This window comes from Quercus suber, unplaced genomic scaffold (genome assembly GCF_002906115.3).
Source record: "Quercus suber isolate HL8 unplaced genomic scaffold, Cork oak 2.0 scaffold_765, whole genome shotgun sequence".
Classification (NCBI taxonomy): domain Eukaryota; kingdom Viridiplantae; phylum Streptophyta; class Magnoliopsida; order Fagales; family Fagaceae; genus Quercus; species Quercus suber.
The window spans coordinates 182,601-245,528 of NW_027070201.1; the positions used below are offsets into that span (position 1 = coordinate 182,601).

Sequence of the window (62,928 nt, forward strand, 5' to 3'; positions counted from 1 at the left end):
CTCTTTCTCTGGGCCATACTTGTTGTGCATACACCTTGAGGCATTAGAGCTAATTTTGGAGGAATTATGCAAAAGGATTTGTGGAAGCCACACGGGAGGCAGATCCTTGTCTCACAGAGCCCTTACCTAAGGATATTGGTGGTTGAACATGTAGAAGGAAGCACAAGATTATGTGAAGAAGTGTGACCAGTGCTAAAGATTTGTCCCAAACATCCATCAACCAAGAGGGGTCCTTAACCCTCTTTCCAGCCCTTGGCCCTTTACTCAATGGGGCTTGGATATTGTTGGACCCTTCCCTAAGGTAGCAGGGAATAAGAAATATTTACTAGTCAGCATGGATTACTTCACCAAGTGGTTTAAAGTTAAACCATTGGCAAATATCAGAGATTTAGATGCCAAGAGATTTGTTTGGAAAAACATTGTCACTTGGTTTGGGATCCCTCATACACTCATCTCGAAAAATGGACTTCAGTTTGATAGTAAGGCCTTTAAGAGGTATTGTTGTGACTTGGGAATTGCGAATAGGTATTCCACCTCAGCTTACCTACAGGGGAATGGACAGGCCGAGGCTGTAAATAAGGTCATAGTGGGTAGACTCAAGAAAATGTTAGATGACGCGAAGGGAAAATGGGTGAAAGAGCTGCCACACGTCTTTTAGACATATCGGACCACACCTCATATATCAACAAAAGAGACACCCTTTTTAATGACTTATAGAGTTGAGGCTGTTATTTCTCTAAAGATTGGATTCCTAACACTGAGAAGAAGTTCTTTCACTCCGAGCATCAATGATGGACTATTGGAGAAGAGCTTAGACTTAATTGAAGAACGAAGAGAAAATAACATGGTCCAATTAGTCTATTATCAACACAAGCTCAAGCAAGGGTATGATGCCAACATGAAGCTATGACCACTAGCGCCTGGAGACTTAGTGTTAAGAAAGGTTTTAGTTACTGCAAATGACCCAGCATGGGGAAAGTTGGGACCCAACTGGAAAGGGCCATATCGTATCACATCCGTGGCTGGAATAGGTGCATATTATCTTGAAGATCTAGAGGAATAGGTAGTACCACGCCCTTGGAATATAAACAACCTGAGAATATATTATTATTAATGAAAGCTTTGTTTTCCACGTTCGGATTTATGATATTGCGTGTTATGCGTTCTACTATTTGTTTGAGTATCAAACAAAATCTTGATCATGCCTAGCTCCTCGGACCACATACCTTGGGTAAATTGATATTCTAAGTCATTTTTCTAAGTATTAAATAGAACCTTGGTCATGCCTGGTTTTACGAACCACATACCTTGGGTAAATTGATACTTAAGCTACTTTTCTAAGTGTTAAACAGAACCTCAGTCATGCCTGGTCTCTCAAGCCACATACTTTAGGTAAATTAATACTTCAGTTCAGTTCACTGAGTGTTAAATAGAACCTTAGTCATGCTTGGTCTCCCGGACCACATACTTTGGGTAAATTAATATTTCAGTTCGTTAAGTGATAAACAGAACCTCAGTCATGCCTGGTCTCTCGGACCGCATACTTTGATTAAATTAATACTTCAGTTCAGTGCATTGAGTGCTAAACAGAACCTCAGTCATGCCTAGTCTCTCGGACTACATACTTTGGGTAAATTAATAGTTTAGTTCGTTTCAGTAAGTATTAAACAAAACCATAGTTATTCTTGGTCTCTCAGACCATATACTTTAGTAAATTAATACTTCAGTTCGTTTCACTAAGTATTAAACAGAACCATAGTCACGCTTGGCTTCCCGGACCACATGCTTTTGGTAAATTAATACTTAACGACATTTTTCTAAGTGTTAAACAAAACTTCAGTCGTGCTTGGTCTCTCGAACCACATACTTTAGGTAAATTAATATTTCAGTTTGTTTCACTAAGTGTTAAGCAGAGCCTTAGTCATGTGGGACTCCTCGAATCATTGCCTTAGATAAGTTAATATCCTTGATTATTTGCCTAAGTGTTGAACAAAACCAGGGCTACGTTAGGTCCCTCAGATCTTTTTGTACTAAGTGTTTTACTCATCTCCATAAGGATTAGCCTTCCCCGTGAACGGCTCGTTGCTCAATGCAAACATGTGATCATTTTCTTTACTATTTGTACATGTTTAATTTATCTGAATTAAAAATAATGCATTACTGTTAGCTTTTGTTGAAGTTCGGGTGGCAACCATCCACTACTATTAACAACCTTATCAGTCCTAAGTCTCGTTAGAAGGCAACACAACAACTCACCAATCAGAGAATAAATTTTACGGGAAAAAGAAAGATTCATGGAGTAAAAATTGAAGTCTTTTCATTGAATAAAAAGAAAGTACATTATATACAATAGCAAATTGCCATTACAAAAAAGACAATACAAAACAAAAACTACAAAAAGAAAAGAAAAATAATAGAAAGGAAATAAAATCCTTAAGATCTAGGCCTTGGCAGGAAGAGGAGGGTCTTCTTTCTTGCTCGGCTGAGAGGAAGGAGCATCTGTGGCCTTAGGATCAGCCTTTTTGTATCTGGCCTCGGCTTCTTTCGCTTTGACCGCAGCATCCTTGGCCTTGGCAGCATCTTTAGCCTCTGAGGAGGGCTTGACCTCTTTGCCCTTGCCTTTGTCCTTAGCCACCTCGACTCCTTGGCCTTGATCACCAACTTGGCTGGATCCTTTGGAAGCCTCAGAGGGGAGAAGAATGGCCTGAACAGTTAGAGGCTGCTCAGGGGACTCTGGGGCAAGGGTAGAGGGAGAAGGGAGGGTAGCTGGGGCTTCACGGATGTCAGGATGATAGTACACATTCCCAGCCTGCCTCCACTCTGAGGCAATAGGGACCCCTGCAAGGTTAAGGGTCTCTTTCCAAGTCTCCTTTCAGTAATCCCTACATACCTCGGCTAGCTCCTCAGCCAGCCGAATCTTGGTTTCTTCTACCCCGAGGTTGTAAAATGCTTGCCTCGAGGCCTCCGCAACTTCCTCGGCTGCCCGAGCGGCGGCTTTGGCCTCCTCCAGCTCAGCTTTGAGGTCTAGGACCAGTTGCTTCTGTGTAGCCAACTCTATCTCAATGAGGTAGAGATTTTTGCATTGGTCTTCAGCCTTGTCGTAGGCACTTTTCAACCTAGCCTTAGCGCTCCTTCTTGCCCTCTCCTCGACAGTTATTTGAGAGGTCAGCTCCTGGTTTTCTTGCTTCAGGGCTCCTAGGGACTTGTTGGCCTTGGCGCGGAGGTTGGCCTCAACCCTGGCCTCACTCCGAGTGTCCTTAACTCATTCCTCAGCTACAAAGACCTATTGGGTAACCTGCACAAAAATAGCAAAGGAGTCCCACGTAAAAAAAAAAAAAAAGGGAGAAGAAGAAAAAGAAGAGAGAATGAAAAGGGCAACTTGGAATTTATCTAAACGATTTGATAGTGAACGTACCATGGCAAGATCCCTTTTCAAGGACATGAAGAGGTCTGGCTGCCTCATGGGCCTTAGAGCCTCCATGTCTTTGGGGAGGAAGAAGGGCTACTCTAGGGCTTCAACAATGTAGGCGGAGTGCCCTCTCTGGAACTCCCTAACAAAAGAGTTCCATGGGATAGCAGTGCCATCCAACTTCAGCCGAGGAGCCCAAACGCATTGCTGTTGGCGCACCTCGGCCCCACTTAGGTCCTCCTTACTATCCACGAAGGAGGCCCGTTTGTCTTTGGTAGTTTTTTGCTTCTTGGCCCCCTTTTGAGGGACCATCAAACCCTCATCCATTTACTACTCCTTCCTCTTCTTCTTCAGGTTTGGAATGGGGAGTAGGCCAAGTGCGGTTGTGAGAGGAGGAGGGGGAGGGGGGAGATTGTTAGCAACCTGGGATTTAGGGACCTCTTTGGATGACGACCCTTTGTTCCTCCCAGCCATGAGGTCTCTCAAGCCTTTCCTTTGGGATAGGGACCCAAATCTGGACCTTACACCATACATATATGCTTATGTTGTTAACATCTCACTGCAAGTGCATAATTACCAAAACCTATAAAGTAATTTTCAATTCTTAAATGAATAAGGCAAAACTCCCAAAAGTTATATATATATACACACACTCAAAACTAATATAAACTACAAAGGTACAAACAAAGACCATGATATGAGGAAGACACACTAAGCTTCAAATTTGAGCAGCTATATGACTTTCTCAATCTTATTGAGTCGTAGTCATAATAATATAGACAATTCAAAACATAGAACAATATCAAAATTATAACACCTAATTCCATTATCTTTTATGTTGAATCCAAACAAATAGTTAATTGAAATTAATCCAAAATAATAATTAATCAACCAAAAATCAGAACTTTAATTAAGAAAACAAAAAATCACATGAACCCAAATAAAAATTCTCAATAAAGCAAAAGCATATAAGGTGAAGAATTAAGATCAACCTACTAAGATGCAAATACCAAAAACCTCAGGACTTAAAACTTCCAAATTTTATAGTCTCAAATTCTACTTCAAAACCAAACAAAACCCTTCAAATTCAAAAAATTTATATATAATATAGGAAGGCATAGGTTGCAACTTTGATTTTTCTCCAAAAAATAGAGATGCTTCATCTGCCATATACAATATAAAATAATTATTAGAAATTTTAACCCAAAAACCAAACCCACAAAAACAATGTCAATATAAATATGGAGATTAACTCAAATACTCAAAAGAAAATCAATTCTAAACATAACAAAAGAATAGGATAGAAAGAAAATCTCAGGCACATATAAAAGCAAATAAAAAAGAAAGAACGTTGCCTTGCTAAGTTAAGTTTAGGGGTTCGAGATGGCAATTGCTAGGGTTTTTAGGAGGGAATCTTTTTTTTTTTCTTTTTTTTTTTTTAACGTGAGTCTCTCTCTTTTTTTGAATCCTAAAGTGAAATTAAGTTTTGGCTTTTGAGATGGTAATTGCTATGGTTTTGAGGAGGGAAGAAAGAGTCCTAATAGGACTCTCTCTCTCTCTCTCTCTCTCTCTCTCTCTCTCTCTCTCTCTCTTAATCCTAAAGTTTTTATTTTTAGAAACCTAAAGTGAGTCATTTAAAAAAAAAAAAAAATCTAACGTGAGGTATAATTAAAAAAATTATAATTATTTTTTTTTAATCCTAATTCTAACATAAGTCTCTCAAAAAGTCAAATATTCGGTTAATATATATATTATATATAGATTATTAGGCAAATTACAACATACCCACCTGTGATTTGATCAAAATTTAAGTTGTCTACTTGTGATTTAAAATTAATTTTGTACTTTATCCACCTGAGATTAGTTCAGTTAAATTTCCTTAACCCATCTCTGTTAAAACATGGCTACATATGCAATTTTACTTCACTTTTATGTTTCTCTCATCCAAAAACACAATAAAAATACAAGATCAATTAAGAAAAAAAGCATTCTCACAAAAAAAAAAAAAAAAAAAAAAGATAAAAAGAATCTAGTTTTTTGAAGAATCTAGTTGAACATTTACATCATGGAATTTCAAACCATAAGTAGACAACTTAAATTTAGGTCAAACCTTATGTGAGTAAAGTGTCAAATTTCAAATCACATGTAGACAACTTAAATTTCGACCAAACTACAAGTGAGTAAGTTGTAATTTGCTCTATTATTTAACTGTTTCTCATAAACTAACCACTAATATATAAGTTTTAGTCAACAAAAGTTGTGGACTACACAATTCATTGGTTCTCATGGACATGGATTTTCATATGTAGAGTAGCTTAACCCATGACCTCTATAGCTAAAACCTGACCAACTAGAAATGTTGAGTGTGAGAATGAATAAACTAGTGATTTGGAAAACTTTTATGTATTAAAAAGACCCAATCAAACATGTGAATACAAAATATGGTTAATCATATATGGTGCCAGCTTCCGTTATCTTATACTTTTATGTTTGGTTTATATGTGTCAATGTGTGGATCATTAATTGGTCGGTGTTTTTAACACAATAAAATGAAGAGTACTAATATAAAAGGAAGACTTGGATTAAATCAAAAGGAAGACTTGCATATAGTATATACTTGACTTAGAAACTTAGTAATTTTCTCTTGTCATATATAGGCTATTGATTAATCCAATATCAAATTAATCATGGCTTTTGCTTATCCCCAGCCTTTTTTGTTGTCTACTAATTCTGCTACCAAATTGCTCAAAATAATGGCAATGTTACCGTCGGCAACGCAACTTTACAACTGAGACAACAGCACTTCTTGGCCATCACTTTCTGGTGATTTTGCCTTCGGATTTCGCTCTCTCAACCAGAAAGATCTCTTCCTTTGGTTTGCTAGACTAGATAATGCTGCAACCAGGGGATCAAGATTCAAAAGTTATGGACCTAACTGCTGACGGTGGGCTAGTGCTTAAAATACCATTGTTGGTAACTATGGTGCTATGAGCAACTTCACATTCAAATTATATCATATTAAAACACTATAATTATGTAATTTATTTAAACATTAAAATACAAATATTAGCTAACGGTAGAAGAACATAAAAGAAAGATAATATCACAAAACATTGAATTAAACAATTAAAAATAATATTATTAAATGTTGTCATTTATATAATTTTTAATAAATTTGAATTTAGAATAGGCATTCTTGACCAAAACCTGTCTTTTCCCATTTTTAAATAAATGTCTGAAATGGACTGAATGAAATGAAATGCTATGCTAATGAGACTCAACAAGAGCGTAGCAACAATAAATACTACGCTCCTTTTAAGCTATNAACATTAAAAAAATATAAAAAAAATTAAAAATAATATTATTAAATGTTGTCATTTATATAATTTTTAATAAATTTGAATTTAGAATAGGCATTCTTGACCAAAACCTGTCTTTTCCCATTTTTAAATAAATGTACTGAAATGGACTGAATGAAATGAAATGCTATGCTAATGAGACTCAACAAGAGCGTAGCAACAATAAATACTACGCTCCTTTTAAGCTATATCACAGCCACATCATCATTTTCTTTATTGATTTGTTCCTCTAAATTTTTTTTATAATATTAAATATATTAACCAATTGACTTTACACATCATCTTTGACAATTTTTTTTCATAATAATATCTTAGACAGATTTGAATTTTCATATGCTTTGCCTTTACACATTCATCTACTTTAATTTAGAAAGAACTCCTTCCACACTTTTTTTTTTCTTTATTACTCTTACTTCCTTCCACACTTTTTTTTTTTTTATTACTCTTACTTCAATTTATTGCCTCCCCCTAATATCTTAGATAGTTTTATCCTTAATTGGTCTTCAAATTCAAATTATATCTTATCAAAATTGAACACTAAAATTGTGCAATTCACTAAAAAACTAAACTACTAATATCAGCTAAATGGGAGGGGGGCGGGGGGGGGGGGGGACATAAAGAAAGATAATACCACAAATCATTAAATTAAATAATTAAAAATAATATCACTTTTTTTAATATGTATTTTTTTAATAAATTTGAATTTAGAATAGGTATTCTCAACCCAAACTTGTATTTTCTCATTCTTAGGTAAATGCACCGAAATTAACCGAATTGGACCTAAGTTGACTGAAATATTATGTTGATATGGCTCAACAGAATGAAACGTATAATCAATTAAAGAGTGAAACTCATTGAATTGGTGAGTACGAAATTATGCTTCCAGTTTTCCATGCCAAAAACCTCTTCTTATAAATGAAAGCATAAATGATGTTTCCTTTTGTGTGATCCTATATAGTTCAAACCTTAACTAACCGATGAACTACGCGCATTATTCACCATGGAATGATGTGATCTTGATGGCTAGGAGTCTTGAAATGGAGCTAGGATTTCTAGTTGGGGAGGGGGGGGGGGGAGTTTAAACAAAAAAAATCATAAATGTTAGGACATATGAGATTCACTTGTTAGGAACATATCTCATTATTTTTTGTAATTGGCTAATCCTTTGACAAAACGCACTTTACTTGTATTTGAGTAGATCTAGGATGTGTTTAATACTTCAAGAAACTTTGTTTCAAGATCAAGTGTTGAAGTCATGCAAGTCTGTCCAAGATTCAAGTTGAAAAGTGTTTGTCATTAAAGCTCGACAGCTAGCCATCTATTGAGCTTGAAGAGTTGTTCCAGCCTTGTGGCTCGACAGCAACTCGACAGATAGCCATCTGTCGAGGTTTATGAAAAACAGAATTTTAGTTCAGTTTTGACTCCCATCTATGATTATGTGTTGGGGCTTTCTTTTCTCACAACCTTAGACATATAAAACGATTATTTTAAGGGCCGTTAAAGTGGACACAAGTTGCACAAATGTTGAGTAAAGTTTGTTAAAGCAAATTGTGATCAGAGATAGAATTTACCCTAATTCATCTTTCTTGTGAAGAAGTTGCTGTGTTTGTGCACTATAGGGCTTTGTGACCAAGCATCTTTTGGATCTTCATCGTTTGATGAACTGAAGAACTTTGTAGCCAACAACCTTCTCTAGTTTGTGATTGAAGTTGTGTACTGGGATTCGCATAATTGGTTAGCCACGTACTAGGAGTCGTGCATTACAAGGAGAGATTGTCACTACATTACAAATCCAATTGTGTATTAGGGCAAGGGTTCAACTATAGGTTGGTAGAAGGTACTAGGATTCCTTTACTTGTAACCGCTTGTTTTGATAATAGTGGATTCTCAGGAGTGATGACCTTAAAATCACCTAGTGGGGTTTTTGCCGTGTAGGTTTTCCCAATTCGTAATTGGTGTTTTTGCCGTGTAGGTTTTTGCATACATAGTTTAATTGGTGATTTGTTTGTGCTACCATGCGCTTTGCATGTTAATTTGATTAATTAATAAATTTGGCTAATTAATCAATTAATATATCACAAGGGGTCAATACGTTTTAGCCTATCAAGTGGTATCAGAGCAGGCACACTCTAATTAGGGTTAATCTTTGTTGTGTTGATCCATTGACCCCTGTTTGTCATGGATAGGGGACAATCTTTAATTATACCTCATTTATTTGATGGCACTAATTATGCATACTGAAAAGTACGCATGAGAGTTTTCTTGCAGTCTTTAGATGAGAAAGTGTGGCAAGCTATTGAGATAGGCTAGACCAAGTCAAAGGAAGCACCGGCCGATTGGGATGATGCCAAGATCAAGGCGGCAAACTTCAACAGTAAGGCATTGAATGCTTTATTTAGTGCAGTCATTAATGAGGAGTTCAAGAAGATATCCTCTACAGAAGCTGCTAAGGAGGCATGAACCATTCTCTAGACAACCTATGAGGAAACCAAGGCTGTCAAAGATTCAAAACTTCAGAGGCTCACTACAAGTTTTGAAGAAATCAAGATGGAGGAGGATGAGTCGTTTGATGAGTTCTATGCCAAGTTTGAGGACATAGTAAACTCAGCTTTCAATCTTGGGGAAACCATTCCTGAACCTAAGATTGTGAGAAAGGTGCTCAGATCTCTACCCGAGAGATTCCATGCCAAGATTACAGCGATCGAGAATCAAAGGATATTGACAAGATTCCTTTGACAAAGCTGGTTGGTAATTTGCAAACCTACAAGCTAGGGTTAACAAGAATTGGCAAGTCGGGTAAGGGCAAGAGCATGGCATTGAAGGCTAAGAATAGTGATAATGATAAGCCTTCAGACGATGAGGATTCTAAGATGAAGTCCTACATCACTCGACAATTCAAGAAGTTTATGAAGAATGCCAATGGGAAGGGCTTTGACAAGGACCGTAGGTAATCTAACTCCTCACAGTTCAAGAGCCAAGATAAAGGAAAAAAGGATGCTAGGGATGGCGATCAGTATATTGTTCCTTTAGGACCTAAGTGCTTTGGGTGTCAAGACTTCGGTCACATGAAACAGGAGTGTCCTACATATCTCAAGAGCATTGGGAAGAGCAAGGCACTTGCCTCTACTTTAAGCAACACTGACCCTGAGGATGACGGAATCTTGAATGCCTTCACTGCCATTATCAATCTTACTGAGGGGATTGTTGAAGGTGTGGATGAAGAAGAGGAATTGGTGGAATCCAAGTTTGAGAAGATAGATGAACAAGATGACATCCACACAGCCTATGCAAAGTTGTACAAGGTCGTAGAAAATTATGAGAAGTTGTATAGGTCGACCACCAAGAAGCTTAGTGATGTGGAGCTTGAGCGTGAAGAGCTTTCTACAAAGTTTGATGAATCCAATCAGACTATTGGAGTACTAAGGTTTAAGAATAACTTCTTGGCTGAGAAGATTAAGAAGCTTGAGGCAAAATTATTCTAAGTCAGAGTTCAGCTGGAAAGGACTTCAAGTGCTAAGCTCGATGAAATGCTCAATCTTCAGAAATCTGCTTCAGATCGAACCGGTTTAGGGTATGATTTCTCTTCTCCTAGTATTGCTTCTACTAGTTCTACTGTTTTTATTCCTCCTGCTAATAATGTTGAAATTAAGAACACTAATGATAAAACTGATTTAGCTAGTGAGAATATAGACAAGAGCAAATCTATCTTACGAGCACCCTTTAAGCAAGATAAGAACGAAGCTAAAAACCCTAGGGGTAAGAAGGCTAACTCTTAAAAGCCTAAACAGAAGAAGCAGCATCTCTGTCATCTCTGTGGAGCAGCTGGGCATACTCGACCTAATTGCTATAAATGGCTAGCCACTCAATAAAGCAACGGCATGATCGCATCAAGAAACCAGAATCAGTTCCCATCCTCTTTTACTCCTCTTAGAGATCTTCTCAAAGCTTTCATGTTCCTTTCGAACTTGAATGGTTTCAATTCTTCCCCCTCACCGCGGTTCAAGGGTTTAATCAAAGGAAAGGTTCTTCCAAGGTGTGGAAGGAAAAGAGCTCCAAGTGATTCCATCACTTTCTTCTCTCTCTTCATGTTTTTGTTTTTGCATAACTTATGTGTTTTGCTTTTATTTTGAGTTAGTCTAGTTTTATGCTTTGCTTTGTTTAACATGTTTTTGTGTGTTTTCAGTTTTGTTTATTTTATTTTTTATATAAAATTTAAAAAAATTGAAAAAAAAATTATATATATATATATAAACAGTGTGTGTTTTGTGTACATTGGTACTTGTGTACCTTGGATGGCCATTGAAATAAAATTTTCTAAACTTTGTATCTTTTGTAGCTTAGATGAGCATCTCTATGCACAACTAAGCAAGTGAGTTTTGTGGCTCATGTTTGTGATGATTAAGGTTAAGTGATCTCTTATACTTAACACTCGTATTACTCTTTTTGACGAGAAGGACTAGAAAATCCTAAGAGAAAGGCATAAATAACCATCTTACCACTGTTGCTCGCCAATCATGAATGACATCTGTGTGCTTCAGTATAGCAAAATTGAAATGTCAAATACTTAACATAATTGGGTATTTCTTTTCTATCTCTTATATACCCATGCATGGTTTGCTTAAAAAAAAATATGTAAAGAAAAATAAAAAGCAAAAAGATCAAAATGCTTTTAATTTGATTGCAAGCGTGTATTGTAGGAGATGTAAGAGTTATAAGATGTATCTCGAAGGTGATAGTCCCCATCAAATAGTTATGATTGTGTGTGAGTTAAAGTGCTTTTCTCATATCTCAAATCGTCATAACAAGTATACACTTATGCAATCTTTCGATTTTTTTTTACACACAACACGCAATATTCTTTGCTACTCTTGATACATGTGCAGGTACAATGTGATTTAGCCATCACAAAATTTACATGTGTTAATGTATGCTCACTAAACTGTCTTAACTTGTTTTTGAAATATAAAATTGGTTAGACTTGATTAGTGTGTATGTGTGTTTTTGGGATCTATGTACTTAACATTTTTTTTGTTGAGAGATGTTTTTGAGAGGTTAAACACCTTTCGATAGCTAGGTGGATCGAACGAGAAATCTTCTGTCCCCTTAATACCTCCTCAGTCCATTGAGCTTTGGTTGCTGTGGACACCTACCTGGACACCTCTCGATAGCTACATCTCGATAGCTACATCTGTCGAAGCCTTTTAAGCTCGACACCTCTCGAAACCTCTATCTGTCGAGAATTATTGAGGTTCTATATATATGCTCTGCGCAATTCAGATTTCATTTCCTCAATCTCTCTCGATCTGTCTGTACCTATTCATCTCCCAAACACTCTCTCACTCACTCCTAACCTCTTCCTCAAGCAATTTTCGAGCTTAATCAAGTTTTTCCTCACTTGGTAAGTCTCTTATCCATCACTTTTCATGCATTTCATGCTTTGAAACCTAAGTTTTTGGGATTTTTGCAAAATTTGAGGTTTTTCAAAATCAAAGAGGTTTTTGTGAAATTTTTGGGATGGGTTTCGAAGATTTGATCTTAAAAACTTCATGCATTGCATTCCATGTGCATTATAACTGTATTTTCATGCATTTAGATGTGTGTTATATATGTTAAAATGTCTATGTATTGGTAGGTTTGGATTAGGTTGAGCCCTTGATTTTTTTTACTTTGCATGTCACATACTCATGCATTTTCATGCATACATACCTTACATTCAATATATTTCTGTATATTTGAACTGTTTGGAACTTTTATGAGTGTTTCTCTCTTTCCCCCTTTCTCTAGTTTACATTAGTGCATCAATGGCACTGAAACATAAGTCTACTCCGTCTCGGAACCCTCTTCGTTTCGAGGCATCGTCTTCTTTTGATCCTACCCCCTCCTTTATTCGATTCCGTGATGAGGATGCCCGAAAGGACTTCTCGGAGAACTTTTCTCGACGAGGTGTTTATTCAGAACACTGAGTCATTTTGTCGGACTTCTTCAACACTGACCTACCCACTGTCATTCACAGTCGGGGTAAGGAGTCACTGTGTGACGTCCCAGTCACATGTCCTTCCATGTTGATCCAGGAGTTTTACTCCAACATGCATGGAATTGATTCTTTAGTACCTCTCTTTCATACTCACGTTCGAGGTACGCGCATTGCTATCACACCAGAGTTGGTATCCGATGTGCTTCATGTCCCAAGGGTAGAGCATCCTGACTACCCCGGATGTAAGCATCTGAGGACTGTGTCCATAAACGAGATGATTTCTGCTTTCTGCAAGCGTCCTGCGGATTGGGGCGATCGTCAGTTTACACCATGTTTAACCTTTGCTAAAGGTCCTAGATTCATGAACATGGTGATGACTTTTGTTTTGAACCCACTATCTCACTATAACTCTCTCACAGAACCTCGTGCTCGATTTTTGCTTTCTTTGTTAGGGCATCTCACTATAGACTTTCCTTCACATTTTATTCTTTCTATTATAGATGTGTATAGGGATACAGCTACTCGTGATAAGCTCATTTTCCCTCTGGCTATCACGCGGATTTATGCCATTTTTCTGTTCTTTTTCCCTTTTCCGACCACTTCTCTGTCATGTGTGCCATTGACTACGCTACCGTTAAATGGAGCGAGGCACAGTTTCGATCGAGGCAGTCTGGTACGGCAACTCCTCCCACTCCTTTTGCTCCATCCACATTCTCTCCCTCCTTTTCTACGAGCGATGTGACTCTCGAAGACATCATGGCGCAGCTTCAACGCATGGATGGTTGTATTGATACACTCTCTATTGAGTTGTATCAGGTGAACATCCGTGTTAGCTGTATAGCTCGATGGCAGGCAGTCATGGGTGGCTTCATTGATTCTCCTCCACGTACTCTAGAGGCTTCTGATGCTGAGGATGATGATGATGCTGCTACTGCTTCTAAGGATGATGGTGATGGAGATGCTAGCTCTTTCGGTGCAGATGAGATGTCTACTTGACACTCTTACCCTTTGTCACTTATGACAAAAAGGGGAAGTAGTTTTGTATATGAGAGTAATCATTCTTAGGGGGAGAGTTAGTGTATGACCATTTTGTTAGGGAGAGTGTTGATATCTGAGGGATGTAGTGAGGATTACTTGTATCTTTCTATTTTCTCTACTTTAGATACATTTATATCGTGTACATGGGCTTTGTGACCATTTTTGACATACATTGTACTTATTTTTTTTATATGTTGATATATGTTTCTTTCACCTACCCTTACATGTGTTGGTTCTTTTCTCTCTTTATACACATGCTTTTTATTATTTGTATGCAATCTATTATTTCTGTTCCACACAAAGATGCCTTGATGAGTTTCGTTTAAAGTGTTTCAGAAATACAAGTTGTCAAAGTCTACTTGCCATAAACTCTCTTCTTGCAAAGTTTTTCAAAAGTTTGTGTTATGATAGATTTTAGGTGTAAACTTCATTTTCGTCCCTGCATTTTCATGTGATTCCCACTTTGGTCCCTATCTTTTTTTTCCACCGCTTTTAGTCCCTGTCCTGAAAAATGCGTCTTGTTTTAGTCCTTTCCGTCAGTGCCCTAACGGTCCCGTCCTACGTGGCAAACGGAACTATTAAAATAATAATAAACAAATTATTTTGGCATTAAAAAATGCCACGTTAGCATTTAAATTTTAAAAAAAAATCTAATTTATGAATTTTAACTAAATAAAAAAATTAAAAACATAATTAAAAACAAAAAATCACATGAATTGAGATTTAAATATGTCCTAAACAAGAACAATGAAAACACAAATTCAAATCTAAGAATACAAACCCAAAAATTAAAATCCAAAAATTAAAAATCTCAAAATCACCATTTTCTCAAACCTAACAAAATCATCAAATCCTAAAACCCCAAAGTACCAAATCAATCCATAAATACAACACAACCAATCCAAACAAAAAAAAATCTCAAACTCAAAAAAACCATCTCAAGCAAGTTGAATCCAGCAAACCCACCTCAAAATATTTCAAAATTTCAAAACCCAGCAAACCCACACTCTCAAAATATTTCTCAACTAGTTTCTACATCAAAACCACATAGTGAAGACCCATAAATCCTTGTAACATTTTTGCCTTAGATTTCTCTCAAAGAAAACCCAGTAGTTAAGATGGCATCCACTTCTCTAGATTTTCCTTCTTTGCAACCAAAGTTCCAATCTTCAAGAAAATCATCAAAGCCTTCCACGCGTCGGTTTATTATCCGTCCGATCACTGCCTCTGTGTCCGAAAATCCATCTGTGTTGGTTCCACTGGCCACAGTGGTGGCACAACCTGAACCTACCAAACATTTGATCAAAAAAATCCTAGGAAACTATGGTCTCCCTTTTGTTGGTCCAATTAGAGATCGATTTAATTATTTCTATAACCAAGACCGTGATGAATATTTCAAGTCTCAAGCCCTAAAGTACCAGTCAACGGTGTTTGAAGCCAACATGCCACCGGGTCCTCTCATCGCTTCCAACCCAAACGTCGTCGTTTTGCTCGACAGGAAAAGCTTTCCTATGTTGTTCGAGATGACAAAGGTCGAAAAGAAAGACCTTTTCACTGGTACTTTCATGCCCTCCACAAAACTCACCAATGGTTACAGAGTCCTCTCTTATTAGAATAGCTGAAATCAATTTGGGAAATATTTTGAGAGCGTGGGTTTGCTGGGTTTTGAAATTTTGAAATATTTTGAGGTGGGTTTGCCAAGTTCATCTTGTCTGGGTTTTTCTGAGTTTGTGATTTTTTTGTTTGGATTGGATGTGTTGTATTTTTGGATTGATTTGGTACTTTGCGCTTTAGGATTTTATGATTTTGCCGGATTTAAGAAAATTGGAATTTTGAGATTTTAAATTTTTGGATTTTAATTTCTGGGTCTGTGTTCTTAGATCTGGATTTATGTTCTTGTTGTTCTTGTTAAGACGCATTTAGATCTCAATTCATGTGATTTTTTATTTTTAATTCTGTTTTTAATTTTTTTTATTTAGTTAAAATTAATAATTTTTTTTTAAAATTTAAATGCTGACGTGGTATTTTTTAATGCCAAAATAATTTGTTTATTATTATTTTAATAATTTCGTCTGCCATGTAGGACAGGACCGTTAGGGCACTGACGGAAAGGACTAAAACGAGACATGTTTTTCAGGACAGGGACTAAAAGCAGTGGAAAAAAAAGATATGGACTAAAATGGAAATCACGTGAAAATGTAGGGATGAAAATGGGTTTTACGCCTAAATTTTATTGTATTTAACAAGTGAATATGAGTTGAGTGATTTATGATTTCTCTCATATGTTCATTTGTTGTGGTTTTGTTACAGATTGCCAAATTGAGAGATTGTTAGGACATATGTGATTCACTTTTTAGGAACATATGTCATTATTTTTTGTAATTGGCTAATCCTTTTACAAAATGCACTTTACTTGTATTTGGGTAGATCTAGGATGTGTTTAATACTTCAAGAAACTTTGTTTCAAGATTAAGTGTTGAAGCCATGCAAGTCTTTCCAAGATTCAAGTTGAAAAGTGCCTGTCATTAAAACTCGACAGTTAGCCATCTATCAAGCTTGAAGAGCTGTTCCAGCCCCGTGGCTCGACAGCAGTTTCATAGATAGCCATTTGTCGAGGTTTATGAAAAACAGAATTTCAGTTCTGTTTTGACTTCCATCCGTGATTATGTGTTTGGGCTTTCTTTTCTCACAACCCTAGACATATAAAAGGATTATTTTAAGGGCTGTCAAAGTGGACAGAAGTTGCACAAGTGTTGAGCAAAGTTTGTTTAAGCAAATTGTGACCGGAGATAGAATTTCCCTAGTTCATCTTTCTTGTGAAGAAGTTGTTGTGTTTGTGCACCGTAGGGTTTTGTGACCAAGCATCTTCTAGATCTTCATCGTGTGATGAATTGAAGAACTTTGCAGCCAACAATCTTCTCTAGTTGGTGATTGAAGTCGCGTACTGGGATCTGCGCAATTGGTTAGTCACGTACTGGGAGCCGTGCATTACAAGGAGAGATTGCCACTACATTACAAGTTCAATTGTGTATTGGGGTAAGGGTTCAACTGTTAGTTGGTAGAAGGTACTAGGATTCCTTTACTTATAACCACTTGTTTTGATAATAGTGGATTCTCGGGAGTGGCCTTAAAATCACCCGGTGGGATTTTTGCCATGTAGGTTTTCCCCATTCGTAAACAAATTACCGTGTCAATTTATTTTCCGCTACATACATAGTTTAATTGGTGATTTGTTTGTGCTACTATGCGCTTTGCATGTATATTTGATTAATTAATAAACTTGACTAATTAATCAATTAATATACCACAAGGGGTCAATACATTTTGGCCTATCAATAAAAATCCAAATAAGCATCTATTTAGTAATTTTAACAAATAAAATTATCATTTCTTATACATTATATTTCAATCATAGATGAAAAGGGAACTAGACATCCTTTTAAATCTAAAATATTATCAATGATTGAATCTCATAAAAGGAGTAATTATTATTACAAAGTAAAGATGAATATAAGAATGTGAGCAATATGCATAATGCATTAAGTATAAATTTTTTACTTTTCTAAAGGTAAAAATTCATTACTTATCAATTTATAATTAATTAGTTTGCAATTTATGAATTTATATACTATCAATTTATTAGCTAGTTTGTTTTGGCAAACAGGATCATAATATTAACTAAGAAACACCAACATCAATAGTATTAATACAAATTCTAGGGCGATACAAGCCCATCATATCAGAAAACAGAAGCTGTGAAATAGCAGGGGGAGGTGTTACAAAAATATAGAAAATATCAGAAGAGGCCGATCCTAATCTGACTAAAGCATCGGCACAAAAATTAGCCTCCTTGAAGCAGTGAGATAGCTTAACTTGAGGCAGCTGCAACAATAATTCCTTGCAATCATCAATAAGACCAGATAGATCTCCATTAGTATTGACATTGCCAGCTACTAAGGAAATTGCTGTAGATGCATCAAGTTCTATTTCCACAGCATGAGCTTCACATTCTATACACAGGATCAGACCTTCCCTTAAGGCCCAAAGTTCCACTGCAATACTTGAATTCACATTTATAGATTTCGCAAATCCCACAACCCACTTACCAGCACTGTCCCTGATAAGCCCCCCACATCTCGAGAGCCCACTTGTGCTGATAACCAAGCCATTAGTGTTTAGTTTTAGCCAGCCCTCAACAGGTTTCGACCACCTCACCTGTTTCACATGTCTTGCCCTCTCTGTGCTTGTTTCCACCACACAATACAAGAACTCTTTGACTTGCATCTCCACTACCTTCACCAAATTTGGATTAGGAGCTTGTTGTTTAAAGGCCTTTCTATTTCGTTGAAGCCACAGGTTCCACACACTAAACAGGAAAAAGGAGTTCCAATCATAATCTTTTCCAGATGCTTGAGTTGAACTTCTAGCATTCGTTTGGATCCAAGTCACAAGGTCTCCAGAAAAGGATTGTTTGAGGGAGGAGGGACAGCTGGATCCTCCCCATAAATATTTTGCTATGGGGCAATCCCGAAGAACGTGGGTAATGCTCTCCTCATTGTCAAAGCAGTTTTCACAACCACCTAAGCTAGAGATACCTCTCAGAGCAAGAATGCTTTTGACTAGTAAGCTAAGGTGCAAACACTTCCATAGGAATATTTGAATCTTGGGTAATGTTTTTAATTTCCATATCCATATATTTGCCATGAAAATCAGGGCCCTCCAGGTCCTCATCAATAGCCAACAAGTACGCATTCTTGGAATCAAACTCCCCATTCAAGCTTGATATCTAGCTCCTTTTGAATAAGACTGATGAAGTCAAAGGAGAGGTTAGATAAATTCCAGCTATTATTCCTTATCACATCCTTAAGAAGAATCCCCTCCTCCCCTCTGTTCAGAGGACCTTCAATGAGGGACCTCACAGTGCCAAGGTTCAGCCATTTATCATGCCAGAAACTTAGAGAGCTATTGCTACCAATTGTTCACTTAAATCCCTTCTCACAGATTTCTCTACCTTTCTTCACAGCTTTCCAAATTCTAGTGTGTGCCTTGTTTTTACTAGAGGATCCAGCCATATACTTCTTCCTCAACACTTCAACGCATCCTACATTCCTATAATTTTCCGTCCTCCAACAAAGCTTGGCAGCCAGAGTCAAGTTCCTCCCTTTAGCTTCCTGGATTCCCAAACCCTTCGGCATTTTGGTCTAGCAAGTTTCTTCCATCTAACCATGTGCATCTTTTTGGTTTCATCTTTGTTCTCCACACAAAATTTCAATTTACCTTATCTATGTTGTTCAAAACTCAGGTAGGGAGGATACACCCTTGCATCACATAAGAGGGGATGGCTGAGATGACAACTTGTGACAAAACCACTCTTCCTGCCATAGATAACAAATTTGCTTTCCATCCTTGTAGCTTGTTCTACACCCTTTCCACTACAAAATTAAAATCTTGGGAAGTTGAGCCCGGGTGCTTGAGGGGAAAGCCCAAGTACTTACCAAGGTTTGAAGTTAAGCTAATGCCCAACACCTCACATAATTCTTCCCTGCTATCTTGGCTGATGTTCAGAGAGAAGTATACTTTGGACTTGTCCAACTTGATTTTTTTGGCCTAATAGCCCACAAAAAGAATCCAAGGTATCTCTCACACTTGTGCAATTCTTTATATCAGCTTTTGCAAATAGTACAAAGTCATTGGCAAAGAGAAGATGAGAGAAAGCAAGCCCACTTCTGGAAGCTCTCATCGGGTCCCATAACTTCTCCTCACATTTCCCCAAAATAAGGAAACCCAACATCTCCATGCTAGTTATAGCACTATGAGTCAGTAATGTGGGTAAGTGTCACAATTTTATTTAGTTAAGTTTGTGTGACATTTTATGCAATTGTTTTTTGTTTTTGTTTAATTATTCAACCACACTTGCCCACTACCCCACACCAACTGTTACCCCACTGAAAATAGTGTTAAACAATCAATTGCTTCTACTAATTTCCCACTATTTTTTTATTTCCAAATCATCACTAACTATCTGTATATAATGAGTAAGTCTGGTGTCACAACTAATTCTACAACCTTGCCACAACTTTGCCATATGGCGGCTTATGAGTGGTGGAATCATGGACCCACCATTTTATTTTCATCACTTATAACTCGCCACATAGGTAAATTATGGCAAAAAGTAGTGGAAATTATTATGGCAATACTAGTCGCTAGCCCGTGCGACGCATGGGATTGTTTTAAATCAAATGTTAACATGTTCAGGTTTAAACATTTCTCAAATTTCAATTATTGAAAGCTAAATTGGCTCTAATATAAGATGAAACATGTAATATTATGAAGTAATATTAAAAATGAGATAAATACAAATATTATGAAGTAATATATTACAATAATCATAATGTGCTCTTACATTTGGTTTAATAAGTATTTCAAAAGAACCAATAAATAGAATAAATATACAATCGTATCTTCAAGCTTTATCCAATGCTTTTCAAGAATGTATTTCCTCCATTTCTTAGGCTCTTCTCTTTTCTCAACTTCTTCAAGCTACTTAATTTTTCACCAAATTAGTATCGAGTATAACACCAAATTATACCAATTCATCAAAAATTTACAATGTAAAACCAAACACTCTTAATGTCAATAAATTTCATAATAACCCCACCCCAATTTATTCTACAATTTGACATCCAATTCTCTTTTAATAGCATCCAATGATTCATTGTATATTAATAATTGATGAAAATTTTTAAATAATAATAATAATTTATATCAATACTTGTAAGCTCCTTCAACAAAATCACCAAGCAAGTCCAATTGCTTCCACTAACAATACTGAATAGAGCCTATAAAACTGTATAGAAACACATAAAAGAACTGAATAGAATTTATAAGCCAACAAATAACAAAAACAAAAAAACAAAACAAAGCAAAACAAAAAATAACTCTATCTCTACCTTCCAATAGCAACCATCATAAAAGGATTGAAGAAAAAAGAATTAAAAGTAAACTACAATAGTAAGTAGTGAGTTGAATGAATTAAACCCTTAAAAAAGGTGTGTACGCAACATGTATTCCTTCTCCTCCTCATTCATAAATGGATTTCTTTTATGTCCACATCCAATTAATTACATGACCTAGCCAGCAGCAAGAATTATTTCTGTTAGTGCTAAATAGACAATCACTTTTAAGTGAATGCATTAACACCAATCACAATTTTACATGAAATTTATAGCAATACCTGTAAGCTCCTTCAGCAAAACTTGACATTTATCAAAATTCATCATCTACCACTATAAATTGATGCAAGAAGGTCACTCCTAAAAATAAATGATTTCTAAACATCATAACATAATGAAAATGATAAATGTAAGAGTTTATAGAATAACACATAGGAATGTAATGAAAACAATAGTGTGAACCATGAATCAAATTTTAAAGTAAATTTACATATGGTTTATCATATTTGTGGTTTTCTTACTAAGACTTAGTGATACCCACTGAGAAGCTTCAAATAGGGCAAAAAAAAAAAAAAAACCTTTTCTTTTAAAGATATATAGATAATATGTCATACAATAACAATTGATTTGTGGTAAATTATGATGAAACACTTAAGCAATCCCAACCAAAATGAAAATACCACCCATTGAAAAGCCATAAAAGAGTCAAACTTTACACATATAAATAGAGAAAAAAGACAAACTTTACACACATACACATATACATGGAGAAAGACAGAGACCTTGCAAGTAGTGTAGATATCAATGGCTTGAATTGAAAATTGAAAGGGGCTGTACAAAGGTCTGAAATAGGTGGACGACCTAGGTGTTTTGGTTGGGATATTGAACAGTATAACCGCTACAGTGGAAAGAATCAGCAAAAAAAAATCAAGGTAACTCATCATATTCTAATAATTATGAAAATCCTTGTAGTAAACAAAACAAATATCATGTTGTATTGGCATGAAAAAAAAAACAATAAATAATCCAAACGAAAATAGAGGATTTCCATAAAATAAACATAAAAAAATTTCCAAGCTATTTTTTTTATTTTGATTTCACTCAGACAATTGTCGAGCACATCGAGTGATGCTTTGAAGAAAGGACACCATGCAATTCAGCTTGATCCAAAATCTACCAACTAAAAATGCCAACTGATGATACAAACTATACAATAATTTTAAATAACAAATCACAACATAGATGGGAATATAAAAATTCAATGCGTCTAATAATTTGAATTATCTAAACCCTCTACATCTAAACCCATCAATCTATGAATTCAATTATAATTCACCCATGATCCAATTCTTCACATCACGTATGAAAATAATAATAATAGCAAAGTAATGTAAATCTAGAACCAATAACCAAAAATTAAAGAAAGAATCTTCCACCTCTAGAGGAAGAAGCCCAAGTTTGAAAACCCACTAAAGTGTTCGACTTCTACCACAATAAGATATAAAGCAGAAGAAACCATAGCCCCTAAAGTAAATACAATTAATTTTTTTTTTGGAAAACCATTTTTAAGGCTGGCGAACTAAAAGCCAATCATTTAGCCATAGCAACCCAAAACACCAAAAGTAAATAATAACAGGGCAGGACATTGGAAAAGAAGCTTAGGTTTGCAACCAAACAAAGAATAAAACAAAATCTCTCAAAAAATCTATTTGGGTTTCTCATAAACGACCCTAAAAGCCCAATCTTTATGACCAATCTTGAATCTACAACAATACTCCACGACTCATGGCTTCTTTGCTTAGTTTGTGGTTTTCTAGGATTGTGAGAAACCAATCAGCAAAAGGAAAAAGTAGACTTACAATTATGAAACGAAATTAAGAACCAAGGGAGTTATACACAGTAGCCATACCCTTTGCCACGGCTGGGACAGTGGTTTGTTCGGTGATGCCTTCTTTCTATCTCGGACTTGACAGTGTGGGGATGGCTTTTTGGCAGGATTGATTTTCAGTGTTCGGTTTTGGGGAAGGAGAATGTAGAGAATAGAGAAGAGAAAGGAACGGCACAGCATGGGTCTGCGTTTTGGAGGAAGGATAATGCAAAGGCGCAGAGCATGGGTTAGGGTTTTCAAATATATATTTGCATTTATAGGGTTTTTTTTTTTTTTTTTTTTTTTTTTTTTTTTTTTTTAATACTATGTTGATGTGGAAAATTATGGAGCTTCAAAGGTTTCGGTTTATATATATATATATATATATATATTGATAAGCTATAATAGGTCACACACGCGTGACACCATACAATATACAAAGAGATACAAAAGTCAAAACACATAAATCAAGTATGAAAAGAGAAAGTTGAGTATCTTTCTCTTTTTCCTCTGTTTCAAGACCAAAGAAACAGAGGGGCAAGTGTAGTTTCTCTGCTGTCTGAGAGTTCAGTGTGTACCTCTGAACTCTCTTGCACTATAGAATTGGTAGGTCCCTTCATCTGAAGGTGGTGTTAGGTCCCTAGGAATACCAAGTGTATTGCTAGGCTTGTGGGTTTTTCTTCAGGGGTTTGGGAACAGATTTCAAGGTAGTGTTTTGGACTCTCGGGCAATCTCAATGGAGTTTGGTCCCAATTTACGTGCGCCTCCATTTGTGCTTTTGAAGAAGAAATCAATTACGGTGCCGGGTTCTTTTCTTCGAGAAAGATGAACAACAAAGCTGGACAAGCTTCTCAGTCAAGGGAAGAGGAGCCATCGACTCAGCAAAACCAAACCAAGAAGCTTTCCGAATCGGTGCATGAGCCAACCGATGAGCCAATTGGAGCTGAACGTTACAGGCAGGGAGGGGACAAGCATTCAATGAGTAACGGTTGGAGTGATACGAATCTCACTAATCATGGTAGCCTGGAATTTTCGCTGCCATTATCTCCCACAATTAACGGGATTTTAAGCTATCTTAAAGGCATTGATACGGAGTTAAATGTGGGGAATGATGACAGCTTGCCAATTCTTGCTCCTATTAAGTCTAATTCCCAGCAATAAGTATTTAATATGGTCAATATTCTAGACAAGGAAAAAAGCGCAATAACAACAATGAAGGGTAATGAGCCAGATCAGTCCAATCAGCCTCCACATCGTGCCATTTGGAAACCACCTCCCGATCCTGAAGGTGAACTCTAATGATGCAATTTTCCGGGAACAAAATTCTGTGGATGTTGTTTTGGATATGGGAGGTGGATTAGTATTGTTTTGGAGATCGACTATTGATGTAATTGTGGAGGGTTCGGGCACAAATTATATCGATACAATGTTTCAAGAAGAAGATAGGGTAGGGATTGGAGTGATCATCCGAGAATGCCAAGGAATCATCCCTCTCCCCCTAACTGTCATAGAGCTTGAAACTTTGGCTATATTGAAGGCTTTACAGTTTGATGCTGATCTGAGTTTGAAAAATGTCACCCCAGAGGGGTTTTCAGAGATTGTAATGAACGCTTTGAATGCAGATTCGCAGTCTTTGGAATCCTTTGGTTTACTTAGTCGTAATGTTAAATGTTTTGCAAGTTTATTTCATTGTATTAGGTTTTCACATGTTCGTAAAAAAGGATTGTTGTATTCTTACATTAAGAGAAACGACAATGGGGTTGCTCATAGTCTAGCTAAAAATGCATTATGCATACCAAATTTTCAAGTATAGATGGAAGATGTCCCATCTCATATTGGTTCGATTTTACAATTGGATGTAGTTGAATTTTATTAATAAAATCCATCAGTTTCTTTCTCCAAAAAAAAAAAAAAAAAAGTATGAAAAGAGATTTCAATAGATAGACAAAACACATAAATGCATATGCAGATTCTCTTTGACTCTCTCTTCAACTAGTATTTGGGTTTTTTTTTCCTACCTGTGAATTACTTATTTTGTTAAAATTTTTAATATTGTTTAGGCTTAAATGGATATTATTTTTACTAATTTGTGGTGCTATTTGGGCCATTTTCGGGTTTAAGGTGTAAGAGTTTGGGTTGATCTATGTTGTTGTTTGAGCATTGTCTTGGTTGAAATGGCCAAGATTTAGGATGGGGCCAAGATTTAATTTTTCTTGAGCCTAACTTTTAAATCAAGCTTAATATATATATAGTTTTTTTTTTTCAAAGTCTCAGGCGGGCCATTTCTCCCTAAGGTCAAACTGTACCTCTGTCCTTGGCTAGGACAAACCCCACAAAATGTGACTTCAATGGGTACTACTGAGATTTCAAGTCTATGTTGACATCAACCAGGGACGGACCCAGGTGGAGGGCTAAGGGGGCCGGGCCCCCACTGGGCCCAAAAGAAAAAAATTTAGCAAGTAAAATTTTTCAAAAAAACAAAAAAAAAAAAAAGGGCTTGGGCCCCCTGAGATTTTAGCTCGGGCCCTCCCAAAAATCCTGAACCCCTAGCCCATCATCCGGCCAGCCCAGAAGCCCATGACCCAAAAAAAAAAAAAAAAAAAACTCAGCTCCAGTAGTCCAAAACCAAACGAAGAAGGCAAAAAACCAAAGGAAAAAAAAAAAAAAGAAAGGAAAGTGAAAGGCGAGACAGAGAGATAGAGAGGAGAGACAGAGAGAAAGAGAGTACTCAGAGACCCATCTTGATTGGAGACCCGTGTCGCCGTGACAGAGAGAGACAGAGAGATAGAGAGCTGTGCCGTGACGTCGTGACACTTGCGAGACCGGAGACCCATCTTGATCGGAGACCCGTGTCGCCGTGACGGAGAGAGACAGAGGGTCCGTTTGGATAGCACTTATTGTTGCTGAAAGTTGATAAAAACTGATTGTTGCTGAAAACACTGTAGCAAAATAATTTTTAAATGTGTGAATAGTATTGTGGGACCCACTTTTAATATTTTTTAATACATAAACAGTGCATGAGCAGTGCGTGAACAGTGCACGCACTGTTCATACACAGTAAATTTTGTCCCCCCAGTCAACAAATGCGGCAAAAAAAAAAAAAAAAAAAAAAAAAAAAAAAAGAGCAAAACGCAACTTTGAGCAACAAACCCTCCTATCCAAACACTCACAGAGAGATAGAGAGCCGTGTCGCCATGACGCTGTGACACTTGCGAGACCGGAGACCCACTTGCTGCCGCCGCCGCCGCCCACAGAGACCCATCATAGGTATTCACTCTTATTTTTCCTTCAAAACCTAATAATTTTTTTGTGATTTGAGAATCTGAGATTCACAGAAACTGTGCTTGTGCCTTGTGGACTTGTGGTGTTTCATGTTTATGTTTTTTCTGATTTTTGATGAACTGAACAGATGTTGGTGATTGTGAATTGAATCTGTGCTCAGTGTGTTGCCTGTGGTGTTTTTTTTTTTTTTTTTTTTTTGGGCTTTTTGGCTTTGTGACTCTGTCACTTTGTGTTTGTGACTCTCTCTCTTGTATTATATAGATAAGAGAGATAGAGACACAGAGTAGAGTTTGTAGAGATAGTTTTTTCTTTGTTGACTGGTAGTTGGGCATAATAGGGACAAGTGGAGTTGGGCAACGGACAAGTGACAGAAAAAAAAAAGGTAAAGTTAAGAAAAGTTTTTGTTAGTAGTGTCGGTAGTGGGATTCATTGGGTTAGTGGGTCAGAATTAGAAAGACGGAGTCAACACAAAGACATAAATAAAGGCAGACCAAACACAAAGACATAAATAAAGGCAGACTAAAGACAAAGAAAAAAACAAAAACAAATCATATAATATAGAAAATTGTCACACAAATTTAAGAAAATAATGGTGATTCTTATATGATTTTTATTTTATTTGTAGATCATGAAAAAATCAACTACAATGCTTGATTTTTTCAAAAGAAAAGGTTCAACTTCAAATTCTTTTGAAGTCAACATGGAATTGCCAACAACTAATGTTGCTATTCCAATTCTAGAAAATGTGGATGTTCCAATTCCGGAAAATGTGGATGTTCCAATTCCGGAAAATGTCGATGTTCCAATCTCTCAAACACAATTTCAAAGAATTGACCTTGATTCTTTGGATTTCAAAGAATTTGTCTTGGTTGATAGTTTATTAATACTATATGGATGCGTATTTGAATTTTTTTTTTTTTTTCACTTATCTCCGCCCTCTCCCAACTTAAAATCCTACGTCCGTCCCTGACATCAACCCTTGTCAGCCATGAGTTTTTCAAAATGGTTTTTTCGGGAATTGTTGAGACTTATTTGGGAATTTTTAGGAATTGTCAACACCTGTTTTCAAGTTGAATTTACTAGATTGAGTTGGGGTATGTATATATGTGTTCTTTATTCATAAATTTAAGCTAAATTAATCAGAATTGTTAGGTTTTGTTAGATCCTATAGATTTATAAATTTTGGATTTTTGGGCTCAAAGTAGTGGAATTAGAACCTTGGATATAAATTTAACATGTCTTTGACAGAATCTTTGGAGCCCACAGAATAGGATAAAAATTCACTTTAAACTTTTTCTTAGTAGGTATTATTATGTGTGGTTTGCTATAGGTTTTAATGATCTTGGTGATGAATTAACATAGGTTTGGTTTTCCTTTGAGTCTTCTTTTTTTTTTTTTTTTTTTTTTTACCAGAGAAAACATTCATTAAAACAAAGGAAACAATACAGCAAAGTTCATGAGGCTAATACATACTCAGGATTTAGCCTACAATGATGTACAGGAAATGCAGTAGTAATATAAGCCAATTTCAAAACTTGAGAAATGACAATTCCAGGAACTAGCAAGTGGTTTGCAAGTAAACCCTGGCACTTAAGTTGCTGTAGGTCAGAACATAATGTCTTCTCCATCCAAGCAGGTTTCCTACTGTGATTGCAAAACTGGTCAAATCCCTTGCTGGTGCTTAGAATCAGAACTCTGATGAATTCCAACTCTTTGGCTTTAAAAACACCTTCACTCACTGCTTCCTGTAAGGCTAGGCAGTGCTTCTTCTTTCCACAGCTGCTGCCACCTGAAAATATGATAGCTCCCTCTTGATTTAAAGCCTGATATGCAAAACCACTCCTCTTGGTTCTGTTGTTTTTGAAAGCTGCCACTTTAGGATGATCTGCCAGTTCTGATTTGTGAAGTTTTGCACTTGCTGGTGTATGAAATTGTTTTGATGAGCATCCGAAGAAAAGGCTTCTAGGTACCTGCAAATAAAGGATTGAGCAGTTAGGATTACTTCCTTAGGATTAGGCATTTATCCTTGGTGCAGAGTTAGATTCCCGTGAGTCCAAATGGACCATAGGATAGTAAACATAGACTGCAAAAGGAACATTTGGTGGCATTAGAAGAGGTGTTGTCCAGAATAGCAGATTCCACCAAAAGCTTGACTGAGTAAGACCCCAGATTAGAGGTTCTCATTCCTAAATTTGATCCCAGCCAGATGGCTCTAGCAAAGTGGCACTGCAGGAACAAGTGATTTATTGATTCCTCTTCTTCATTACACATGAGGCATTTGGAAGTGGTTATAATATTCCAGCTCTTCAAATTCTTAAACACAGGTAGACTGTAATGTAACAATTTCCAAATAAAATTAAGGACTTTCATAGGCAACTTGACTTTCCACAATAGTCTCCAAACAGAATTATTGATTCCAAGGGTTCTTTGATCCTGAGAATAAGAGGTTAAGTTCTGGTGAAGCATTGAATAAGCTTTGTTAACTCTGTAGTCTCCTGAATTTGAGAACTTCCACACCAGCTCATCCTTAGAGTCAGCAAACTTAGAAATAGGAATTTGAACCTCACTAATTGGCCACTGATAAAGCTTCCTGACCAAATCCAGCTTCCAAGAGCCAGAATTCTGGTCAATGAGATCTGCAACAGTCCCATTGAGCAGATTGTTATCCAATAAAATTTGATGTGAAGCTTGGAACCAATGAGGATGGGAGAGAGATATTTGGAAACCTCTTCCTATAATCCATCTACCTTGGTGAGTTTGTAATCATGTAAGAGTTCCTTGGAAAGTACTTAGCCTTATAAGTTCTAGCTAACAAGGAATTAGGACTACGTTGTACCCTCCAATGTTGCTTAGCTAACATTGATTGATGAGGCTAAACTTCTTCAGTCCAAGTCCTCCTCTCTCCCTAGGCAGATATATCCTTTCCCAATTAATCAGATGTAATTTCCTATCTCCCACATTGTGACCCTACCAGAAACTTCTCAGGAACTCTTAAACAAGAAAAAGTATATAAAGGCATAGCTTGAAGGACATAGGAGATTAAGGTGGTTCTGCCAGCTTGTGACTGAAGCTTGGTCTTCCAGCCTTGAAGCTTATGTTGCACCCTATCAATAATATCTTGGAAATCAGACACTCTCCTCCCTCTAAGCTTGAAGTTCAAGCCCAAGTATTTATTAGGATTCTGAACAAGGTTCACTTGAAGGAAGAGAGCAAGGGATTCCTGATTAGCTTGAGGATTATTTGGTGAACAATAAAGCTCAGATTTGTTGTTATTGATACTTTGACCTGAGATGGTGCAGTACCAAAGGATAGTACTCCTAAGGTTACGGAGGGAATTCTTGTTATTTTGGAAGAAAAACAAAGAATCATCCGCAAATAGAAGGTGTGAGAAGGTCACACCATTCTTACCAACTTTGATGCCTTTAATATGCCTCTTCTCTTCCTCCTTAGAAAGGGCAAGAGACAAAATGTTAGCACAGAACAAGAAAAGATAGGTGGATAAAGGATCCCTCTGTCTAAGGCCTCTAGAAGGGTTAAAAGGCTTGGTTGGGCTACCATTGACAAGAATGGAGTATTGAACAAATGTGACACATTCCATAATCAAATTCACCCGGGAAACACTAAAATTCATAAAAAGAAGAATAGCTTTTAGAAAATTCCAATTAACCTTGTCATAGGCCTTACACATATCCACTTTGAGGACACCATAACCTTTTTTCCTACCCTTCTTATTCCTAAGGAAGCCTAAGATCTCAAGGGCAATTAGAATGTTGTCAGTAATGTTCCTTCCTTGGATAAAAGCATTTTGAAAGGGAGTAATGAGCTTATCCATGAAAGGTTTGAGTCTAGACACCATAATTTTGGAGATAATTTTGTAAGAGACATTGCAAAGACTGATTGGTCTAAAATGATTAACTTCATCAGGGAAACTAATTTTGGGAATAAGAGTAAGGTAAGTCTGGTTAAGAGATTTGAGAATTGTACCAGTGTGAAAGAAAGCATGGACAAAATTGAGGACATCTTGCCTAACTAAACCCTAGAACTCTTGGTAAAAGAAAGCTGGTATTCCATCTGGACCAGGAGCCTTTTGAGGGTGAAGTTGATGGACAGCCCACTCAATTTCAGCATCAGACACAGGCTTATCAAGCTGGTGTTGTTGGCCTTGATCTAGTTTTGGAATTGGAAGAGATTCCAACTCCTTCAAGATGGACTTAACATCTCTAGGCTCTACATGGTACAAATCCTTAAAATAGTCAATCAATAGCTTCTCTATCTCCACCAGATCTTCCACACAATCCCCATTGGGTCCTTTTAGTTGAATAATTCTATTCCTAGCTCTTCTTTGCTTGACCGCTGTCTGAAAATATCTAGTGTTCCTATCTCCATCAATAATCCAATTGCTTCGAGCCTTCTGAGCCCACATGATTACCTCTTGTTGTTTGAGTCATTGATGAACCCAATTGTATGCTTGTTGTAGATAAATTTTCCATATTTTCAAAGTGTCCTTAATTCGTTAAAATCCTTTTTGCATATTGTATTGTGGATGCTTATGAACATTTTAATCTAGGCGAAAACACTATTTTAGTCTTTACATTTTGCACTCATGGTTAATTTGGTCTCTACATTTAGGGCGCAGTTGATTTGGTCCCTGTTATTTTCAACTTGCAATTAATTTGGTTCTTATTATTAACTCACTAATAGAAAATACTTATATGGCAAACGGTGTGCATCGTTAGCGCATTTGAAACTTACATGCAAATAAAATAATAATAATAAATTTAATAGAAATTAAAAAAATCCATATTGGCGCATCCACATCAGCAATTATATAAAAAGAATCCAAGTAAAATAAACAGAATAAAAAAAATGTTATTTTCTTTTATGTTTTCTCCCATTTACTTGGCAACCAAACACTACTTTCCTGCAATTTTGAAAGCAACTTTCCTTTGAAACAAACAAAAATTATTGAAGCAAAGAAAAACTCTCTTTCAATTCCTCCGTCTTAATTTTTAAACCCGAAGATTTTGACTCTCCTCTTTGTTAACCTTCTCCTCTCTCTTTATTTTCTATGGAAACCACTGATCTACTTCCATTCACACTACCGATCTCCAAGGAATTTGTCATCTCTTCTCCGATCTACCTCTAGCAAGTCTACGTCACTGACCAATAGTTTCAATCCGTCATCACAACTACCCTTTGACTCATAAATCTCCAAACTCAGTTACGCGTAAATCTATAGTAGCAACAGTGATGTCATATGCGAAGGCCTTCGCAAACATCGCGTTCTTAATCCCTAGTATTTCTACCACTAAATCCATCATTCGCTGCTTTGCCTAGCCTTCAACAGTGATCAAATGATTTTTCAAACATAGTTTGGTTGATAGTTGATACATTTGAATTTTGGAGTGAATCTAATGGCATAACTCTACTAATTACCAAATGTATCAACCAAACACAGACAATGACAATAGTACAGTTTTTGGGTTTGTGTTTTGACCCACGATATATCTCCAACACCACTACTGGGTTTATTTATTTTTTTTAATTTGGGTAATTTAAAAATGGAGGAATTGATGACATTTCTTTGTATTTGTTGCACTGTTTGGCTGCCAAGAAAGAGAGAGAAAACAAAAAAGAAATGAAAATAATTTTTTTTTTAAATTTGGATTTTTAATATAATTGATGATGTGGTTGTGCTCATGTGGAATTTTTTAATCTCTATTACATTTATTATTATTTTGTTTACCATGTAAGCTTTAAGTGTGCCAACAATACACATCGTTTGCCACATAAGCATTTTCTGTTAGTGAGTTAACAGTAGGGATCAAATTAATTGCAAATTGAAACTAATAAGGACTAAATTGACTGCTTTTAAAATGTAGGGACCAAATTGACCATGAGCTTAAAATGTAGGGACCAAAACAGTGTTTTCGCCTTTAATCTAATACTAGTTGCTAACTCGTGCGATGCACGGAAAAACTATTAATTAAAAAAAAAATCTAACAATGAGTCTAACATAGAACGTTATTGAGTTGTAAGTGCATAGTTAATTTACAATTCTTAAATTAATAAAGCAAAACTCTTAATAGTTATATATATACACACACTCAAAACTAATATAAACTGCAAAGATATAAACAAAGACCATGATATTAGAAAGACACACCAAACTTCAAAATTGAGTAGCAAAATACTTTCTCGTAGTAATAATAATATAGACTATTCAAAATATGGAACAATTTCAAAATTATAATACCTAATTCTATTATCTTTTATGTTGAATCCCAATAGTTATATATATACGTGAGTCTTTTTTTTTTTTTTTTTGGAGTCCTATTAGAATTTTTGTTTTCTTTTTATTTAAATAATGCTAATGTCTAAAAAAAGTGCTTCGGTTATATATAAGAAACAATTAAGCTCATCCTTTAAAAATTTTAAATAGATTATGTCTTACCTTAATGTTTTCCTTGTGGTGAAGACAAATAGAATGAAATAGGTGCTTCATGCTAAGAAACTTTCTTCTAGTTAAATACCGAACCTGTTAAAATTTTAGTGAAAAAGAAAAACTCATCAAGAGGAGTAAGAGAGAAAGAAATTACGCAATGAAAAACCACAATGAATGAAGAATTGATTTCAAATTTGAACTTCCAAAGAACAACATAAATTTCAGCCATAGGTTCAAAATGCCAAGTTAAACTTGTTGTTGAACACCTAGCAAATACAGCCAAGAAATATAACTTTATTAATCTACATGTGAAATTTTTAAATGGACAACAGAAATTTTTTTAATACTTATTGAGAAATAAGATAATCTGTGATTTTTCCCAGATTTTTTTTTTTTTTTTTAAGTAGTGTAAAAATTTTCCTAGATTAGTTGAATTAGATCACAAATGAAAACTCTAGAAATCAATTTCATACCCTTTTTTTTTTTTTTTTTTTTTTTTTTTTTTTTTTTTTTTTTTTTTGCGTTGATTCACAGTAAAACCAAAACAAATAAGCAAATAAAATTTTCAACTAAATAGAAAAACCCTAACATGGATTTGATTTCTCGATGGTAGTGACTGGAGAATGAGCCAATTTGGTCGAAAAATTGCTGATGGCGCAAGTGCCAATGATAAATAAATAAATATATATATATATATATTAATTATAAAATCAGATATACCTCATCATTGTTTGTTATTTGAAAAAGAAAAGTATAGGATCGGATTATTCCTCATATGAATCTTGTTTTAATTTTTTAACAATTATCTAAAAAAAAATGTTTTCACATTATTAAAAAATTAAAAACAAAAAACTTTGGCTAAGAGATGAATACCCTGGAACGGCTGTTGTTCAACTTCATCATTGTTCGAAGACGTAGGGGGGAAGTTAGTGGGAAGTATATGTGCCCATATCTACAACTGGAAGCTTCTCTCCAGGAAAAAACATCTCTTTGGAGACATCATTCGGAATAGTATCAGGTGAGTCTTCCCCTGTCATCATCAAATCCTTGGGAAGCATCTGGAATGGACGTATCAATATCTTCTTTTTCAACAGTTCGCTTTGTTTTGATCCTTCTCAGCAGGCAAAAAGATGCAAAGAGTTTTCTCATCCGTACCACTCTCAAATAGGATCTTCTCTTGGGAAGGCACTCCTTCATCAATGCAGATGTCTTTCACAACAGTTGAGAGAGGGATAGGTTTGCTAGGGTTTTGAGGTGGGAAGAAAGGAGTTATAACGTGAGTCTCTCTCTCTTTTTTTTTTTTTTTGTCTAAAAAAAATATAAATTAAAAAAGCTGATGTAAAAAATTGTGGGAGTTTCAAAGGTTTCGGTTTTATATATATACTAGTATTATACTCGTGCGATGCACGGCTTAATAAAAAACTTATATATAAATTAAAAAAAATATGGTTTTTTGATAATATAATCAAATATAATAACAAATAAAATAGTAAAAAAACTAAGTTACATGGAAAATGTATATTATGTAAGTTTTTTTTTTTTTTTGCAAAAGAAGATATTATAAAATAATTTAAAAAATTATGGAAACTTTTAAAATTCTAAAAGCTCTTAGTAGTAAACTTGTAATTTAATTATATATATATATATATATAGATATAAAAATATCTATACCTTCTAGGGTAGCACAATCAAAATAATGTCAAAAATAGATAAATAAAAGTACTTAAAGAGAAAACAAAAATTGTATTGCAATTTAAATGTAAAAGTTTACATATAAATTACTTGTGTCTAGCCATTTTGATATTGGCACTCGTGTCTAGCCATTTTAATATTGTCATAATTGAGGAAATAATCTGCACAATCAATTAAGAACACCAAATCTAAAAAAAAAAATAAATAAATAATTAAAATGAATTGCATTATGTAAAATATTTTTAAAAAATCATAAAATTTAATTAATTATTGAACTACGTTAATAGAAAAATAGAAACGCAAAAAAAAAAAAAATAAAAAAAAAATAAAAAAAAGATAGCTATTCTCACTGAAAAAGTCAAATCCTTCCTTCTACAATTCTTCACTTAATTTTTGTTTTCTATTGATTGATTTTAGCATTCTTAAATAGTAGATTTTTTTGTAAAGTTCTACATATAGATTACAAACCTTTCTTAAGATGTTTGAAATCTTTCTTGACAAACCTTTAAAAAAAAAATAATAAAGAAGAAAATTAAACCAAGTTAAAAAAAAAAAAAAAAAAATAGAACCATATAGATTGCAAAATTGTATGTAAATTTAGTAGTCTATGATTGGAATTTACTACGACAACTTACATATGACTCTATGACCACTTATTATTGGGCTTTAAAATAAATAAATAAATTTATCATTTCAACTTTGATTTTATTAATTTAGTCAAATAAGTTCCATAATTGTAAGGAAAAAAAATTGCCTATTTTATAGTGACGGCTCAAGAGTAAAAATTATCAATACATAAAAAAATTGATATTGGAAGAATGATGACATCGTAAAGATTCAAAAAATTTGGGAATTAAATTTCCAAAATTTGGCCATTTAAAAAAAAAAAAAGATTAATGAAATTACCAACCTTATTGACCTTCAAAACTTGCTAGTGCCATAAGTCATCTTTTGTTTCTTGCAACATTTCTGTCACTTCCTTGCTTAAGGCAGCTTGGAGAAATTTTGTTTTTTTGTTAACCATCTCTATTTGAATGTATTTGAATTAATGAAAGTGTATAAAACATGTTATAAGAATTAAACAAAAAATTGTAAGTAAAAACCTGATAAGAAGAATTCAATAAAGAAATTGATTAGAATAAATGATCTCATGGGCAAGTAAAAGTAAAACATGTTAATAAGAACAATTCAGTAAAAAATTTTGATGTGAAACTCTTACCCTTATGCTCCAAATTTGATTTGATGAAGATTGAACAAATTTAGGATATAATTAAATATTGGACAACAAAATAATTAAATTGGATCAAACCATTAACATATAAATTAGATCAAACATAAGGAAATTAGCTTAAACAAAAGGCAACAAATACATAAAACGTATTCAATTTGATTAGTAAACAAACATATACCCTACATGATTGTAGGTAGGAAAATGGAAGCCTAAACCAAAAAACTGTATAATAAGTTGGAGAATGAAAAAAAATACACCGTGTATATATATATATACATACTTGACCTAAAAAAGGAGTCCAAATAAAAATCAAATACCCTAAACTCCTTGAAGTCTATGTTAATATCATTCTCAAAAAAAAAAAAAAAAAGGTGTATGTTAATATAGATCTCTAAGAAGTTGATACGAAATATAATTCGTTTTATTTAAAAATTTCCTGATTATATATATATATATATATACATATCACCATATACATCTATCAAACTTTTTCTCTTCCGATCTACCTTTTTATCCTCACCAACAATGCCTTTTTCTTTGGGGGATATATATGGACTTTTGGATAGATTTACATTATATATGGTTTGTTAGGATTATTCATCAAAGCCTAGATCTAAATGCTGATATACATCACCATATGATATTTATTGAAGTTTTCCTCGGCCAATCAACTTTTTATCTTCAGCAAAAGTGTTTTTGTTTTTGTTTTTTTTTTGTTGAAAGGGTGATATATATATATATATATATAGTTTTTTGGGATAGATTTACAATGCCGTGATACTACTAATTTAAGATGCATTAGACCTTTATTTTTAAATGGAGTAATTAAAAAATAAGAAGAATTAGATTACACTACGTCTACATTGCTGCAATTTAAGATGCATTAGACTTTTTTTATGTAATTTTTTTTTAATTTAAAAATTTAAGAAAATTTTTGCAATTTGGTGCTGCTACTTGGCGCAACTACGACATCTAAGCCCAACTTTTATTATATATATATATATAATATGATATAACATGATATGATATATATAGATTACTTTCCTATAATTCTTGAGCTATTGCATTTGCAAAACTAAACCGATCATATTTGTATGTACGCCTGATTAAATTCTTTGTCATGAAATACTTTCAATGATCCTATTAATGGGGGCAATATGTGGGCCATGATCTGGATTATGTAATTAGTGATGTGGAGATTAAAGTATTGTGAAGGTGGATATTGTGATTTGATTCATAATTAATCATATTTCAGCCGCCCTAGTCATGGGAGCAACACGTAAACGTGACCTTTTCTACAACGACAATACACAAGACATGCATGGCATAATGTATTTGCAATATTCTTTACTACATGTATAAATTGAACAAACATTTCTGTATACCATACGCATCTATTATATTCTCTTAGTTGTGCCTAATTTTTTAGGTTAAAACCTAAATGAGATAATTTGGAAAATAATATTAATTTCATAATACTCCTAATTATTTTTCAAATCACCAAACATAACGGTTGCAAGAAGAGTGGAATCTGGAAAGCCTTGGACTTGGATAATAAGGCCTTGTTTGGATTAGCGTTGTTTTGAGTCATATGACTCAGTTCTCATCACTCAAACTGAGAATTGCGTGGGACCCATTGAAAACCTTGTGTTTGGCTTGATTTTCTCTCCTTGTTTTCATCACTCAAACTCAGTTTGAGTTGAGCTACAGTGCAGAAAACTGGAAACACCAAATTGGTGTTTTCAGTTTCTGAGTTACATAACTCAATGGCAAATATGTAATATTCTTGACCTCGTGGAGCCCACAGCCTTCTGTATTGTCATGTCAGCTCAAATCAATTTATTATATTACCGCTACAAATTCAGCGAAAAATTCTCTTTCTCAGTTCCCTAAAAATATTTCAGCCAAAATTTTCCCCCCTTTCTCATTTCCCTCTCACATTTCATTACTCTATCAAATCCAAGCACGTAGTGGGTTCTCCAAAAAAAAAAAAAGAAAAAAAAAAAGAAGAAGCACGAAGTGGGTTTGAAGTTCCTGCACCTGGGTCTGAATTGAAGTGGGTTTGAAGAACTTACATCTGTCCATTGCAACAGACCATTTGAACGCAATTTGTGATCTTCTCCCAGGTGTGTATATCTCTATCTCCCACTCCATTGTCAATGACCATTTGAACTGAAGTGGGTATTTTGGTATTTCTCTGTCCGTTGCATTTTTCTATGTCCATTGCAAAGACCATTTGAACTGAAGTGGGTATTGGTGAGTGTGTTGAAGTGGGTTTTTCTCCATGGACTCATCTTCAATCTTTCTTTCTTTTTATAATTTCTATTTTACTGATCTGCACCTGGGTCTTTCTGTTCATTATGTGTTTTATTGAAGTGGGTCTTTCTTTCTTTGTTGTGGTGTGAAATTTATGTGACCCATTTGTTTAATTGATGAACTGAAATTGCCATTTGTTTAATTTATTTTCCTACCTTTAGAGAAACGGGTCTGATAGGGAATACTTAAAAAATGTTGAGTTAAAAAAAAAAACCCACTGATTATCTTCACTCTCAAAAATTGAAGAGCATGATGAGGAGAAGCATTACGTGTGATCATAACAGGTAGCTCAAAACAATGAACTTGTCAAAGAGGGAGTTTGGGGGCCTTTTCTCCTTGTTATAACAATTCATATATGAATGCACAAGACTTGTAATTGTAATTAAAGGAAACCCCCTTGTTTAGTTAGATTTAGTTAGCTCAGGACAACAGCTAATGCAGGTCCAACCGGATGGTTAGAATAGAACTCAATTTATATTTTTTGGTGTTTTTAACATAGATATGCAGAGTTTTTAGTCTTCTTTTCAACCTATTTTAATATTCATGTTCCATCCAATCTGTACTACCTACCTGGTAGTTGCACTTTTTGTTCCAAATTCAAATTAATGTGTTCAAACTTTCATCTTAAGTTGAATTTGAGATATGCATGAATTCATCAGGGCCCGCCCAATTGCTCATTATACAATTTTAGTCCTAAATAATAAATATTGTTGTAGCAATAATCCTATTGTACTGCATGTACTATAGCTCTAGAGTAAGTCTAGGGTTAGCTTAAAAATAGGTTACTATATATAAATAGGTGCATTGTAATGCATATACGATAGAACTAAATAATAAAGATGTTGACATATGAGCTTTTGGGAGAACCATTTGCGTGTGTGTGTTTTCTTTCTATTTCTTCTTTATTACTTTTTAAGTGCATTATTAAGTTTTAACTAGCTAATTCACATAGTTTTGTTTTTCCGAAGAAATTCAAATTGCTTTTCTAAAGCATATTAAACTTTCTTAAATGGAAATAGTTAAGGAAATAATAATAGACCAGGAGTAGAATTGAAATGTAGATACAAGTATAATTTTAGTTTTTTAAATTCTTAATTTTTCTTTTGCAAAAAAATAAATAAATAAAACACCACAATTATGGCGCAAAGTAATCAACCAATTACCTCCTCTTCCAATAGAAATGAAGTGGCCAATTCATAGAACTATATATATATATATATTAACATCTCTGCAATTGTGTTGGTATATTTGTATTAGATGGCACAAGAATCTCAAAATGCTGAGGACAAATTGTGGCCTGCCCACATTGAAAAAATGTTCATTGATCTTATGGTGGATGAACAACAAAAGGGGAATATGGAACATGGTATTTTTAAGGGGGTCCAGTTTGGATATCAATGACGAATGCCCTAAATGAGCAAACGGGGAAGAGTTTTCGCCCTAAGCAACTGCAACAGAAGCATAATAGGCTTAGAAGTAAGCATAAAAGGTGGAGCTAGCTTTTAAGCCATACCGGGTTGGGGTGAGATGAGACAACCCAAACGGTTACTGCTTCTGAGGAGGTGTAGGCGAATGTGACTGCGGTATGTTAGATTTACTACCCTAATTCCTTGGTAAAATGTTCGTAATTTTCTATTTTGTATTAGTATGAGTTTGATGTACATCTTCTCATTTCAGGCTGATCCTAAAGCAAATGCATTGCGAAAGAGTGGATGTCCTACCTATGACAAACTACGGCAGCTATTTGCTGCTAATGCTGCAATTGGTGCCTTTCAGATTTCATCAAACACACTATCCCTAGATAGTGATGAAGAGCGTGCCCTAGAGGAGGAAATTGCCAATGAGAGGAGTCGTACCCAGTTGGGTGCTGATGATTGCTACAATCCTGACATGGAGGGCATAACCCAAGATGATCCCCTTCCTACAGAGCAAACCCAACGTGCGGACAAACGCCCCATTGAAGAGCCTACTGGCAAGGGGAAGAAGGTTGCCAAGAAATCATATAAGGCTAGTGAAATGACCATTGCTCTTCAAGAGTACACTATGTTGGCAAGGGAATGGTTTAACAAGAAAAAGGGCAAGTCTATGGGCAGCTTCGACCATGTTGCACAATCTGCCACCTGTGGCAATCCTTGCTCCCTTGGGAGGGCTTTAGAGGTGCTGAACCAATACAATGATCTTGATGATGACACCTACATTAACTTCTCAAAGGTTCTCCAAAAAAAAAAAGAGACGGGTGGTGTTCATGGGCATGCCAGAACATAGGAGGAAGAGGTGGATGGAGTGCTATGCTCACGGCCTAGAAAATTAATGGAGACTTCTTATTTCAGTTTATGTTGATTATTGTGATTCGGATGTGAATCACTTTAGTTGTAGCTTTTAAAGACTTGATGTGTGTGCGTAGATGATCTTGGACTTTTGGTTGTATTTGCCTTGTTCAGCTGAACATTTAAAGCTGTTTTTGTTGTGATGGTAATTGTTGTGAACTATGCATGTGTATTTGACATGATTAGCATATATTAGTATGTGTGCTTTCTCACTTGGTGATCTCTACTTGATGCAATCTACATTAGCATGTGGGTTTGGTAATTGCTGTTATGTACTTGGTGTTTTTTTTAGTATTGTATCATTTCTATGGTAATTGTTTTTTAGTACTTACATTATAAAGAGAGTTGTGCTAACGTTATTGCAACATCTTTAGTACCACTTATTACTCCTTCTGTCAATTTACATATTGCAATAAATTGGTAATGATACTTTGGTTTTTGTAGGGTATAGGGTAGAATGGTCTCCCCCAATGATCCTTTTTGGACCTTCGATTTTGATGATGCTTACTTTGACTCTGATGATGATGACATGGAGAGTTCTGAATGCGGTGATGATATGGATGTTAGTGACTGTGATCATGACATGGACACTGGTGCAGACACAAATTCAGACTATGACAGTGAGGAGGATGAGTTTTGGATTGTATTTCCACTTGTTAGCGAGATGGTGGCTTATTTCTAGCGGCATTACGACAAGCGCCCATTGCGTACTAGCATTTTGAGTGGGAAAGACTACATGGATGAAGTGAGGGATGGCAATCCTACCAATTGTCATGACATGTTCCGCATGACATTAGACTTGTTCTATCATTTGGTGGATGAGCTGAAACAACATGGGTACTTGAAGAAAAGGAAGGGGCGTGTGGATGTGCAGGAGGCTGTTGCCATATTCTTGTACATTGTCGGCCATAATACTCGGATGCGACCTGTGGGTGATAGGTTCCAACATTCCACTGAAACTGTTAGTTGCAAGTTCCGTAGGGTGTTGTAGGCTGTCCACACCTATGGCCAACATTTAATCAAGCCTGATCCGAATGTGGTAGGCCTTCCAGAGCATATGCGGTCGAATAACAAATACTACCCTTAGTTTGAGGTAAATCATTTCATAATACAAGTTCTTTCAATGAGTATGTTCGCACATATTACTATTTTGTATTCCTTCATTCACATATAGAGATGTCTAATACAAATAATTGGCTCTCTTCAATGTAGAGAAGCATAGGAGCTATTGATGGAACGCATATTAGTGCTCGGCCTCCAAGTGACCAAACCCAGCCTCACAGGAGTCGCAAGAGCTTGATTACAACCAACGTTATGTGCGCATGCGACCATGATATGAAGTTTACATATGTCCACTCTGGTTGGGAGGGAAGTGTCCATGACTCAAAGGTCTTCGAAGAAGCTATTAAAGACTCGAAGCATGGATTCCCATGGCCACCGAGAGGTATTGCTTTTCTGTCCTAATTTTTTCTGTGCTGAATTCTGTTCTATTATAATTCTGAATTCTATTTGCTATTTGTTCATTTTGTTTTCTGTTCTAATTCTACGTTTTGTTATGTTCTGTTCTAATTCTGCATTAAAATTCTGCATTCTGCACTAGAATTCTGCATTATGCACTAAAATTCTGCATTCTGCATTACAATTCTGCATTTTGCACTAAAATTCTGCATTCTGCATTATACAAATTCTGCATTCTACATTTTATATATATAAAACATGCATTCACTATACCTTGCAATTGCAGCAGCCTTTAAGAATATTTTAGCTGAACACTTTATGTGGTAGCTTTTCATTCCTTTTGTCTTATTTTCCTTTATGTAGGTTCCTATTAGTAATTGAGATATGCTATTCTTGTAGGGTCGTATTACTTGGTTGATTTGGGGTACCCTATTGGTGCATCGTTTCTTCCTCCACGCAAGTCCACCCGATATCATGCTCAAGAATTCAGGAGGAGCAATAGGCAACCGGCATCGGGGAAAGAGTTGTTTAACTATAGACACTCTTCGTTGCACATGGTAATTGAGACGAGTTTTAGAGTCCTTAAGGCTCGCTTTCCCATATTGAGTTGCATGGCAAACTATAAGGAATCTCGACAACGTTTGGTTGTTTCTGCGTGTTGTGCGTTACACAATTTCATATGCATCAATAATCGTAGAGATGAAATGTTTAACTCATGGGAGAACCTTGACGTTAATAGAGATGATGTACAAGCTAGGAACAATGGGAATTCTCCTGAGTCGAGTGCAAGTGCTGAACGAAGGCATGTGAGGGAGATGTCTGATGCAGCGAAGAGGGCAATGGGTGAGTTTAGGGATGATGTGACTGCCCACATGTGGGAGGAGTACGCGCGACAATGGGGTTGATGGTGGACACGTATACGGATTCACCGCCTTTTTGTTGGGACTTGTTGTATAGAGTTATTACCTTTGCCTATGACTTTTTGTGGCGACTTTTGTATAAAGTTAGGTACTATGACTAGAAGTCCCTTAGATACATGATGCATTCTTTTTTCATTATGATGCACCTTTTTGTAAATTTACATTAACTATAACAATGGTTACATGTTATGGCTTAATGTCAATAATCCATTGACATTTCCGATGTAATTCCTTTTGGCAATGTAAAAATAGGTGGACATGCTTATATGCAATTGGTTGTACTTCCTTTTTGCCTCATATGTATTGCATCCTTTACATTTTCACTGGTACAAGCAAGCAGCAGCTAGTCCTTTGTTTCTGTGACCAAGTTGTGATTGAAAATGAGAATTGTATATTGATTGAACTAATTTGTATATATCAGTTGTACGGATTAGTTCATATCTGCTGTAACTCTTCATATCTGTTATATATATTTGCTGTAACTCTTCATATCTGCTGCACTGTGTTGCAGCTTGGGTTGCACTGGTGTGGCAGCTAGTGCACTATCTGCTGCACTATGTTGCTTGGTGAGTCAAAGCAATATCTGATGACAGCTAGTGCAAATTGAACCACTACAATAAAAAAATGGTGTTCTTTCAATAGAAACACAGATAATAAGCACCTTATCCTTTAAAGGTATAACTATGTTATCTGAATTTGTTAGTGGTGGTTGCATGCTGCTGAAAAGAACAGAGTTATTTAGAATATGGTTCCTAATACTTATCATGTATACTATCTATAACTAGATGCATTGAAATGGTACTTGATAGGTCACAATCTGAATGACCCCTTGTGATTAATTCTAATTAATTAATTTAGCCAAGTAATTAATTAATCAATTAATCATGCAATTTTATGGAAGCACAAACAAATCACCAACAACTAAATATGCAGCGGAAAATAAGTAACACGGTGATTTGTTTACGAATGGAGAAAACCCTAATGGCAAAAACCCCACCGGGTGATTTTCAGGTCACCACTCCCGAAACTCTACTATTATCAAATCAAGCGGTTACAAGTAAAGGAATCCCAAGTACCTTACCAACCTACAGTTGAACCCTTACCCCAATACCTAATTGGACTTGATCTATAGTGACAGTCCCCACCTTTGATGCATGGCTCCTAAGTACGTGACTAACCAATGCGCGGATCCAAGTACGTGACTTCAGAACACCAACTGAGGAAGAATGGTTGGCTGCAAAGTTCTTCAGTTCATCCTTTATGATGAATAGCAGGAAGATGCTTGGTTACAAAACCCTATGGTGCAAATACAGAGCAACTTCTTGATGGAAGATGAATTAGGTCAAGAACTTCGTCTGTTGATCACAATTTGCTTGAACAGAGATTGCTCAATGCTAAAGCCACTTGTGTCACACCTGACGGCTCTTAAAATAATCCTTTTATATGTTTAGGGTTAGAAGAAAAGAAGGCCCAAAAACATATTCACGGATCCCAAGAAAATGAGATTGAAAATCTGACTTTTTAAATCTCAACAGATAGCAGGTGTCGAGGTAGCTATAGAGTAGGTGTCGAGCTTTAAAAACCTTGCACTTCAGCTTGCTTTCTCTTGGACAGACTTGATGACTTCAACACTTGACCTTGAAACATTGTTTCTTGAAGTATTAAAAACACCTAGAACTACCCAATTACAAGCAGAGTGCGTTTTGTCAAAGGATTAGCCAATTTACATAACTAAGTGACATATGTTCTTAAACAAGTTAAAACATATATGTCCTAACAATCTCCCCCTTTGGCAATCCGTGACAAAACCACAACAAACAAATGAGCATATGAGAGAAGTCATAAATCACTCAACTCATATTCACTTGTTGAATACAATAAAATCTATCCTAACACAAACTCTTGAAAAACTTTGCAAGAAGAGAGCTTATGATAAGTAGACTTTGACAACCTGTATTTCTGAAACACTTTAAACAAAACTCATCAAGGCATCTTGTGTGAAACAGAAATAAATAGATTGCATACAAGTATAAAGAACATGTGTATAAAGATAGAAAAGAAACAACACATGAAGAGAGAGGTGAAAGAAACATACATCAACATATATAAGAGATAAGATAAGTACAATGTATGTAAAAATGGTCAAAGGACCTCATATACAAGACCAATGTATCTAAGAGATAAGAAAAAAATACATATAGCCTCACTACATCCCTCAAAAATATGACAACACTCCCCCTATCAAAAATGTCCTATACTAACTCTCCCCCTAAGATGACTACTCTCATAGCCCAAAACTACTCCCCCTTTTTGTCACGAGTGACAAAGGGTAGAGTGTCATGTAGACATCTCATCGGCAGAGCTAGCATCCCCATCATCATCATCATCATCATCCTCATCATCCTCAGAATCTGACGCTGCTGGAGTAGATGGTGAAGGAGTAGCCTCTGGAGCAAATCCACCCATGATCGCCTGCCGTCGTGCAATACGACCCACACGAACATTCACCTGATACAACTCAGCAGAGAGTGTATCAAGACGAGTGTCCATGCGCTGCAGCTGCGCCATAATATCACCAAGGGATACATCGCTCGAAGAGGAAGAAGGAGCAGATGTAGATGGAGCGGATCTGGATGGCGCCGAACGGGAGGGAGGAGTGGCACCTGGCTGTCTCGACCTGAACTGCGCCTCACTACGTTTTACGGTAGCGGCATCTATGGCAGATATGTGTGTGAAGTGGTCGGACACAGGAAAGGGAACAGAAAAATGGCGTAGAATCCGCGTGATAGCAGAAGGAAAGATGAGCTTATCACGGGACGCCGAATCAAGATAGACCTCTATGATAGATCGGATGAAGTGAGAAGGGAAGTCTATGGTAAGATGCTCAAGCAAAGAAAGCAAAAATCGAGCACGAGGCTCTGTGATAGAGTTATAGTGAGAAAGAGGATGGAGAACAAAAGTCATCACCATGTTAATGAATCTAGGACCTTTAGCAAAAGGCCTACATGATGTGAACTGATGCTCACCCCAATCAGCAGGGCGCTCACAAAAAGCAGAGATGAGCTCATCTTTGGACACAGTCCTCAGACGCTCACAAGAGGGGTAATCTGGAAACTCTATCCTAGGTACTCTAAGCACATCCGCAACAAGTTGCGGTGTGACAGGAATGCGCATACCTCGAACGCGAGTAACAAAATGAGGTACTGAAAGATCAATCCCGTGCATGTTGGAGTAGAACTCCTGTATCAGCACGAGAGGGCAAGTGACCGGGATGTCACACAGTGACCCCCATCCCCTACTGTTAATGACAGAGGGAAGGTCAGTATCGGCGAAGTCCGCCAGAATAACGTGGCGTTCCGAATGAACACCTCGTTTAGAAAAGTTCTCCGAAAATGCCTTATGAGCATCTCCATCACGGAACCGAATGTTAAAGGGAGTAGTATCTGAAGAAGTAGAAGCTCCAGAACGCAGAGGGTTCCGAGCAGGAGTAGATTTACGTTTGGGTGCCATAGACACGACTAACGTAAAAGAATGAGAAAAAGATAGAGAGGGAGACAATCAGAAAAGTCCCAACACAGTTCAAATATATCAAATATGTTGAACAACAAGTACGTATGCATGGGAATGCATGAGCATGTGACATGAAAAGAAAAAAACATCATGGGCTCAGCCCAATCCAATCCTAGCAGCACACAAACATAAAGCACACATCTAAATGCATGTAAATATCATTATAATGCAAATGAAATGCAATGTATGACATTTTGAAATCATCTAAGTGCAAACCCAACCCAAAATTTGAAGAAAAACTCAACAATTTTGAAAAACCCCAAATTTTTATGAAAAATCCCAAAAACTAGGTTTTCAAACATGAAATGCATGAAAAAGGAAGGGAAAAGTGATCTTACCAAGAGATTGAAGCAAGGAATGAGCAAGATCCAAGTGGGGTTGAAGATTGAGTGAGAAAACCAAGTTTGGAAGATGAAAAGCCACGGACAGATCGAGTGAGATCGAGAGAAATGAGTGAAAAATCGCGATCTGCTCTTAAATAGGCACCTCAGTAATTCTCGACAGCTGAGGTGTCGAGAGGTATCGAGGAAGCTGTCGAGGAAGGTATCGAGGAAAAATGCCTTCGACAGATGCAGGTATCGAGAGGTATCGAGGTACAAGGCCAAATGCAGATTCAAGAAGCTCGATCGATCGACAAGGTATCGAGAAGCTGTCGAGAAGACAGAAGAAATCTCGATCGATCCACAAGGTATCGAGACAGGTGTCGAGAAAGAAGACTCAAACAGCATAAGTGAATCTCGATCGATCCATCAGGTGTCGAGAATCTATCGAGGGGACAGAGACTTTCTCGATCGATCCATCAGGTGTCGAAGAGGTGTCGAGATTGCGATAAGAAACAACTTGAGAAGCTCGACAGATGACAGGTATCGAGGAGGTGTCGAGGGAGGTGTCGAGCCAGCAGTAAAAACCAGTTTTTCGAGAAAGGAAAAACACAGACATGAATGCAATCCAACACACATCTCAACCAAAGATCCACTCAACATATAAACCTCTCAAAAACATCTCTCAACAAGAAAATAAGCACAAGGATCATGCAAAACACACACACACACTAAACAAGTCTAACCAATTTTATATTTCAAAAACAAGTTATGACAGTTTAGTGAGCATACATTAGCACATGTAAAACCTTTGTGATGGCCAAATCACATTGTACCTGCACATGTATCAAAAGTAGCAAAGAATATTGCGTGTTGTGTGTGAAAAACATCGCAAGATTGCATATGTGTATAAATGTTATGACGATCTGAGATATGAGAAAATAACTTTTAACTCACACACAATCATAACTGTTTGATAGGGACTATCACCTTCGAGGTACATCCTATAACTCCCACATCTCCTAGAATACACGCTTGCAACCATATATAAAGCATTTTTAATCTTTTTGCTTTTTATTTTCTTTGCATGTTTTCTTTTATTTTAGCATATCATACATGGGTATATAAAAGAGAGAAAAGAAATACCCAAGATGTTAAGCATTTGACATCGCACTTTTGCTATGCCGAAGCATACGAATGTCTTTGACACTGCACTTTTGCTATGCCGAAGCATACAGGTGTCATATTATGATTGGCGGGCAATAATGGTGAGATGGTTATTTATGCCTTTCTCTTAGGATTTTCTAGTCCTACCCGTCAAAAAGAGTGATATGAGTGTTAAGTTTTAAGAGATAACCTAATCTTACTCATCACAAACAAGAGCCACATAGCTCACTTGCTTAGTTGTGCATAGAGATGCTCATCTAAACTACAAGAGATACAAAGTTTAGAAAACTTTGTTTCATTGGCCATCCAAGGTACACAAGTACCAAAGTACACAAAACACACACTGTTTTTGTATTTTTCTGATTTTTTTTTTTTTTTTTTTATATCAAAAACAAAATAAACAAAACTGAAAGTAAACACACAAAACATGTTAAACAAAATAAAGCAAAAACTAGACTGACTCAGCAGAAAAACAAAACACACAAGCAATGCAATACACAGAAAAACAATAAGGGAAAAGAAAGTGATGAAATCACTTAAAGTCCTTTTTCTTCCACACCTTGGAAGAGCCTTTCCTTTGATTGAATCCTTGAACCGGCGGTGAGGGGGAAGAATTTAACCCGTTCAAGTTCGAAAGGAACATGAGGGCTTTCAGAAGATCTCCAAGAGGAGCAAGAGAGGATTGAAGCTGATTTTGGCTTCCAGATGCTATCATGCCATTGCTCTGTTGAGTGGCTAACCACTTATAGCAATTTGGTCTAGTATGACCGGCAGCTCCACAATGATGACAGAGATGCTGCTTCTTTTGTTTAGGCTTTTGAGAGTTAGCCTTCTTAGCCCTAAGGACTTTAGCATCTTTCTTATCTTGCTTAGGGGGTGCTCTTAAGATAGATTTACCCTTGTCTAAGTTCTCACTAGCTAATTCAGTTTTAACATCAATATTCTCAATTTCAGAATTATTAGCAGGAGGAACAAAAACAGTATTGCTAGTAGAAGCAGTATTAGAGAAAGAAATACCATACCCTACACCAGTTCGATCCGAAGCAAATTTCTGATTGCTAAGTATCTCATCAAGCTTTGCACTTGAAGTCCTCTCTAGTTGAGCTCTGACTTGAAACAGCTCTGCTTCAAGCTTCTTGGTCTTCTCAGCCAAAAAGTTGTTTTCAAATCTCAGTGCTCCAATAGTTTGATTCGCCTTATCAAACTTTGTGGACAACTCTTCACGATCAAGTTCCACATCACTGAGCTTCTTGGTGGTCAGCCTGTATAATTTCTCATGATTTTCAGAGAGCTTGTAAAGCTTCTCATAGGCTGAATGGATATCATCTTGATCATCCATTTTCTCAAATTTTGACTCCACCAGTTCTTCTTCTTCATCCACTTCTTCAACAATCCCTTCAGTAGGATTGACTGTGGCAATGAAGGCATTTAAGATTCCGTTATCCTCATTGTCGGAATCATCTTCAGGCTCAGTGTCACTTAGAGTTGCAACAAGTGCCTTGCTTTTCCCAATGCTCTTGAGATATGTAGGACACTCATGTTTCATGTGTCCGAACCGATGACATCCAAAGCACTTTGGTCCTGCAGGAACAGTGTACTGACTTCCATCCTTAGCATCCTTCTTCCCTTTGTCTTGGCTTTTAGACTGAGAAGAACTGAACTGTCTACAGTCCTTGTCGAAACTCCTTCCATTGGCATTCTTCATAAATTTCTTGAACTGCCGAGTGATGTAGGACTTCATCTTAGAATCTTCATCATCGGAAGACTCATCTGTATCACTGTTCTTTGCCTTCAAGGCCATGCTTTTACCTTTACTTGACTTGCCAATCCTAGATAATCCTATCTCATAGGTTTGCAAGTTTCCTACAAGCTCAGTCAAAGGAATCTTGTCAATGTCCTTTGATTCCTTTATTGCCGTGATCTTGGCATGGAATCTCTCAGGTAGAGATCTGAGCACCTTCCTTACAATCTTGGGTTCAGGGATGGTTTCCCCAAGATTGAAGGCTGAGTTCACTATGTCCTTGAACTTGGCATAGAACTCATCAAACGACTCATCCTCCTCCATCTTGATTTCTTCAAAGCTTGAAGTGAGCCTTTGAAGCTTTGAATCTTTGACAGCCTTTGTGCCTTCATAGGTAGTCTGGAGGATGGTCCAAGCCTCCTTAGCAGTTTTAGTTGAGGATATCTTTTTGAACTCTTCATTTGTGACTGCGCTAAAGAAGGCATTTAGCGCCCTGCTGTTGAAGTTAGCCGCCTTGATCTTAGTATCATCCCAATCGGCCGGATCTTCTGTTGGCTTAGTCCAGCCAATCTTTACAGCTTGCCACACTTTTTCATCTAAAGACTGCAAGAAAGCTCTCATGCGTACTTTCCAGTATGCATAGTTAGTGCCATCAAATAAAGGAGGTATAATTAAAGAATGTCCTCTATCCATGACAAACAGGGATCAATGAATCAACACAGCAAAGATTAAACCATAATCAGAGTGTGCCCGCTTTGATACCCCTTGATAGGTCACAATCTGAATGACCCCTTATGATTAACCCTAATTAATTAATTTAGCCAAGTAATTAATTAATCAATTAATCATGCAATTTTATGGAAGCACAAACAAATTACCAACAACTAAATATGCAGCAGAAAATAAATAACACGGTGATTTGTTTACGAATAGGGAAAACCCTAATAGCAAAAACTCCACCGGGTGATTTTCAGGTCACCACTCCTGAAACTCCACTATTATCAAGTCAAGCGGTTACAAGTAAAGGAATCCCAAGTACCTTACCATCCTACAGTTGAACCCTTACCCCAATACCCAATTGGACTTGATCTGTAGTGACAGTCTCCACCTTTGATGCACGGCTCCTAAGTACGTGACTAACCAATGCACGGATCCAAGTACGCGACTTCAGAACACCAACTAAGGAAGAATGGTTGGCTGCAAAGTTCTTCAGTTCATCCTTTATGATGAATAACAGGAAGATGCTTGGTTACAAAACCCTATGGTGCAAATACACAGCAACTTCTTGATGGAAGATGAACTAGGTCAAGAACTTCGTCTGTTGATCACAATTTGCTTGAACAGAGATTGCTCAATGCTAAAGCCACTTGTGTCACACCTGACGGCTCTTAAAATAATCCTTTTATATGTTTAGGGTTAGAAGAAAAGAAGGCCCAAAAACATATTCACGGATCGCAAGAAAATCAGATTGGAAATCTGACTTTTTAAATCTCGACAGATAGCAGGTGTCGAGGTAGCTATCGAGCAGGTGTCGAGCTTTAAAAACCTTGCACTTCAGCTTGCTTTCTCTTGGACAGACTTGATGACTTCAACACTTGACCTTGAAACATTGTTTCTTGAAGTATTAAAAACACCTAGAACTACCCAATTACAAGTAGAGTGCGTTTTGTCAAAGGACTAGCCAATTTACATAACTAAGTGACATATGTTCTTAATCAAGTTAAAACATATATGTCCTAACAGTACTGCACTTGTTTTGAATAATACAACAAACTCTACTTTTGTTCTTATAGATCATCGTTTACTCTGTTGCTTGATTTTTTTTTTGGAAGTGGGAACAATGGTTCTATCAAATTTTCAAACAAGAACAAAGCTTCACTTATTTTATCTTGAAGTTTGCATTCAAGTCTGTGATCCACTGTCAATTCTTATTGCAAAGTCACATATCACTGGTTTTGGAAGTATAGTACATTATTTGATGAAGAGAGATTATAGGATGGGAGGTACTTACATAAGTTTTAGCTACTTACATAATATGTTAGGGACAACACAATAGTCTATCTGATGTCCATTATAATATTCAAACAGTAAAAAGAAGGTAGGCCACGGTAGAAGAGGTGGTAAAAATTGATTATACTCAATATAATAGGGTTGTTCATTGTTTCTCTTTTCTGAAGGGCAGTTACTAATTTAATTCGTTTTCTTTTGATAAGATCACCTTAGAGTTTCAAGCAATTATACATTTGGCTGCAAAGAGATCTGAGAGCATTTTTTTAAAGTTGGATCCCCTAAGAACAGTCTTTAACATGTTTTTTAATTTTTAATTTTTTAATAAGAATTGATACCCTATGTTTGATTTCTCCATTCTGGAAAGAGATCTGTGTTGCAGCTTGGGCTGCACTGGTGTGGCAGCTAGTGCACTACCTGCTGCACTATGTTGCAGCTTGAGCTGAACTGGTGTGGTAGCTAGTGCACTACCTGCTGCACTGTGTTGCAGCTTAGGCTGCACTGGTGTGGCAGCTTAAGCTGCATTGGTGTGGCAGCTAGTGCACTAACAACACAACTGAATCATAAACAATAGAAATGAAAAAAAAAAAGATTTCTACCATTACAAAATAGAAATATTATATATAAGGTTACAATAAGTCTGTTATTCATCAAGTTGTATGCAGTAAGAGATGACACTAGTGCAGATTGTATTGACTACTTTGGTCAATGAAATCTTGATCTACTTTTGCTTAGCTCAACTAAATATTTGAGAGCCTAAAAGACATTGAGTTACACCATGCAGCTATTGAGAATGACCCTCATTCATGCAGCAGCTTCTCATTCCCTTTCAGTTACACCACATATATGACGATGAATTCACCGATGTTAAAGTTATTAACAGCCTATGCCTAAAAATTTAAAAAAAAAAAAAAAAGTTAGAGATACATGATCTACAAAAAAGTTGGTTGAAAAGTTTAACAGTACCCAATCTTGTCTATTCTATGTCAATTCATAGTATGAGGAATTCAATTTAAAGTCCTTCAAATTATAATTGTTCCAACTAGTGAGCAAGTAGAATATGCTGAATTTGCAATAGGATGAAAACATTGTGCAACTTGAACTTAAATTTATAGGGAATGCAACCAAAGGAAAATCTTACATTTTCTTAAAAAACAGAGAGAGTTTTTCTTTACCTTGTTTCAAAGATTAATATGTATAGCCTAATATACTAACAGCTCCAGTAGTACTCTTTTAACTGGTGACCATGGCTCCTTTATTGGGTTTCTTCTAAGTTTTAATTACTCTTTCCGTACCATATGCATTCTACTCACATGTGATAGTATTTTCTGCCAGTACTAGTTGGGTTCTTAATGTTCTGATATATGCTTGTTTATTTTTTTCGTATTATTGGGTAATTCATTTTTTGTCTAATCATCCATTAAACTAGCATTATTTGATCTCCCAAGAGTAATGTAATTATATTTATGAAAGCTTACCAATCACAGAAAAATGTCAAAAAGGAGAAAAACATTCAGAAAAAGTGGAAAACTTTTATAACTTTAGACAAAACTCAACCCTAATCAAATAAGGTTGAAATAATAGATCAATTGTGTCCTTGAAGGCTTTGGGATCCAGTAATAGAGTTGTGATGTCTTCGAACATGATACCTGCCATTTTGGCTAATTTAATAACAAATGTGAAACTAAAGACAAAAACTAGAAAAGAAGCAGAACATGAACATTGAATACAAACAAACACTTTATATGGTAGCCAGCAAATTTGAGTTAAAGAAACGAAATTGAAAGAAATGTAAACTTAAGGGATAAACCAAAAAAGAAAAAAATAAGCAAACTTTGAACCTTGTTGACTCATGGGCCATTGGTTCTTCAAAGATTAAAAAAAAAAAAAAAAAAAAATCTGGAAACCCACTTCAATCAAGCCAAAAAGTTCTATAACCTGTAGCTTAGTTGAGTTTGTTTTTTTTTTTTTTTTTTTTTTTTTATTCATTTGGTGGGGTTGTAAAATAAAAAAAAAAAAAAAAAAAAAAAATCTTCAACATACTTTCATTTCCCACATTTTCTCAGCAAGAAAACAGAGAAAAGAAAACGAACCTGGTTTTGGAAAACTGGGGACGACCCGAATCTTAAAGCATGCAAAGACTCACACTTATATCAACCCAAAAGGTATTTCCACACCTGATAGCTTTTACTACATAATATTTCAAATATCAAGCTTGAAACAGTCGGAATCCATTTCTACAAATATTTTGTGGGTGTTCTAGAGGCTACTCTTAAAAAATAATAATAAATAAATAAAACAGAAATGACATCATAGAGAAAATACCTGTTTTGTTGTCGGCGCGCGTCGATGTGGGCTTCGTTGATGTGGGAGGTGAGAGGCGAGAGGCAGAACACGGTGACTCTTTCAGTCTGGAGAAGTAAAGAAGAAGAAGTAGGAGAAGTAAAGCAGAACTGCGAAGAAGTGGAAGAAGTGGGTTTGTCATTAATGAGACGCAGGTAGCAACAGAGGCATCACTGGGCAGTGTCGGGGTCCATGGTTTTGGGAAAAAATTGTAAAGATACATATCTGAGAACTGAGGAATTTTTTTTCCATTTAACAATAAATATAAAAAAAATTTAGTTAGTTGTCACGTTTCAAAACAATGTTGAAAACTAGCATCTCGAGTGTCTAAAACTCGAGTTCCAAAATAAAACTCGAGCTTTTAAGTCTTGATTTGTAAGTGGATGGGTCCGAATTGGAAAAAGATCCATGTAGAAATCGAGTTTTAAAGACTCGAGTTCTGAAAAACGCTGCTACAGGGACTTAAAACGTCATTATAGCTCCCTGTATGACACTTAGAAAAAATTTTGCAGGAAAACGCCACTATAGGGCTTTAAAACGTCATTATAGAGCTTAAAAAGGCCACTATAGGGCTCCCTGAACCTAGTATGGGCACTTATAAAAAAATTTTGCAGAAAAACGCCGCTATAGGGCTTTAAAACGTCACTATAGAACTTAAAAACGCCACTATAGGAGTGATCGTACTAAAAATTATTTTGCATAGAACTCGAGTTTCTAAAACTCGAGATCTGTGTTGCAAAGCGAGTCTTTGAGACTCGATTCTTAATATGGATCTCGAGTTTCTAAAACTTGAGATGCTATTTTTCTTAATTTTTATGAACGTTGCCTAACTTACTACTTACTTCCCCCACACACAATTACTCTGCCCATTCCCCCGAGAACTGAGCCAAACGTATGTTTTGCCATTTTTGAGTGAATGTGAGGTTTGAGAATTGAGTTATGAGTTTTGGGTTTGAGTTATGGGTTTTGAAAACTGAAAATTGAGTTAGTTTTAAACCAAACAGGGCCTAAATCTTAAACCTTTAGACCCTTCTCTAATGTTTTCAAATCCATTCTTCTACAACTAGAAAATTCAGTACCTTTAAGGATTATTCCTAGAAAAAAATTTCTCAGGTCACGGCTAAATAGCCCAATCGAACAATTGACTCAAAATGTTGATTTTGAACATCAAAGAGGACCATTTGACCAATGACTCACATATCCCTTTTTTTAAGGAGTTTGTTGCCCTACATTGTTTGAATTTCTGCACTTTCCTAGTCTAGGGTTTCAAAAACTTGGGAATTTCTTTAATCATGCATTTTTAAGCTTCAAAATTTTACTCTTTTAATTCATGCATGCTCCAAATTGTGTCTTGGTTGTTTCTAGATGATGTATTTGTTCTAGTTGGGTCCACTGTGCCCCATTTTGTCCACTTCGGTCCATTCACTCCATTTTGGTCCACTTCAGTCCTTTCCTTCCAATTCGGTTTATTGTGGTTGAATTTGGTCTATTTCAGTTCATTTCGTTCCTTTTTGGTACACTTTGGTCTATTTCAGTCACTTCAATCTATTGTGGTCCAAATTGGTCCATTTTAGTCTAGGTCAGTCCATTTTGGTCCGTTTAATCCACTTCGGTCCACTTTGGTTCATTCGATCTAGACGGTCCACTTTACTCCATCTCGGTCCATTTCAATCCATTCAAAGTTCTTTCCTCTTTTTACTTTTTTTTGTCTTTGCAATGTTGTCATTATAAGTTCTAAACCATTGTAACAGAAACTTGCTTCCTTTCCTGCTGGCTGAGAAATATAGTTCCTTCACATAATCTTGCATTCATCGTCCCTGGTCTAAGAACGTTAAAATGTTCACAACCTGATAGACCTCTTCAGTGGTGCCATGTCCAAGTTGTCTTGAGCAGTTGAGCTGTTGGAGCTCAATGTATAAACATGTTAGAAATTAAAGAATTCCATTCTCAAATGTAAATAATCTCTACTTGTCCCTAGTTTTGGAATATCTTGAGGATTCAAATTACACGTTGTAAGGACATGAAGGACAAATGGAAAATGGAGGGTTTGGAATGCTGATACAGGTGTGGCAACAATTGCAATAATTGGCTGGTTAGGAATGTCAACGTTATTGAATAGTTGGGGTTTTACTCATTGTAGCATCCATGGGCACTGCCACAGTTTAAGTGCCAAAATTTGGTTGAGGGTAGAAGTCAAAAAGTCTGATAACATGGTACAAATGAAGAAATCTAGAAGTTGGACGTTTGACATGGTCTTACATGAAAATTATGCCACACGGTGGAAAATGCATAATGGAAAAATTATGCCACAGTGGGGGAAGTGAATTGTTAACCAAAAGAAGTAAAAAAGTCTGATAACATTGATACTAATGAAGAAATCTAAGCAGCTATGTGAAAAATGATCGTCAAGTGGAAAATAAAAGTCCATTGTTCTGCTATGAGTGTTCAATTTTATGTTCCACTAGCTAAATTATATTATGTCTGATTTTCTTTGTCATCATAAACTTGAATACTTTATTAGGAAAAAAAATGACATAGCAAATTGAAATTGGTGACATAAAATGTAATAGGGGATTTTTATTCTGTCCAATGAACCCAGCACATCTCTTCACTTGTGTGTGGTGAGCATTGATTTATGAGGGTTTGGCTTAAAGCCCATATTATCACTAATGAAATCATGTCATATGAGATTTTAATCGATCATGAGCCTTGTGTTCCAGACAAATGTCCTCTAAATGAATTTCCAGATGTGTATTTGTTGTATACTCTCATTTTCTGATCTAATTCTAGAGACGCTCATTCCTTAATTGTTGTATCAAAAGCTCTGAAATGGAAAATAGTTCACCAAAAAACCAACCTTTAGCATGGAAAATTAGATCCAAATATTAACTCCATCAGAGCATAAGTACTTGGACAAACTGATTTTTCAAAAACTGACTAGAAATACATAGGTCAATATAGATAAGGATCAGCCCTTCTAGTATGGTCATGCAAAATGATATTGGAAACATTTCAGCATGGACTTTAAGAATAAAGCTTATAGCATAAAACATCCCAACTAAAACGCATATGCTTGTTAGCACTTAATAGGATCTCTACATGCCTCTAGTTTTGCAAGATCATGAGGATCCAAATTACACGCTGTAAGGACGTAAAGGACAATGGAGGGATTGGAAGACAAGGGGAATTCTCCGCGCATGCATGGGGGATGGAATCCCCGAAGCAATGGTGTCGCTGGTATTGTTGTCATGCCAATACAGGTGTGGCAACAATAGCAATAATTGGCTGGTCTGGAATATTATGGTCATTGAATAGCTGGGGTTCCACTCATTGTAGCATCCATGGGCACTGCCACAGTTTGAACTTTGAAGTGCCCAAATTTGGCAGTGAGTATATCTAAATTGCTGGGAATTAGGAAACCAAGGAGCACAAAAATTACTACATTACTCTATCCAATGAATATCCAATGTCTAAATTTAAATAGATCTTACTGTTTATACCTACTAGTAGAATATTGGGCAAAGGGATCAACCTTTAAATAGTAACCATTCCGCAATCATGTCATTTAATGCTGTACTTAAATAAGAATTTACTTTTGTGAAAACACAGCTGCATAAACAGAGCTCCATACATGAGATTTTATTTTTCTGCAATATAGGAGTAACAAAAACGAAAGAAAGGGACAAAATGCCGAAGGTTAGACCAAAGGCATATACAATGTGCTTATTGGATAAAAAACCTTTCCTGATGACTTTGCAAAACAAGTCACCGAACCAAAAAAAAAAGGTAAATAGGTCAAAGTCCTGATGACTTTGATACACAATAAACAATTATTTCTACGCGTTAAAGTGAAAGACGGTATTGATCTTTTGGCGCTTGGCTTAAGTCAACAAGTCAAAGTCTTCATTGAAAAAAAATTATATTGATAAGATAATGATTGTTTTGAAGAATCACTATAATTTTTTGAACAAGTCAAAGTCTCATCAGTATATATTATCACACCCAGTAGATTCATCGGTATATATTATCACGAGCTAGTAGTCTCCAATTGCATCACCTCCACTACTCACACTCAGCTTCTCTTCCTTCGTTTTTGTTTTTGTTTTTGCTTTGTCATGGGTGCCTCTTATGCAACTCATGTGCTTTTCTTACTATGGTTCTTTGCTGCTACCTTCAGTTTAAGCTTCTTCAAAACAATGTCAAATGAGGTCTCTTGCAATGAAAAAGACAAACAAGCACTTCTTAGCCTCAAACGAGGCCTCACTGATCCTTTCAACCTACTTTCATCCTGGTCTAGCCAAGAAGATTGCTGTAGATGGGATGGTGTTCATTGCGATAACAAAACCAGTTGAGTCACAGAGCTCCACCTAGCGTATACCGAGATAGGGGGGGAAATTAGTCGCTCATTGCTTGAATTAGAGTTTTTGAATTACTTGGACTTGAGTTTCAATGACTTTAATCGTACTCCTATTCCAACTTTCCTTGGCTCAATGGGTAATCTCACCCATCTTGACCTCTCAGACGCCAACTTCTCTGGACTCATTCCTCATCAGCTTGGGAACCTTTCAAGCCTTTGCTATCTGTATCTTGGATCTAATTTTGATCTCTATGCAGATAATCTTTATTGGATGTCTGGTCTCTTTTCCATTCAATACATTGACCTAAGCTCAGTTGACCTTCACAAAGAAGCTGATTGGCTTCAAATAATGAGTAAGTTCTCCTCTCTTTTGGAGCTATACTTGTCCAATTGTAAGCTTGATAGTTTGAATCCATCTCTTGGATTTGTCAATTTCACATCTCTTCAAGTACTTTATCTTTCTGGAAATCATTTCAATCATGAGATACCTAATTGGATCTCTAATCTCAGTACAAGTCTCTTAAAGCTTTACCTGGACGATAGTTCTTTGAAAGGCAAGATACCGCCTAGCATTTTCAATTTAGAGAAATTGGAATATCTATCCCTGGATCCCAATCATCTAATTGGAAAAATTCCAGAGTCATTAGGCCAGCTTAAGCATCTAACATATCTCGATCTCTCTTTTAATTCTTTCAATGGTCCTATCCCTTTATCTGTTGGGAATTTATCTCATATGAGAACATTATCCCTCAACCAAAATCAGTTGAATGGCACCATTCCAAAGAGTCTTGGGCTTCTCTCAAATCTAGAGGAGTTATATATCGAAAATAATTTCTTAACAGGAGCTATAGATGAAGGGCATTTCAAAAAACTATCAAAACTAAAGGATCTCTGCTATCAATCTATCTGACAACCACATAGAAGGGGATTTGTCAAATATTTTGCTGAATTCTACTGTTATAAATCTAAGATCTAATCACTTCAAGGATTGCTTTCCACTATTGTCTAAAAATGTCAAAGTGCTCAATATAGCTAACAACTCATATTCTGGACCCATTTCCACTTTCTTATGCCAAAAGGTAATTAGAAAGAATAAATTAGTGGTCTTAGATTCATCAAACAATCTATTGTCAGTAGAACTTTCTCATTTTGGAGGTATTGGCAGTCTTTGATCCATTTAAACTTAGGAAGCAATAGTCTAGCAGGTAGAATTCCCTACTCCATGGGGGCTTTAGTTAATCTCCAATCATTTCTTTTACAAAACAATAGCATCTCTGGAGATATTCCTTCATCATTCAAAAATTGCTCAAGTTTTGGGCTCATTGTGTTAAAATTTAGATGATAAGAAGTCAGATGGAAGTATTTCAATATGAGTCATCAGGTCAGGCAGAGAGGAAGAGTATTGAAGCAGAGCATTTGTTCATCAGGTCAGCCAGAGAGGCAGAGTATTGATGCAGAGTATTTGTGGTTGAATTTGCTATTTTCACTAAACGGCTTCTACATCAAATACGACCTGTAGCTTTTATCTTAGATAAGTTAGTTAGCTTATATGGACACGTGTAATGTAATGATCAGTAGTGTAATGTGATGATCAATGGTGGATAGTTGATCCGCATATTTAGGAATTGGTTTAGAGTTAGTTATTTGATTTTCCTTTAACTAATTCTGCTATATAAACCTTTTGTAATTCATTTTGTTAATTAATGAAAGATCTCAGATATTTTTCAATCTTGATTCTCCATATTTCTCTCTAGCCTCACTACACTGTGATAATCTGTTTTTCTCATATGGTATCAGAGCAACTCGTGCTTTCATCAATGGCGAATCAAGATCAAAACTTTTCATCTTCTACTTCTCAATCTACTGCTTATCGTGAGCTTACTCCAATGGAGGATCCGAGAAGCCCTTTCTTCTTGCACCATGGAGAATCACCAGGTGTGATTCTAGTCAGTCAGCTCTTAACTGAGGACAATTACCCTAATTGGGCTAGGGCTATGCTTATGGCACTAGATGCGAAAAGCAAGCAAGGTTTTGTGGATGGATCCATTACAGCTTCCATGGCTGTCACACCTTTGGAGAAGGTTGCCTGGTCAAAGAACAATTCCATGATTTCTTCATGAATCTTGAATTCCGTTTCACCTCATATCACTGCAAGTGTGATTTACAGAAACACAGCAATGGAGGTTTGGAATTCACTTAGAAACCGTTTCTCCCAAGCCACTGGTCCACGGATTTCACAACTTCAAAAAATGATCTCAACAATTATGCAAGGAGATGCAACAGTGACTACCTACTTCACTAATCTTCAAGCTTCTTGGGATCAATTACTCAATCTCAGGCCTTTGCCATCTTGTTCTTATGGTAGATGTATTTGCGGAGTGAATGATAAAATTACATTCTTCAATCATCAAGATGCATTGATGCAATTCCTTAATGGCTTAAACGAAGTCTTCTCACAAGTCAGGACTCAGATCCTAATGATGGAGCCAAGTCCATCAATTGACAAAGCCTTTTCTTTAGTGATACAAGAAGAAAGGCAGAGGGCTTTAGGCTTCAATGGAGGTGCCGTATCAGTTGATTCAACAGGTCTTGCAGTCAAGACTCAAGGGTTCAATCAAGGTGGGAAGAACAAAGGCAAGGGCAGACCTGTATGCAGCCATTGTGGCAAACTTAGCCATTTCATGGAAAAGTGTTACAAGTTAGTGGGATTTCCTCTAGGATACAAGCAAAAGGGCAGAGTTTTTGTGGCAAATCAAGTGACCTTTGATGGTGAAATGGGTCAATCCGAGGCTGCATCAAGCTCTTTCCCTTTTACAACTGATCAATGCCAGCAGTTACTGTTGTAAATTTAGACCCCTTAAACACACAGATTGCGTAGCCTAGATTAATTAGCCAAGTTGTTACTTAGTCAAATTATGCAATTCTAGGTTAAAGCAATCAAATAATCATATCAAGATATAAAGCAGCGGAATAAAAAATAACACAAGCTATGATCACCCAGGAAACCACTTGGTAAAAACCTGGGGAGGATTTGACCCACCGATCCTCAAGGCATAACAGAATTCACTATGAAAGAATTGAAGTTCTTACAGAAGGACTACAAGCTCCCCGCTCGACTTCCTAATGCTACCCACCAGTAAAACTTCCTGACACGACCACGCGCAGGCTCCGAATCCACGGACTACTTCTTTCTTGAATTCTTCAATCAGCTACAAGCTCCCCGCTTGCTTTTCTTTTTAAGTTCCAATGGTTGCAACTATAATGATCTTCAAGATGTTGAAATCATCTCTTCCTTGAAAACCCTAAGTTTTGTGTAAAGGAAGTCTCCTCAAAGATCTCACACGAGATTCACACAAAATAGCAATGTATGAGCAATAAAGCAATATGGACCACCACCAAAAACGTGGCTAGGGTTTAGTTTATATACCTAGGGTAAAAACACAAAACCCTAAACGTTTAATGAAGTAGGGCTGAGTTGGAAAATCTGCAGAAAATTCAACCTGTGCGATTTTCGATCGATCGAGTCTATTCTTCGATCGATCGAGCCAGGCCAAAAGTCCCAAGTACTTCTGCAGCCACTCGATTCCAACTTTACAATATTAAACCAACTTTGAGCAATTCTAAACAAGACTAAATACACTGTTTTGATCATAGTTTGCCAACATTACAAATTAGAGTTCTAAATACAAAAACTCCTAAGACCTTAGAACCTAACAAACTCCCCCTTTGGCAATCCGTGACAATAATTCACAGCTCAAAGTTTTACAAATAAAAAGCCCTTTACAAAGGTAATGCTCATAAAATCAAATTCAGCCTAACTACTATCCATCAGTTGCAAGTGTAGACAGCAGCTTAGTTGAATCAACCTGTATATCTTGAAATATCAACAAACGCATAAACGCATGTGTGACAGAAAGAGTAAAACAACAGGTATAACATTCTTGTAAGATCACACAACACAAAATAAAGACATATAAAATGAAACTCATAAATATAAATCAATACGCAGTGAATCAAAAGCAACAAGAATCAATAAAAATAAATGTATATCAACAATGTTACTCCCCCTAACATGAATATCCCAAAAAGATATACAAAGTGAAGCACCTAGATACAATCTAAAACAATATCTCCCCCTAACAACAAAAAACTCCACAAGACAAAACTCCAAGTCAAAACTCCACTCCCCCTTTTTGTGACGGAATGCCAAAGAGCAATCATGAGTCGCCATCAAAAGGAGGTGGTGAGGAAGAATGAAGACGTGCTAAATCCACTCGAAGAGCACGAATCTCATAGCAAGTCCACCAAAATCTGACCATGAGCCTGCTGAACAGTCATGACAGTCTCCAAAGTACGACGAACATCAAAGTCGGCCGAAGGAGGTGAAGGAACATCAGCAGCAGTAGTCAGCACCAACTGGATCAGAAATATCCTCACAGCAGGACCTGCAGAAGAAGAAGGAGGAGGAGGTAGCTACTAGAGGGCTCAGACCTAGGGTGTTTAGAACCAGCTCGAAGATGAGCAGCCCTCTGTCTAAGAAAAGACACACGATAGGAGCAATCACATGAACAGGTTCAGAGGAAGGAAAGCCACGAAGCTCAAGATGGAGCAAAATCCTATGAATGAAAATAGGATGAACAAGGGCATGTAAAGAAGATGAACTCCTATAAACCTCGTTCAAAGAACGAAGAAATAGATGGGGAAAACTGATAGGGCATCAGTAACAAGAGCGTACAAAAATACACACCTCTCAAGAGGAATGGTGTGCACATGAGAAATAGGCCAGATGGAATGACAGGCTATCCTAAAGAAAAGATAATGTACCCGAGAGCTCAGCAGAAGTGATCCTAGGATCAGAACCCCACTGGACAGAAGTACCAGTGATGTAAGACAAAACATCGCTCAGCTCGGGAGACTCATCATAAGGATAGACAGGATCCCTAACCAACGGTACCCCTAGAGCAGCAGCCACTACCTGAGGAGTAATGGTGTACCCAACACCTCGTATCCAACTCTTTACCAAAGTGTTGGAATCATAGATGTGGATAGAGATGTTCGGATAGAACTCTCTAATCAAGGCAGACGGTGGAGGAGGATCAGAGATGTCTAACAAAGGTAACCAGCCCCGACGCTCAAAGTTAGCCCTAATGGC

The 62,928-nt window shown here is 36.4% G+C and overlaps 2 protein-coding genes and 1 long non-coding RNA gene across 3 annotated transcripts; 2 read left to right on the plus strand and 1 right to left on the minus strand.

Annotated features, from left to right (window-relative positions):
- Positions 1–22,874: 22,874 nt before the first annotated feature.
- On the minus strand, positions 22,875–26,202 carry LOC136064792 (uncharacterized). The gene is made up of 2 exons (XR_010626441.1): positions 25,771–26,202; positions 22,875–25,539 (listed from the first exon to the last, which is right to left on the minus strand). It is a non-coding gene; the product is annotated as an uncharacterized LOC136064792 (long non-coding RNA).
- Positions 26,203–40,629: 14,427 nt separating this feature from the next.
- Positions 40,630–42,256, plus strand: LOC111997956 (uncharacterized). The gene is made up of 3 exons (XM_024030082.1): positions 40,630–40,854; positions 41,106–41,337; positions 41,751–42,256. Exons 1-3 carry the CDS (start codon positions 40,630–40,632, stop codon positions 42,254–42,256), a joined length of 963 nt encoding a protein of 320 aa, XP_023885850.1.
- Positions 42,257–57,909: 15,653 nt separating this feature from the next.
- On the plus strand, positions 57,910–59,896 carry LOC111997955 (receptor-like protein 43). The gene is made up of 2 exons (XM_024030081.1): positions 57,910–58,561; positions 59,574–59,896. Exons 1-2 carry the CDS (start codon positions 57,910–57,912, stop codon positions 59,894–59,896), a joined length of 975 nt encoding a protein of 324 aa, XP_023885849.1.
- Positions 59,897–62,928: the final 3,032 nt, after the last annotated feature.

Bases quoted from the DNA above. Each gene is read 5' to 3' on its own strand.
- LOC111997956 (XM_024030082.1), top strand. From the start codon at position 40,630: ATGGATGAAGTGAGGGATGGCAATCCTACCAATTGTCATGACATGTTC. The intron at 40,855-41,105 runs GTTAGTTGCAAG...TCTTCAATGTAG, and splicing joins TCCAACATTCCACTGAAACT to AGAAGCATAGGAGCTATTGA. The intron at 41,338-41,750 runs GTATTGCTTTTC...CTATTCTTGTAG, and splicing joins ATTCCCATGGCCACCGAGAG to GGTCGTATTACTTGGTTGAT.
- LOC111997955 (XM_024030081.1), top strand. From the start codon at position 57,910: ATGGGTAATCTCACCCATCTTGACCTCTCAGACGCCAACTTCTCTGGA. The intron at 58,562-59,573 runs GTCTTGGGCTTC...ATATGGTATCAG, and splicing joins GAATGGCACCATTCCAAAGA to AGCAACTCGTGCTTTCATCA.